General features: G+C 46.2%; 1 protein-coding gene across 1 annotated transcript; it reads right to left on the reverse strand.

Annotated features, from left to right (window-relative positions):
- Nucleotides 1-20,374: 20,374 nt before the first annotated feature.
- PDYN (prodynorphin) lies at nucleotides 20,375-34,332 on the reverse strand. The gene is made up of 4 exons (XM_004433840.3): nucleotides 34,249-34,332; nucleotides 32,961-33,019; nucleotides 23,057-23,204; nucleotides 20,375-21,661 (listed from the first exon to the last, which is right to left on the reverse strand). The coding sequence occupies exons 3-4, from the start codon at nucleotides 23,183-23,185 to the stop codon at nucleotides 21,026-21,028; spliced, it is 765 nt and encodes a 254-aa protein (XP_004433897.1). The 5' UTR covers nucleotides 23,186-23,204; nucleotides 32,961-33,019; nucleotides 34,249-34,332; the 3' UTR covers nucleotides 20,375-21,025.
- Between the last annotated feature and the right edge of the window lie 37,757 nt (nucleotides 34,333-72,089).

Raw genomic sequence — 72,089 nt, forward strand, 5'->3', positions numbered from 1 at the left:
TGATCCTCCTCTTTTTGCTGAGGAAGACCGGCTCTGAGCTAACATCTATTGCCAATCCTCCTCCTTTTTTTTCCCCCAAAGCCCCAGTAGATAGTTGTATGTCATAGCTGCACATCCTTCTAGTTGCTGTATGTGGGACGCCGCATCAGCACGGCCGGAGAAGCGATGCGTCAGTGTGCGCCGGGGATCCGAACCCGGGCCGCCAGTAGCGGAGCGCGCACTTAACCGCTAAGCCACAGGGCCGGCCCAATCCTCCTCTTTTTTTGCTGAGGAAGACTGGCCCTGGGCTAACATCCGTGCCCATCTTCCTCCACTTTACATGGGACACCGCCACAGCACGGCTTGCCAAGATCCGAACTGGCAAACCCAGGGCCACCGCAGCAGAACGGGCACACTTAACCGCTTGCGCCACCAGGCTGGCCCCTCCATTTCTGGCTTTACAATTTCCAGTTTACCTCGGCTCACGCTTCCCACGTTCCACGTTCCAATTGTGTGTGCGGTGCAGCGTCGGACATTCCTTTCACCTTAGGGCACTTCAGCCTCCAGACGTCTTCCGGCTTCAGTCTAGTCACATCGTTAGCAACAGTGCTACTCGTACTTGTTCTTTGCTCCTCCCGCACTATCTCATATTTCATTTTGGACTGTCTCATCACAGGGTTTTCAAGGTAAAAAAGATTTTTTTTTAAAAAAGGAAGCTACAGCAGTGGTTTACCCTTGCCTTCTGCTGCATGGTGCTTAGGTCCAAACTATATGTGCTCGGGTCCGTGGTGTCACAATCACCAAATGCCTACGAGATGTAGGCACCCCTGTGATACTATGCCTCAGTAACGGGACAAAATTAGCTCTAAACTAAACATTGCTCGTGTCCCATCTTTAAAAGCGTAAAAGCAAAGATTAAACTGATTGCAAATAACTTAAATGCATCTCACCAGGCATGCAAAGAAGCAGGGAAATTCAGCCTATTAATGAGGAGGGAATTCAATCATTTTGAAATTGACCCAGAAAAGACATAGGTGATGGAATTGATGGATGAAGATATTAAAACTGTGATTATAGCTGCATTTCATATGTTCAAGAAGTTAGAGGAAGTATTGAACATGTTAAATTGTGACATGGAAGTTATTAAATGGACCCACATCAAAAATATTAGTGAACTTAAAGATACAGAAACTATCCAAAATGAAACACAGAAGTAAAAAAATACTGAAAAAAGAAACGAACGGAGTATAAGTGAGCTGTGGGATGACTCCAAGCTGATATAGATAGATAGATAGATGATAGATAGATAGATATCTAGAGAGAGAGACAGAGAGAGAGATAGATGATAGATAGATAGATGATTGATAGATAGATGATAGAGAGAGATGATAGATAGATAGATAGATAGCTGATAGATAGATAGATAGATAGATAGACAGACAGATAGATAGATAATTTGGAGTCCCTGAAAGGGAAATAATGGTTGAAAATTTTCCAAATTTGATAAAAACTATAAACCCACAGACCCAAGAAGCTCGATGAACCCGAGCAACATTAACTTATCACATTCTGCCTCTTACCTCCAAATGATGTCACACTACTTCACATACAATATGAGAACTTCACAACATTATCCTCAAGAATCTTATAACATTATGCTCCCATTTTTCCCCTCCTAACCTTAAAGAAACATTAAGCAAACACCACCAAGGCCCATTATAATCAAATTGCTCAAAACTAGATATAAAGAAAACTTTTAAAAGCAGCCAAAAGAGGGGGAACATATTACATACAGAGGAACAAATGTAAGGATGGCATCAGATTTCTGAAAAGAAACAAGACCAATGAGAAGAAGTGGAGTACCATCTTTAAAGTGCTGAAGGAAGAAAAAGTGAATTTGGAGTTCTACGTCCAGCAAAAGTGTCTTTTTAAAATAAAAGCAAAATAAAGATGTTTTCAGATGTACAAAAGCTGAAAGAAGTCATGACCAGCACACCTGTACTACCTGAGAGGAGTCCTTCATCAGGGAGAAAGAAAACAACACCAGAGTGGAGTCTGGATCCACACAAAGGAATGAGAGCACTGAAAATGGTAATTATTTGGGTAAATAAAAATCTTCTATTTCCCTTTATTTAAAAAAATCTCTTTAAAATGAATTGACTGTTTAAGCAAAAATAATAACAATATACATGTAATATATGTAGCAATACTATATATAACAACAAAAGAAGGGGAGGAAGGGGAGCATAGTGTTGTAGGGTTCTCATATGTGGGGTGATATAATGCCACTTGAAGGTAGACTGTGATAAGTTAAAGACGTGTACTATGAACTCCAAAACAAACACTAAAATAACTCAACAAAGAGTTATAGCAACAACTCGATTGAAAAATGGGCCAAGGACCTTAACAGACACCTCACCAAAGAAGATATACAGATGGCAAATGAGCACATGAAAAGATGCTCCACATCATACAACGTCAGGGAAAAGCAAGCTAAAACAACAATGAGATACCACTGCACTCCTATTAGAATGGCCAAAATCCAGAACACTGACAACACCAAATGCTGGTGAGGATGTGGAGAAACAGGAACTCATCCACCACTGGTGGGAATGCAAAATGGTGCAGCCACTTTGGAAGAGAGTTTGGTAGTTTCCTATAAAACTAAACATACTCTTCTCATATGACCCAGCAATCACACTCCCTGGTACTTACCCAAAGGAGCTGAAAACTTAAAAGTTCACACAAAAACCTGCACATGGATGTTTATAGCAGCTTTACTCATAATTGCCAAAACTTGGAAGCAACCAAGGTGCCCTTCAGTAAGTGAATTGACAAGTAAACTGGTATATCCTAACAATGGAATATTATTTAGCACTAAAAAGAAATGAGCTAACGAGCCATAAAAAGACTTGGAAGACTTAAATTGGTAAGTGAAAGAAGCCAGTCTGGAAAAACTATATACATAGTATGATTCCAACTATGTGACGTATTGGAAAAGGCGAAACTATGGAGACTCTAAAAAGATCCATGAGTGCCAGGGGTTAAGGAAGGGTAGGATGAATACACAGAGAACAGAGGATTTTTAGGTCGGCGAAATACTCCATATAATACTATAATGATGGATTTATGTCATTATACATTTGTCCAAATGCATAGAATGTACAACACCAAGAGTGAACCCTAATGTAAACTATGGACTTTGGGTAATTATGATGCGTCAATGCAGATTCATCAGTTGTAACAAATGTACACTCTATGGGGGATATTGATAATGAGGGGCAGAGGGTAATCTCTGTACCTTCCTCTCAATTTTGTTGTGAACCTAAAACTGCTCTAAAAAAATAAAGACTTTAAGTATGAAATAAAAAATTTTAGCTAATAAACCAACAAAGGAGATAAAATGGAATCATAAGAAATATTCAATCCAAAAGAAAGCAGAAGAAAAGGAAAAAGGAAACACAAAACAAATGGGACAAATAGAAAACAAACAGCCAAATTATGAATTTAAACTCAGCCATATCAATTATCACATTAAATGTAAATGGCCTAAACACTCCAATTAAAGGGGCAGAAATTGTCAGATTGGATTAAAAATCAAGGCCCCAAAATACATCTTACCCCTCTAGGCTCTTGAGTTTGCTGCTCTTGTAGTAAAGACTCAGGAAATTATAACAGCTAAGTCTTATTGAACATTTCTAGTGTTTCAAGGGCTTGCGATGTATTACCTCGTCTAATCCTCTCAACAACCCCATGAGGTAGGTACTAATGTCACCCCCATGTTAAGGCCCCAAGAAGTGAAGGACTGTGTCAAGTTCTCTTCCTAGACAGAGGTGGAGCCAGAAGCCCCAGCATGCGCTCTCATATCCTGCTCTGCTGCCTCTTGGATGTGTGGCTCCTTCCCTGTGAGGCCAGAGTGGAAGGCAGGACCATCTGTGCCTGGGACTGAGAATAGGCAGGACTCCCCAGCTGGTGCTACAGGAATGTCGGCACAGCAGTGAGTGAGCCTCGGGGAGCAGCTGCTAGCACCTCTGAATGAATCTTCATCTGCCACCACCTTCTCCCCCAGGGCCTTGCCTCTGGTTCCAGAGTTCAGCTGACTGACAGCCCAGCAGCTGGATAATCTCTGGGTGCCCCATCTCACCCTCAAGATGTTGTTTTGCCAGTCTGCACAGGATCTTTCTGGGAAGACAAGTCCTTGGAAACCAGTCCAACTGCCAATCAATAAGATTGTCCTAACATCCTCAGGTGATGAGATGTGGGCCTTTGTCAAAGGTCTCCTGCCTCCCAGGGACTCACAGTCTAGTGGAGGGAGACAGATAGATGGAAAATAAGTCCTTGCAATGAAGCACGATGACTGGTGAAATAGCAGTCATGACAAGGTGTAATGGATGCACCCAGCCGTGTTTTGGAGGATGAGCAGGAGTCTTTTGGGGAGACAGGGCAGGGAAGGCCATTGTAGGCAGAGAGCCAGCAGTTGCAGAGGCAGAGGTGAGTAGGAGTGGGATGTGTTGGGGAGCTTCTGGGGCTTTGGTGGGCATAGGGCACATGTGAGGCGGGGAAGCCTGGCAAGCCTGGAGAAACAGAATGAGCCAGATGGGAAAGGACTTTGAACAGCTGGCCAATGAGTTTGGACTAGACCCCCTAGCCTTGAAAAATGTGCCTTTCAGGGTTTTACACAAGCAGATTACATGAGAATATTGGAGTTTCAGAAAGGCCACTCCAGAGGCAGAAGAATGGCCATGTAGGGGCTGAAGGAAGCCACTGAGGCAGAGAGACGAGAGAGGGGGCTGGTAGAGAGATGCTGGCAGGGATCATGGGGCTCTGAATTAGGTAAATGTCGGTCTGGCTAACCAGGAGGAGGTGGAGGGAGTGAGGAGGCGGAATGCTCAGGGCCTGGAGACCTATCACACGTGGGAGAGGAAGCAGAAGCTGGGGAGGGCTGTGCTGGAGCAGATCTAGAGGATATTTCTGTGGAGGCGCCGTAGCCCAGGGTATGACCACAGACAGAGGAGGGGGCTGAGGGTGACTTCGCACCACTGGCTCTAACAGTGATCAGGAGAGGTGGGCTCTGTCACCAAGGACACTGTGGGGAGACTGGACTTCTTACAGTTCTGCAGGACTGTTCTCTCAGAGCTGATGGAGGTCAGAAGGTAATTCAGGCAGACAGAGTGCCAAACACGGCCATCTTCACAACGCACAAAGCTAAAAATCTTAAAAGTCAATACCTGTGAGAGAAATGAGTGTGATCCCAGGTGGTCAGACCCACCCCTCACTGCCTCCCTACCCATCCCTGTTTGTTTCTAAGTCCCAGCCACACTTGTAGGTCCCCAATCACTCTGTGTCTGCTCTACCTCCAAGCCTATTTACGTGTTATTCTCTCTGCCTGAAATTCCTACTGCCTCTATCCTGCTCCATTTGGCTAATTCTTCATTTAGGATTTGACCTTGATCTCCTCCAGGATTTCCCACCCCCAGATGACAAAGGACCCCTCTGTGCTCTGCCAGCCCTTTGTCACAGTTCTAATCACAGTGAAGCAATGACCTTTCTTCCTACTCACCATCATTTGATGATGAGTGCCTTGGAGGTTGGAACTAGGTTTTATCCATAAATTTATCCATAAATTTATCCTTAATTTTCAAGGTCAACATGAGGCCTGAAAAGATGGATAGGCAGATGGAGGCATAGATGAATGGAGGAAGGGATTGATGGAGGAATGGATGGAGGAATCAATGAATGAAAGGATGGGTGGATGGGTGGATGGGTGGACGGAGATATGGATGGATAGAGGGATAGACAGATATGTGAGGGACAGGTGGAGCAATGGGTGGATAGATGGATGGAGAGATGTACAGATAAGTGAGTGTATGGATTAGTGAAAAGATGAGTAAATGATCAATGGAGTAAGAGAAAGAGTAAATAATGAACAGGAAAAGAAATGAACAAATGAATAAGTGAATGATCATAAGAATGAATAAGCAAGTGAATTGATGAATGCGTGGGTGAGTGAATAAGTAAATGAAGAAATAAATGACTGAGAGAACAAATGAATTAATAAATAATTATACTTTTTGCATGGCAATCACAGGTTGGAACTGTGTCTGGTGCATAGTAGGTACTCAATAAACGTCTGTTGAATAAATGAATGACTGAATGAACGTTGGTAGACCAGTTGACCCAGTGCTGTGGCAAACACTGGGGTTGATATTAAGAGACTTGGATTCTAATCCTGGTCCTTTGTTTTTCAATTTTGTCACTTTGAGTTCGTCCTTTTCCTTCTCTGAGCCTCGTCTGTAAAATGGGATGATTGTTTTCATTTGTCAAGACTATTGAAAGATGCGATAATAAGAGCCACGAGGCAATAACAGGGGCTCAACAAAGGTGGTTCCTTCTAGTCCCCCACTCTTTCTGTACTGCTTGAAATACCTTCTGGATACAATTTTTTAATATTACAAAGCCCCTCTATGTCTCCCCTCTCACAGAAGCCCACTTTGATCTTTATACATCTAAGCAGCTGTATATAACCCATGGCACCTCCGGGATTCTGGTCGGTACTCAGGAGTACTCAGGAAACGCTCTTCCACTGAGGTGTTTCCATCTTAGCTGAGAGCCCTCAGCCCTTATAGTTTTTTATTGTCGCTTTTATCAACATTATTCTTATTTAAAATGTCCCCCGGAGCTTCAGGTAGGGCCAGGTGACAAAATAAGTTGGACCTGTTTTTATCTTCATTTTACATTTTTGAGTGGAGAAAAGATGGAATGGGTGGAAATAGAAAAGTGCTTTGTTCTCGAGTGAGGCTCAAATTTCTTAAAGTCCATTGCCCAAGCTCGCTCTCCACTGGTGCAGGTGAGACCCACGGCAGGCCTTGTTTCCTTGTCTTTGCGTTGAGGAAATGTTTTAATCATTTGCAGCCAAATAGAAAAGACAGCACTGAAGAACAGCCTATTTTAATAGTAAGTAGAGAAAAGACTATTGCTAACGACCACCCGCTTATATTATTTACAGGCCCCCGAGCTCCGGCGTTCAAGTCTCGTTTTCTGTCTCCTGAAGTTTGAACCGCGAGACCACCAGGATGGTGGGAAATCTTCCCTCGGCATGTATTGCTCTGTCTCACCACGAGGGGGCGCTCCCAGATCAGACACGGGTAGCTGCCGGCCACCTGTCTACTGCTGCCACCTCCTGTGGATGCGGCATCTTTGCAGACCTACCCAGAAGAGCGGGACCAGGGGGCTCCCATCCTCCTAAGGTCTCCATGAAGACCAGATGCGAGCCTGAAGGCTGGAGCAAGGTCACTCTAGAGGAACAGGGCATTTCTTGAGACTTCCCTGGGTCACTACAAAAGAGACTGGGCCTCTGGGGAGGCAATGGGAACTAAACTGAGGCCCTGCTATGTGCCGGGGTTTTACATAACTCAAGTCATTCCCTCCATAAGCACTGAGGACCTTTGGTGGTGGCTACCAGTATGGGAGGAAACTTGACCCTCAGATGGATTTCGTTGGCGGCCAGCGCTGCTTTGCACAACATGTCGCTAAGCAAGAAAGTGGTCTCGGCTGTGGACTAGCTTCAGCCCCATCCCAGCTGAGCTCTGGAGTGTGAACTGCACCGACATGAGGTAAGAGACTGGTCTTTTGTCCCCAGGTCTGGGACAGGGAAGGGTAGACTTCCTGGGCAGAGGGCAGTTTTCTGGAGAAGAGGGCAGCGGTGGTGAGTGCCTAGATTCAAAGCACGGGGGAGGGGTGCACGGGCCAGAGATGGGGACCTGGGTGTGTGTCCCACAGTATTGACTACGAAAGGCAGCAATGGATGTTTTCAGATTATTATTACATCCAGGATGGTCTCTTCCAGGCAGAGTGCAGAGTTGGTTCTCAGACATGCCCTTTTTTCCAGGGTTCCTCTGTCCTATTCTCCTGAGTGTCTCCAGGTACCTCCTTCCTCTCTCCAAAGGAAAGTCTCCATTGATTATCAATGTGTAACCTTGGGAGGTTGAGATGAGTGGGATGGGGCGGTGGAGACACTCCTAGGGGCTCCTGCAGCCTGCGTGGGCTCTCCAAGCACACACACCGTGCCCGACCTGCAGACTGTTCGTGCTCGGCATCCTTTCCTTGCTGTCTCTCCATCCATCAGGTGCCATGTCCTGCCAATTCCATCCCCTCACCATTCCCCACCCAGGCTGGCAGTCACTGTGTGACCAGGGGACAAGCAGGGACTTTGGAGTCACCCAAAACCCCAACTTAGCTCCTGAGTGAGCTTGGGAATGTCAGTGTCGGGGAGATTTTTTGTATACAGAAAAAGTTCCTTGCAAGTACTTGTTATTTAATTAATATTCAATGTATTACAGTAGCTTTAAAAATCCCCTATTCATTCTTAAGCTTTTAAGTTTAATTTACAAACCATTATTCTATTTCTATGCAGGCACTTTTAAGGGGCTTTTGATTAATGGTCAATCCACTCATCCTTAGTTCAATGATCCATCCCATTTGCAAACTTGGTTAATTAAATTATCTTCAACATTTTACACAGGACTTACCAATTTAACATACTCAATTTCCTTTTTTAAACACTTCGATTGCCTGACCTGACAAGCAAAACTTTCCAAAGTACTTAAACTACTCTGGAAAATCTAATTTAAAAACTTGTACATACAGTGAATCTCAAGATCTCTTCTACATTCTGGTATTGTTTATAAATTTAGTTTAAGAAGATTCACGGGCTTCTTGACGGCAGAATCACAAGTCTAAAATCAATTACACATTTTAAATTGGAGTCACAAGGCTAATTTGTTCATACTCTAATATGCCAAAAAAAGTCCCTTCAATGTTATGAATACTTTAAATACCAAATACACGATGACATGAGTTTGACTTCTAAACCTTTGCAGGTTCACAGGCATTTGCCTACTAAGGGGACAGTTCCCCATCCTAAGGGAATTGGAGTGACTTCCTTGACTACATCATGCAATCTCAGGGGCAAAAGTTTCATACCGTGGCAGAAACTGCTGGGTCCCAATATCCATGCTCCGCTTCCTCCTTAGAACTAGAACCGAAGGTTCTGAATGGGCATTTAGCCACCTGGAATAAAGACAGTATTTCCCAGCCTCCGTTGCAGCTAAGTGTGGCCATGTGACTAAGATCTGCCAGTGAGATACAAACAGAAATATTTTGTGGCAAATTCCAGAAACCTTTCTGAAAAGACAGACGGTGTGTGTGTCCTTTCCCCTTCTTTTTTGTCTGTTCCTCCATCTGGCCACCAGGACCATTGGCGCGATAGTTGGTATCTTTTAGTTCTTGGACTGGAGGATCAGGGCCCCACTCTAGGGGTGGAGTGGGTGAGATGGAAGGATCCTGGGATGACTGGGAAGGATTCAGATGACTTCATGAAGCAGAACATCCATTTCAGCCTGTGATAGATGGTTTGGAAAGATCCCTCACATCCCAGTGCCTCTTGGCAATGCAACTTTGCCCTCTTTCCACCAAGAAATGAAGTCAGTTTCTGCCCCCCGAATCTGGACTGGTCTTCTGACTTGCTTTGATCAGTAATACACAGCAGAATACATTTTGGGTGACTTCCGATGCAAGGCCATCAGCAGTGATGCAGCTTCCACATTTGCTGTCCTGGAGTGCTGACCGGGGCCCCATGTGAGGAAGCCAGACTAGTCGACCACAGGATGAGGGTCCCAGTCAGGAGCACCAGCTGCCAGGCACAAGAGTGAGGCCGTGTGGGACCCCATAGCCCAGGCAACCCTCCAGCTGACTGCAGCTGCATGAGGGAGCCCGCGGGGGAGGCTCCACCATCGCACAGAATAGGAGAAATAAATTGTCATTCTTTTCAGCCACTAAGTTTTAGGGCAGTTCGTTAATGCAGCCAAAGCTAAATAAAACAGCCCTAGGCTGCCCACCTCTGACATTTACACGAGAAGGAAACTTTGATCTTGTTTCAGCCGTCATTGTTGTGGGTCTTGGGTGAACTGAATCCTGATGCACCTGTGGACCAGAGATTCTTGCTGGGACATGATACCTCAGTGTCCAGGGTGATTCTCTCTTGCTGCTGGTGAATGTACTGAGCCCTTTTATAATCGGTTGCCATGACAACAAGAGACTCCATTTCCTCTAAAGAGATTGGTCTCATGTGCAATTAGATTCCGGCCATACCCATTACCTAATTCTTCTGTCTGATTTGAAACTGCAATCCCCCCACACTCCCGCCTTGCCTGCTCCTGCCCGGGAGGTCAACGCCGACTTCCTTTGCTAATCTCCTTATAGCCTAATTGAATTCTTACCCTACTGTCTGCCTAGGCTGTAACTCAGATAGATATTCAGAGGTTTCCTTTTGGATTCGGCATCTCTCTTTCCATGCTCTGTGCTACATCCCTGAAGCTGAGTTAGATCTGGACTGTGAGCATTCTCCCGCTCTGAGCCTCAGTTTTCTGATCTGCAGATAGAGACTGTGTTCCAGCCTCATGGGGTTCCTGGGAGATCCCTGAGATAATGTCTGCAAGTACCTTGTGGTTCTCAGCCCCTTTACTCCATGCTTTAAGGCCCCAAATGACTTCCCAGAGGCGTGGCGGTAAAATCTCAGATGCTCACTGTGGCCTGGAGGCCTGCCTCGCTCTCCAGCTCCTCCACTCCACACCAGCCACACTGGCCTCAGGCTGTTCCCCCAGCCCCTGTGTGTCCCCACCCCAGGGCTTTTGCCCTTGTGTTCCCTCTGCCAGGGATGCTCCTCCCTCAGCTTTTCCATGGCTGGCTCCTTCCCCACTTTTCAGGTCTTAATTTAAAAGCCATCTTTCCTGTAAACAAACACATGGGCTAAGAGAACAGATTAGTGGTTACCAGAGGGGAAGGGGATTGGTGGGTGGGCATAAGGGGTAAAGGGGCACATATATATGGTGACTGACAAACAATAATGTACAACTGAAATTTCACAATGTTATCAACTATTATGACAGCAATAAAAAAAGAAAGTCATCTTCCCTGACCCTATTGTCAAAAGAGCCAGCCCATCCCATCTTACCCTACCCATCAAAGGTAATAAAAATAACTTTAACTAACAATGAAATTATAACTTTAATAAAAAGTAATGCTCTTAGTTGAAAACTTATGGCCAAACAAAAACCTGCACATGGATGTTTATAGCAGCTTTCTTCATAATTGCCAAAGTTTGAGAGCAACCAAGATGTCCTTCAGTAGGTGAAGGGATAAATAAACTGTGGTACATCCAGACAAGGGAATATTATTCAGCACTAAAAAGCAATGAGTTATCAAGCTGTGAAAAGACATGAAGGAAACTTAAATGCATATTGCTAAGTGAAAGAAGCCAGTCTGAAAAGACTACACACTGTACGATTCCAACTGCAAAACATTCTGGAAAAGGCAAAACTATGGAGACGGTAAAAGATCAGTGAATGCCAAGGGGTGGGAGAGAGAGGGATAGAGAGGTGAACGGGGGATTTTTAGGGCAGTGAAACTATTATTCTATAGTCATGTGCCAGATAACATTTTGGTTAACGACAGATGGTGTATATGACGGTGGTCCCATGAGATTAGTACCATAGAGCCTAGGTGTGTAGTAGGCTATACCATCTAGGTTTGTGTAAGTACACTCTGTGATGTTTGCACAACAATGAAATTGCCTAATGACGCATTTCTCAGAACATATCCCTGTCGTTAAGCAACACGTGACTGTATATGATACTGTAATGGTAGATACACGTCATTATACATTTGTAAAGAACCGTAGAATATAAGGCACAAAGAGTGAACCCAAATAACAGTGTATTGATGTTGGCTCATCAGCTGTAACAAATGTATCATGCTAATACAATTGTTCATAATAAGGGAGGTGAAGGGGTATATGGGAACTCTCTGTACTTGCGCTCAATTTTTCTGTAAACCTAAAACTAAAAGAGATAGTCTGTTAATTTTTTAAAATTTAAAGCTCTTATGGCACTTAAAGTATATAAAGTGAAAAGGGTTTTATTTGTTTATCGCTGTTCATCCTCTGGAGCGTGAACTACAGGAGAACAGGAAGCTGGCCCGCGAGTCCACGTGATGAATGACTGAGTGACTAGCGAGTTGTTTGACAGCTCAGGGCTTGGCACAGAGCAGCATTCGTTCTGTGGAAACAGAGGGCAGGAGTACTTTGTTTTATTGCGTTTCACTTTACTGCACTTCTCAGGTAAATTGCGTTTTTCACAAGACCCTCCACTAGCAAAAAGATTATGACTTGCTAAAGGCTCAGATGATGGTTAGCATTTTTTAACAATAAAGTGTTTTTTAATTAAGGTATGTACACTGTTTTTCTTAGACATAATGCTGTTGCACACTTAATAGACTACAGTATAGTGTAAACATAACTTTTACGTGCCCTGGAAACCAAAAAATTCGTGTGACTCGCTTTATTGTGATACTCGCTTTTTTGCAGTGGTCTGGAACCAAACCACAATATCCCCCGAGGTATGCCAATATAACCACGCCTCTCTCATGCTTAAAACCCTTGGAGTAAATTCCAAAGTCATTACCAGGGTGCACAACGCCAGGGCCTTAGGCTGCCTCAGCCCTCAATGAACACAACTCCCTCAGGTGATGCAGGGCCCAGCTTTGCCGGCTGGGACCCCAGAGGGAGAAAATTTATAATGTTCTTTGAAACCCTCTCATCGTATTGAAGAAAAAAAGCCCCCTCTGTTGCTTTACCATCCCTCTGATGCTTGTAAAACTTCCTTTTCTTCTGTCTCTAGCAGGCTCCAGCCTAGAGCTGGTCCCTCATAATATAGTTCCTGGAATTCATTGTTATGTCACTTCTATTAATAGAATATAATACTGGCTTTCCACTCGTGGTAGTAAGGTAAATTTTCCTTCCTTAATCAACTCACTCACGGAAGTTTTTAAAAAGTAAGTGGAATTAAAGAAAAATGTTAAGGACAGGATAGTGTTGGTAGGGGGTGGCTGGGGCAGATTGCACGTGGATGTCTGAGGTTTGAGAAACACACAAGGTGAACTCTGAGGGTCCTTTCAGCAAGGGCTGGTTGTGATTATGTGGTTTGTTTAAGCTGATTGGCTGAAATATATGCATCACAGGGTTATTTACAACAGCAATAACAATAATATTAATAATAACATAAGCAACTCAAATGTTTATCCCATAGGAAGGATGACCATATAAATCTGCATCCGGGACTCCTAAAAGCGGAAGAGGTGGGGCCGGCCTGGTGGCATAGCAGTTAGGTTCGTGCACTCTGCTTCAGCGGCCAGGGGTTCGCAGGTTCTGATCCCGGGCGTGGACAGACACACTGCTTGTCAGGCCATGCTGTGGCAGCGTCCCATATAAAGTACAGGAAGATGGACATGGAAGTTAGCCCAGGGCCAATCTTCCTCAGCAAAAAACAGAGGAGGATTGGCAGCGGATGTTAGCTCAGGGCTAAACTTCCTCAAAAAAATAAAGGTGGACATCAGAGCAAATAATGACATCAGAGCAAAGACAATCTCAGGAATGTTCCAGGCAAACGAGGATGTTCAGTCCCTCTACCAATTTGGAGATGCTTGAGTAAATTATGTTATATCCAATTTGTGAACTATTAGGATTGTGTAGATTTATAATGACACTTAGGAAGAATGTATACAAAATGCTTAAGATATATAATGTTAAATGAGAAAAGTATATCATCCAGTGTTCAGAGACAAGCAGAGAAACCACCCTGGGAGGAGCTATGCTAAAACGTTAATTGAAGCCATCTCTAAGAGATGGGATCAAAGGTGGTATTTTTGTTGTTGTTGTAGGTTTATTTATAAATATTTATGCCTCACCTTGTTCCAGAAAACTCAGATTCAGCACATCTGACCATGTCACTTCTTTGCTTGAAATCTCCACTTGCTTCTCTTGCTCTTCAAATAAAGCCCACTCATCACAACATGGCATTCAGGTCTTGTGTGATCAAGCTCCCTCTCCATGTCCTTGCATAGCCACCCTGGCTTTTCTCCAGACTCTTATGCACACAGTGCTCCTTCCACCTCAGGACCATTGCCCATGCTGGTCCTTCTACTGAAAACCCTCCCAGCACTCACCTGCACTCAAACCAGGCTAACTCCTGCTTCTCCTTCAGATCTCAGCTACAAAGTCATATCTTCCGAAGACTTCTCAGCACCCCCACGGCCAGGCCCCTGTTCTCCACACCTGCAGCTCCTTTTATTACACACTCCTCCCCGGAATAACTCTTCATTTATTTTCCACAGTTACTTGCTCTATGAGGTCTTCTCTACAGGACTGTAAACTCCTTGAGGGCAAAGGCTGTGCACGTTTTGGTCCCCACTGTGCCTTGGCCCAGGGTAGGGGCCCAGGAAACATTTGATACCTGAACCCTGGTGATTCATTTCACATGAGCCTTTTTGACACTTTTCTGAGTTTTTCCAACTGTTCTTCAATGGGCGAGAGACACTGTTGTAATCTGAAAATCAATGAGGAAATTGAACAGCAATATTCCCTAGTGCATTAAAATACAATTCAATTTGCAAAAATTGGATTTATACGCTTTCCAATGGTGCATCTTTTATGCAAAGAAAATCCCAATTCAGGGACTTTCCTCCCCAAAAGCTCGAAGTTCAAACCATTGAGGCTACATTTTTCAAGGCTGAGATGGGGTAGGGGTTGGAGTGGGGGGATAGTGAGCTCGTCTCTGCCTGACTGTGATCCTGATGCCCATCGCTGCCTCTTGAAGGGAGAACATTGTGACTTGGCCTTGATCCCAAGAACGAAAAGCCCCCGTGGCATTCCTGCTACCCTGAATCTCTCACGTTCACTTTGGAGGGTGCAGTTTGCTGACAGGACCACAGAATGTCCCTCCACGCTCCCTGCAGCCTGCTCTCCACAAGGCAGCCAGCGCGATCCCTCTAAATCTGTCAGATGGTGTCCCTCCTATGCTTAAAACCCTCCAGTGCTCCCATCTCATCCAGGGCAAAGATCAAGGTCCTTTCCATAGCCCATAGGTTGGGCACCAATAGGATATATTGTCCAAACCAGGGCACTCTGGGGGTAAAAGGGGGCTCTGGTAATTCCAGGGGGTACCAGCATGAACCGGGACGGTGCTGAGTCCTGGAGGCCCTGCGTCATCTGGTCCCTGTCTGCTGCTGTGGCCTGTTCCCTGCCCTCTGCCCTCACTGGTCCCTCAGCTTCCTTACTCTTCTTTACACAACCACGAGCCCTCCTCTGGGCCTTTGCACGTGCTGTTCCCTCTGCCTGGAATGCTGCCCCTCACCTCTACTCAGACACCCACAGGCTCCCCTCCCACTTCCTACACATCTCTGGTCGAATGTCCCCCCTCAGGGAGGCCTTTGTGACCCTCTGGGAACCACCCCCCACCCGCCATCACTTGCATCCCCCTGCCCTTTTCTTTCCCTACAAGGCACTCATGCCCACCTGAAACACTGACCATTCGTTCATTCAGAGGGGATTGGTCTCCCCCCACTAGAAAGTGAGCCCCGAGAGGTGGGGCTTAATCACCACTGAATCCCCTGCCCCCACCCGGTGCAGGGTACACAACAGGTGCTCAATAAATATTCATCAAGTGAGGGGCTGAATTCTGGTGGGAGGGTATTAGCACTGATTACGCAACAACCCTGGCCCAGGACTGTCCCCATGTCTCCTGTGACCTCCCGCCACCCACAGGGGTAGAAACCATCACCCTCATTTTCAGACAAAGAAACCAGGGGTCAGTTACTCTGTTCATCATTTGTTGACTCTGCCTGATACAGGGCGGGTACAACCTGTCAGCTCTTGAAAGGACAAAGCCCTTACGATATTATCCACATCATTTTACAAGAAACATCTGTGTCCTAAAGAATTCGAAGCCCACCTTTCACGGGCAGTTAGAAGAGCCAGGACCACACTCAGGTTTCCAGGTCCCTGGACTCTCAGTCCAGTGCTCCTTATCCAAGTCCAAACCCCGCATGGATCTTACCCATGATGAGAAAGCACTCCCGAATCACACCCAACACCCAACACCACGCAGGTCCTTCTGGAGCTAGTCGGGTGTAGTGGGGGTTTGAGAGTGAGGCAGGCGGGCGTTTTCAGACCACAAACTTCATGTCAAAGGCGATCAAGGATGAGAGGAGCCCTGGGGACAAAGAATAATGGGGCTTGGCTCAAGTTAGGCAGAGACAAGATAAATAGTGTGGGAGCGCAACTTACGTGCAAATTTACATATGAGAAGAGTAATTATAAATCTCTGTTGTAAATCTCCACCGCTATAACGGGGGCGACACAGACCCAGCACATGAATCGAGAATGCCAGAATGACAGCTATTAGGGGACCATTGTTCCTGACACAGTCCTGGGGATTTTTGTGTTCGCCTTGGGGCCTTTAATTAATAGACCAGCCCCATAACTGGGCTCAACTGTGTGAAGGGCTTGGAGTTGGGGTGGGGGAGGGGCGATCCAAGGCCGAGGGATCATTATGATTGTCATGATCATTATAACAAGACTTTCCTCGCCAGCCATGGTGTACGGCGTTGTCGTGGAAACCGCGTGCTTATTAGTAATGCGCTCTTTTGAGGTTACCAGGATGTTGGCATCCCTTAACTGACGCCCGCTCTCGGATTGCTGCACAATGGCCTTGGTGACATGGACAAAGGATCAGGACTCCGCAAGGCCTGTGATGTTTTTATTCCAATTATTCCTCTGGCTCACTCTCCATCCCCACAAATAGCTCATAAAAAAAGATCACCCCTCTGGGGTGCTGGAAACGTTTACATTGTGATCTGAGTGGTGGTCGCATGGGCATACACGCCGGTAAGAATCCACCGAGCTGCACACTGAAGATTAAGAACACTTTACAGCACGTATGTTATAGCTGGATACAAAAAATTTTTTTTTTAATTTCATCCTTTTCTTACCACCAGGAGAATTTTGTCCTTCAATAGGCATGCGCCTGCCTCACTCAGGTGACACTTGGAATATAACGAGAGGCACCACCCTTTAAGAAGGGAGAGCAACTTGCGTCATCCACTCTTGTGTGTCAGGTGCATCATAGACTTTATGTCACTGAATTCTCGCCTCCGTCCAATGAAGTCAGTATTTTTCTCCCCATTTGACAGATCAGAAACTGAGGCTCAGTGAAGTGCAGTGACTTGCCCTGAGCCACCCAGGGGAGTAGGGTCTGGGCCCAGGTCTCTGTGACCCCTAGCCACGCTCTTTCCCCAGCATGTGGGCGTGTCTCCTCTACCAGTGAAATGTGTCCAGAAAAGAGAATCCAGAGAAACGGCATTCTGGAATCCACAGAATATGGGGAAAAATTTAAAAACAACAACAAAAAAGTAGTTCTCATTAAAAAAAAAAGAGGTCACAAAATCGTGGTGAGAAAGTGAAGTCTCATCCAAAACATATTATTGTTTGTCCTGCTGAGCACTTTTGAAAAAAATTACTTGCCTACCTTGAAAAAAAATGCAAATCCAGATTTCTGCAGTCTCCTAAAAATCAAATCTGGCTACTCTGGGCCCACAGTCCCCATGGCATCATGCTCCAGTTTGCCCCAGTCTCCACTCTGCCACATTCACTCACTGGAGGGGTGACCATCTACTGTTTGGTGGGCTGGCATTTATTCGCTCTCCTGCTGGGAACCATGCTCCAATTTCCCTCTCAAGAGCCACCCCCTTTCCCACTCCTAGTCCAGCTCCTTGGAGTTGGATTGAATCCATCCCTGGCTCCAGTGGTGTCCATGGGGTTCAGGCGTGACTAATCAGAGCACCACATTAATCTGTCCAAAATGATTGGATATATGACCCAATCAGAGCCAATGAGGTACAATGAAACTGACTGGGATTGACTGTGGAACTAGCATGCTAGACTTGAACCTGCATGGTATAGCCTGGAGCTGCTGTCAGCCATCTTAAAAGCATGTGGAGTCTTAGAATAGATCCAACACAGAGGAGAAAAGAGTATAGTAATGGAGAGGTCCTGGCGTCCTCATTGAGCCCCTTGATCAAGCTCTACCTGAAGCTAAATATCCTGTATTCTTCATTTATGCAAGCCAATAAATTACCTGGGTTTTTTTGTTTGTTTCTTCAACTTATTTGAGACAGTTAGGAGCCATTTGTTTGCAAGTAACAGAAAATTCTTCCCTAGAGAAGCTCCTGGGCTAGCAGACAGCAGGCTAAGGATTCAATGGGTAAAAGTGACAGAAACCTAAATTTCAACCCAACATAAAGATAGAACTTTCCAAAACTGAATCATTAAGGAATAGCAATATGTTGTGGAATCCAAGTCAATGAAAGTGTTAAAGCCAATTAACATTTGTTATCAATGTGTCAAATTGGCACAGGGTAGGTAGTCAGAGGAGATAATCCCAACCTTACATTCCTTCCAACTTGATGATCCTATGGATATCAAGACTAGAATATTCCTCCAGAAGCATTTCCTGAATATCCTAGGGAGATTCCTCCCCTGCCCCTATTATCTGTTTTTACTAAATCCTAGTGGTTTTCTTCACAACAATTACTAACATTTTAAATTTTATTTAAATTTAATTTATGAAATTTTATTTTTAATTTTAGATTTATGTATTATTTTACTTGTTTATTTCTGTCTCCTCCACTAGACTGTAAGTTCCATAAGAGCTGAGACCTTGTCTGTTTTATTTTCCTGTGCCTCCAGCACCTGGTACAAGGCATACACACAGTAGGCCTTCAATTGGTACTTTGTTGAATGAATGAAAGAAGGAGCGAGGCTTCCCTGACCCTGTGTTTTCTGTGGAGTCACTCAGAAAGCCAGTGTCCACATGGAACCCAGGAGGTCCGGAGCCACCAGGTGTCTTTCACACTAGCCCAATGTGAAGACATCTCATCTATGCCATTTAATGAAGGATGTCATTTTAGCAAAGGACACGATGCCACCCATCGTCTAGAGTGTTCTCCATCCCTGGCACACTCCCCCTCGTCTAGAACATTTCTCCCTCCCGCCCTGTCATCCAGCAGAGAAGACAGCCTCTGGGTGTTCCGTGGGACTCAGACTCCCTCTGCATCACCTCCCCCTGCTCTCCCCACTGGGTTGCTGGATGCTTGAACTTTGCCACTGTCCCTTAAGACAATGTGGGAAGAACTTACTGAGTGCCTGCTATGTACTAGGAGCTTTGCATCTATGATCGCATCTAATCCACACAGCCACCTTACAAAGATGGCACCATTAGTCTTTATTTTATAGAGGAGGGAGCTAAAGCTTAGAGAGGTCAAATGACTTATTCAAGATCTCAAACTTACACAGATTTCAAACTTAGGGCTACGGCACTCTAAATTTCTGTTATCCTATATTTACTTTTCTAACTTGAATGCGTGTGTGTGTGCGTGCGCGCGCATGTGTATGTGTATACATTTTTTCATTCCCCAGCACTCTTTTCTGCAAATGGTCTTCTCACTCTCTGGGGACTGAGGCATGCACACACATGCTCCCCCAAGTCATCAGCATCTTTCTTTTATTTATAGTACTGGAGGAGTAGGAAATAACACAGGCCTATTAAGGACTAAGCAAATTCCAAGTTAATTGCATAAGTGGAATTTTTCAGAAGCACACAAAATAACCCTAAAACAACGTATACATTTCAGAACATCATGAGAGACCTGGGGGTTGCGCATGAAGAGGTGTGCTCAGTAGCATCTTATACAAATTAACCAAACCCAAGTCTATTTCTCTCCTCTCTAGCCCGGCCTTCTGGATCCACAAAACCATAGTGTCTAGGGACGAATTAGCAAGAGAGACAGAGAGAGAGAGAGACAGAGACATAGAGAGAGGGGACTTTGAAACCAAGGCATGGGGAGTCTCTGCCTCTGATTCTGGGTTATTTGAATCAAGGGAATTCATTTGGCCTCAAGCACTTAATCATTTCATTCCTCTTTCAGTTTTATTTTGAGACATTAAGAGGAAAGAATCATCGGGGGGTTGAAGAGTGTCTTTTTTCTCTTTCTAGCTGTTGCTTCTGGATTCCCTTACTCAATGCCCATTGCATATGGTTGACCAGATGGCTTGGACTCTTGGCAGCTGATTCAGCTGCTCAAGAACATGGTTGTGCTTAACCTCATCAACTCGACTCAGCTTCAGTTCATCCTGGGGTAGGAAAGTGATACTGATCAGTTTAATTAGTTTAATGAGGGCTGAGGGAACTGGTTCACATTTTAAGTTTGTTGCACAGAACAAATTGGTTTGCCTCGCTCCCGCCTTGATCATTTCAGCATTGGGAGGGAGAACTGTTCTCATTAACTAGTAGGAAAGGCACGTTCATTCCCTTCCTCTCCTGTGAGGAGTTGGGCACTGTCCAGGGTACCAACATGGAGTCCAGGAACTTGGTTCTTCAAGACGTGTGTTTCTACACTATGAGAACTCAGACCAAAAAAAAAAAAAAAAAAAAAAAAAAAAGAACTCAGACCACATCGACTGACGGTCTAACCCACTAGAAGACTAGTAGGAATTCCTGCTCCAATAAAAGGCACTGTATGAGCTTTTTACCTAAAGCATGGTCTCCAAAGTGGGGTGCACAGGGAGATCATTTAAGGTTTAGGAATAAAATGTTAGGATTTGTATTTGTTTATCCATCTTGTTTTAAATTTCTACCTTTTGTATGCTTTATGTTACATATATACTATCTAAGTGACTATACCTGCATGGCAGGGGATATGCTCATTTTTCTTCTGAGAGGGGCATATGATCGGTAAAGTTTGGAGATCATAGATCTAGAGGGATGAAGAACAGGTCAGTCTGGATTTCTGGAATTGGGGAGTCACATGAATGGGGTGGAGGGACTGATATCAAAGGCTGCTGCTGGTCATAGGTCTAGAGGTCTGGGGTCTGAGTGAGCACGAAGTCTATTGGAGAGGGGAATCTCCACCCTTCCGCCTCACTGACCCCAGACAAACACTGCACTCCAGGCAGAAGAGAGGCAGGCTGGGTTTGGATTTTGTAGACAATGCTGAGCTGAGCACGGGGCGGGGGACACAGGGGAAGATGAATGAGTGCATTCCAATCTGGAAGGGTGTAAGGGGAAGTTCCTGACTCAACTCCACGATGGGGAGGTGTTTATGCATCAAAAAGCTCTCCAGAGTAGGCACTGGGGTCTTCCTGAGCCCGGGTGACCACCTTGAACTGGCGCCGGAGAAAACCCCCATAGCGCTTCTGGTTGTCCCACTTGAGCTTGGGACGGATGCGCCGCAAGAAGCCCCCGTAGCGTTTGTACAGGTCCTCACGGCCCACCCTATCCCCGTCCCCCTCCCCAGCCACCTCTGAGCTCCTCTTGGGGTATTTGCGCAAAAAGCCCCCGTAGCGTTTGACCTGCTCCTTGGGGTCCTCCTCATCAGAAGCCAGTGCTCCAGCCTCCACGGAGCCATCATTTGGCGGGGCGTCCCCCATCAGCTCAGACTCCACTCCCTCCCCCAACTTGCCAGAGAGACCCCTGAGCTTCTCTGCCAAGCTCCTGCTCAGAGCATTCTCCTCTGCTGGGGCGCTGAGGAGGAATCTGTTTTTCTCCAGCTCCTTCAGGAAGGGCCCCACCCGCTTGGCCAGCTCACTATAGGGCTCTTCTAAAGCTGCCATGCTCTCCAGGTCTTCCTTGTCATTGAGCCCGAGGGTGAAAGGGCTGAAAAAAGACAGAAGCTCCTGGCATCGTTCCCATTCCTCAGCTGGCAGCAGGCTGGCCTGGCATTCCAGGGAGCAAATCTGCAAGAGATCCAAAAAGACCACAGTGGTAATGTCACCCCACCAAACTGTCAAAGCACATGCACTTCCTGCCCCAGCGCCCCCTGTCCAATATCTGAGAAAATCGGGAATAGCTGCCATTACTAAGCCCTGAGCTGCCCACTTTAATCCTCCCAACGGTGCATAAAGGTAGGTGACTTTGTGCCCGAGTGGAAAATGAGGAAACAGACATGGAGAGGTAAAACAGCTTTCCCGTGGGCACATGGCTGCAGGGGGCAAGGCCAAAACTGGAAGTAAGATCTTCCCATAGTGCTCTGCTCTGCTCAGCCATCCTCTTCCACTTCTGACTCCAGAGGGAGTACTTGGTTCTCCCCATCTTTCCTAAGTGTGAAGGATGCTGCAGACACTTTGCAGAGAGGGATGGAAGCAATGCAGAATGGTGGAAAGGACTCATGTGAGGGGATGTTTGAGGATTCATCAAAACTGAGGGGACAATAGTATCTACTTCATAAGAGTACTGGGAGAATTCAAACATGATGATGATGATGATGATGATGACCATGACGACAATACTGGACAATACTGGACTTGGACCCAGGCAGTCTTGATGCCACGAGTCCTCATGCTGAACCACTGTGCTCTGGGAGATCGTATGTGGGCAGCACCTGGCACTCTGTGTGCATCTCTATAAAGAGAGGCTAAAATCATATATTTAATACTTTGCGTTGTCACCTCATAGAATCACCCTCATTTTGCAGATGAAGACACTGAGAAACGGTCCCAGGGTCATGGAACTGGAAAGTGGCAGAACCACAGCCTATATTCTGTCCACCACACCCTTGGTGCCTCTACTCCAGCCTGTCTGCTGTCCTGGGAGAGGCACGTGGGGGAGCGCGACACAAAGCAAAGCCAACAAGGCTGGACCAAGAGATGCTAGGACCCAGGAGAGGGTCAAAGCTTAGATCCTGCCAACCAGATCCTGGCATTCAGGGGTGGTGGAAAGAGCTCCCTCTATGGGAGTGACTAGATTTGGAGGTGCCCATCAGCCTGGTGGTAAGATGCCCTGAAAAGTTACTCCAGGGCTGCCGACTCCCCAAGTCAGCACCACTTGTGAACCACACTCCTTGTTGCCAGGCATCAGGCTCCCTGGAAACAGGGAATGTGTGGCCCAGACTGCAGTGAGCCCATGGTGGTGAGGTCTGGGGCGGCGGGGGATGGGAGTTGGAAAACAGCAGCCCCTGGCGCCCAGGCTGACCACAGGGCAGGACATGCCCTGCACAGGTGGGACGAGTCTACAGGACAGGCACACAGCTGCCCAGGCCTGCTTCTTTCCCTCTCTGGGATCCCCACACAGAAGGTCCCGTCCACACACAGGCTCTAGGACCTGGGCATCCAGAAGCCGTGCCTGAAACCTACCAGAGGGTTGACGGGTTTGGGCCCACGCTGGGTCTTCACAGCACACGAGGAGCAGCCAGACAGGCAGTCCGCTGTGGCAGAGGGCAGCGCGAGGAGGCAAGCAGCCAGCAGCAGCCCCTGCCAGGCCATGCTGTCTCAGCTCCTCCCGCTGGGGAGGGAGAAAGAGAAGACAATGAAACCTGTGAGCACCGACTCTGTGGGGGGCGTCCTGAGCCTGCGAAGTCACCCGCCAGCTCCTGCCAGCAGCACCACAAGCAAACATTCTCGTTCCCATTCTACAGTGGAGAAAACAGAGGCCCCGAGAGGCACAGTGGGTGCCCCAAGGCCAGGGGTCAAGGAAGGGAATTAAGACCTGCTGAGTGCCTGCCGTGTGCCAGGAGCGCTCCTACACATTCACATTCAGTCTGCACAGCAGCTCTCAAGGCGGGTTGTGCTACTGCATTGGACAGATGGGGAAGTTGAGGCACAGAGAGGGGAAGAGACTGCCCACACAGCAAGGCAGTGGACAAGCCAGGACTTGACTAGGGTCTGTCGGGCTTCAAACCCACCTTGACCACCCACCAAGCCAGAAGACACTTGGCTATCTGCTTTTCTGAGTGCTCTGAGGCTTCCGTCACCTGCCTTCGTCCCCTTCTCCCCACACTGTCCCCAAGCCAGCCCTTTCTGCTGTGTAAGGTCTCTGGAAGTTGCCTTTTCCACCCAAGCACCTTCACCCGTCTCCATGCGGGCCTTCCTACCTCCCGTTCCTTCTCTGACCCCTCCTGCCCTCCCTGAAATACCTTTCTCAGCTTATCAATGCTGTGATCAGATCCCCTGGACTGGGGCAGGCCTGGCCCTTCTCCTACATGACCGGGACACCCTCAATCCCATCTCTACAACCTAATATTTCAGCTCTGGGTTCCAACCACATCCAGCTACTTGCAATTCCCCTAGGGAATGCATCAGGCCCTGTCCCACCTCTGGGCCTTTAAGTACATGCTGTTCCCTCTGCTTGGAAAACCCTCCCTCTCTTCTCCTGTTACCTGTCATTTAGGTCTTAGATTAGACATCACCTCCTCCAGGCAGCTTTCCCTGATCTCCTAGGCTGGATGGGATGATCCTCCTTTCTACTTTCCCAGAAACTTGTGCTTCCTCCATCAAAATATTCCACTATTTGGTAATCATCTATGTGAGGCTTCAGACTCGGGTTCCACGAAGGCAGGAGCTGTGTCTTGTTTTCGTCTCTGAAATACTGTCTGTTCCTCAAACACGCCAAGCTTGCTCCTGCCTCAGAGCCTTTGCACTTTCTATGCCTCCAACCACAGTACTCTGACCACAGATTTTCACATGGTTCCCTCCTTGTAATCAAATGAATTAAACGTCACATCCTCAGGGCGGCATCTGCTGAGCCCTGTGCTCACCTGGAGAGCTTCCTGGCTCTCTCTCACTTCGCCCTGCTGTGTTGGCAGGGACCACTCTCCGCCTCGTGCTGTCCTGTTTACCTGATGGTTGCTTGTGCTGTTTGTCATTGTCTCCCCCACTAGAATGCTGGCTCTTAAGGGTATAGACCCTAACTGTGTGTCCTGCTGGGTCCTCGTCCCCACAACCCTCACCAGCATGCAGCAGGCACCCAGTAAACACGAGGCTTCACCAACAGTCCGCTAAAAGCTGTCCCTTTCACAGTCAACTCTTTATAAACCAATTATCAACCTCAAAGCTGTTCAAATGGAGGGCTGGAGATGGGGAGTCCCCTGAGATACCCCGCCCCGGGCAGGGGCTCCATGCTCTTCCCAGCCTGGGCCTCCTAGCCTGACGCCCTGCTGCGGCGCTCAGGGATGCCTGACCTCCTTCCCTCCCCCAGCGCCCGTGCCTGCACACTGCCCTGTTTGCTCAGGTGTTCAGGGGTTAGAAGATTCCACTCCAGGGCCCCAGAGCCCCACGCTGTAGCGCAGGGCCTCTCCCTCCTCAGAGCACACAGTAGGTTCCCCCACCAAAGCACGCCTGATAATGACCCCAGCCAGCGTTTATGGAGCCCCTGCTGAGCTTCCGGCCTTGAGCTAAGCCCCTAAGTCCATCATGCCATTTATTCCTCCCCAGCGAGGGGGCACTTCCGGTTCAGTGAATTGCCCATGCCCTCCAGCGAGCGGGGAAGCGGGGCTGCAAGGCCATTCTGTTTGACTCCCCACACATGTGGGAAGTGCGTGTGCTGTGACAGTTTGATGGGGTGCCCTTAATGACTACAATTTCTAGAACAACTTTGATTGCCTAACAGCTGAACCCTCTGTGAAGCCCAGAGAGCCATATGCATAGGGCCTTTGCCTTCTATATTGTTCTCAATCCACCACCAACTCTAAGAGGTAGGCTTCATTACCCTCACTTTAAGACAAGAAAACATGTGCTCAGAGAGGCTTGGCAAATCTCCTGAGGTCACACAGCGATTAAATGAGAACTCAGGCCCGTCTGCCTCTCTTGAGGCTGGGCAAGATCTGCCCCCTGAGCAGGGAGGCTCAGAGAAGAAAATTCAGGGAAGTGGACCTGTGTCCATCCCACATTTCTCCCTCCCTCTGGCTTCTCTCACGCTCTATCAGCTGCTGAGCGGATTTGGGTTCCAGGCGAGTGAGCTGTGCCATTTATGTGCAGATAAAAAGCAGGCAGTCCGTGTTTTCTCTGATATCAGCAATGGCTGGGCTGGCCTGTTACAAGATTAGCAGTGAATTAACCCGCTGGGGCAGGGGAGCCTACACCACCCTCTAATTCCTGGCCGGAGGCTTCCTGCACAGCTTGGCTGCTAAGGCATGAACCCCGATTTGAGATCTTCGTCCCAGGCAAAAATAGTGTCAGCATCCTTTCCTTTCATGCATTAACTTGATATTTAATAATAGTTCTAGCTGATCTGATGGTTGTTAAGTACTCCAGATGTTCTGAGCAATTCTCGTGGATGAACTCATTTATAGTCGCAGCAACTCTGTGGGGGGGGGGGTACTGTTGTCACGCCCACTTTACAGATGAGGAAACTGAGTGAGGACACCCGCCAGGACTCCAGAGCTGGTAAGTGGCAAAGTTGGGATTCGTACCCAGGCAGTCCGGCTCCGGAGCCCTCCTCTTAACCACTGTGTACCGCCCCGGCCCCTTCAGTCCACCCCTCCCAGCCTCCAGCTCCACCCTCCAGGGCCCTCCAGGGTCCATATCCTCCCTGCTCCTGGCTCCAGAGCAGCCTCCAACCTTGCCTCTGAGAGGCCTTCCACACAGCAGCCAGAGGACTCGTCTGAAATGCCCATCTGACTGCACCTCTGCCCTCACCCAGGCTCTCCACGGCCTTTGAGCAGAAGCCCCCCCTTAGCCAGGTGCTCACGGGCTTCCCTACTGGGGAGAGCTGACACTTACTAGGCGTCACCCTGTGCTGAGTGTCTAATGTGAGGGGTCCTCATAACAACCCTGGACGGCCGGGGCTAACAGTCTCCTCATTCTACAGATGAGAAAACGGAGGCAGAGAGCGATTACGTCACCTCTTCAAGGTGTCCCTGCACGTGGGCAGCACGTGAGCATGAGCTCCGTCTGACCTGGGCCTGACCAAAGCACTTGCAATTTCAAAATGAAGCCCCATGCGCCCCATCTTCCAAGCTTTTGCACAAGGGGTTCCCTCTGCCTGGAACACCTTTCTCCCCACCCATCCACTCCCATCTCCCTCTGACCTGGCTAACTCTTATTTGTTCTTCAAAACTCAGCCTCAGTTACCTCCTCCAGGAAGTCTGTCTGGATTAGGCCCCTCCGCTGAGCTCTCAGAGTCACTTGTGCTGGCTCTGTCACATAATTGCCTCTTACTTTCTGAGTTTCCTGCCAGGGGGTAGTTTGTAAGTGCAAAGTCCTTGAGGTGAGAGTGTTGGTGTGTTAGAGGATGACAGGGAGGCCAGGGTGGATGAGGGTGCATGAGGGAGGAGACTGGGGTAGAAAAAGCAGAGAGGTGGGTGGTGGCCAGATAGCGTCGGCCTCACAGGCTAGGGTAGGGAGTTTGCATGTCGTTCTAATGTGATGGGAAGACTGAGGAAGTTTGAGTGATGGATGAATGAATGAATGAAAGAACAGTGTCCCAGCACCGAATACAGGGCTAGAATGAGAGCAGGAGCTCCACACATGTTTGTTGAGTGAATCATCAGGCAACACTGGACCTCTTGGAAGCCCAGCTTCAGTTTTTCCGGATCCCACCTTTATGCCCCAGAGGAACCTCAGGGTCTGCGGTTGTCTGAAACCAACACCTGCTGAAGGAAATTCAGCAAATGTTAATGAAATCAGGAGAGGGGCAAGGGGAGGAAAGAGGAAGGAAGAGAAGAAGGGAGGCGGCAGGACTGGGGGGATGTGAGGGACGGGGAAACTGAGGCAGAGAAAGAGAGCAGAGTAACAGGGGAGGGGGAAAGAGGAAGGAGAGGAAGTGAGAAACAGTCCAAAGGGAGAAGGAGGGAGGAAGAAAGACTAAAATGGAGGGACAGGGAGGAGAGAGGGAGAGAGACGAAGAGGGGGAGACAGAAGGAGGAAGGCCTGGTAGCAGAGGGAGAGGCAGAAGGAAGAAATGGCCGGTCACTTGCCAAATATTAGGGACTTCATTCTGAGGCTTGAATCTTTTTTCTGGCTAGCTAACGGCTGTGCTCACTAGCTGCGGTTCCTTGACATGGGAAGGGTTCAGCCCCTGAATCACCGTCTTCAGGCAAAGCCTCTCTCTCCCCCACTCCACCCCTCCCCGGCTCCACAGCCCTGGCCTCAGGAGGTCTCCGAGGAAGGAGGGCTGGGAGGAGGGAATTTGATGGGGTGGGGACAGAGCAGAGGGCTGCCCAGGGAGGCTCTTCTGAAGGACAGGGATGAAGCGATGGGGGTCGAGCAAGGCTGAGGCCTCTGGCTCCCTCCTCCCCAGCCCTGCACATGGCGAACATCCGAACATCCGGAGGTTGCAAACTGGCTGCCCGCAGGACAAACCCAGCAAGTGGGCACAGGGTGTTTTGACCTGCACAAGGATTTTTTAAAAATTTTGTTGCCAACATTTCAAAATTGGGAGATTCTTACATTTAAAAAATCTCTATTTCTAACTTGTCTTTAAAAGATTGAAAGCCCTGGAAACATCAGGCCTTCGTTCAAATACAATAGTCATGGAGGGGGTGCATGTGGCCTGGTCACCACTGTCCCCACCAGTGGCTTCCCTCATGTCCATCCCTGCCGATCACCCGACAGACGTTTGAGTTTGCAACCCCTGAATTGCCTACTCCATCAACGGGGAGAGCAGCATGGGGTGGGAGGGGTACACTTAGTGAGAGAGGAGAGGTGAGACCTCCAATTTCCTCCTGACCCAGAGGCAGGATCACCAGGGTCACTGACCGAGGTTAGTGATGTGGGTTCAAATCCCAGCCCACCACTTATCAGCAGTTTGGGAAAATTACTAAATTTGCTGTGTCTCAGTTTTCTCAGTTATCAAATGGGGCTGATAATAATGCTTCAGAGGGTTAGTGTAGGAATTAAATAAGAGACCATGTGTAAAGCACATGGCATGGTGCCTGGCACACAGTAGGTGCTTTAACTAGTAGAGTATGAAGGCTCCATTCCAATCTTACATGGGCTCCAGGCGATGAGAAAAGAAAAGGGCAAAAAGGAGTGATAATATAGGGCCTGGAACACAGAGGGATCTCAAAAAAAGATTGTTGAATAAATTAACTGCCAGATGTGGTGGGCCTACTGTGTGCCGGGTGGGGCTGAGTGCTCCTAATTCATGGTGTCGCCCATCCAATGAGAGCCATCACTGGTCAAGAGCCCACTAGATGCCAGGCTGTGCGTTTTGACTTTACACATATTATTCTAATCCTCACAACAACCCAGAGGTGAGCACTTTATACCCATTGTACAGAGGAAAAGCTGAGGCTAGGAGAGGAGAGGCTGCTTACCCAAGCTCACTTGGCTTGTAAGTGGGAGAGTCAGCCTTCTGACTAGATCTCTCTGGCTTAAAAGATGACTCTGATAGAGACACATCACATCAGCCCTGAGACTTTCCTAAGCAATCCTATTTCCTTCCTTTTGTACGATAAATAAATTATTGAGCAACGTCAGATGGGTCCCCAGGGGATCGTCTTCGCCTTTGCTATGGGGATTTGCTTGGAAGTCCTACATCAGAGGTAGCCCTGCCTGCTTGTCATCTCTGATTTGGGATGAGCTGAGGAGAAAAGGAACGTGGCCGATCATGGGGGTGAGAAGTGGGAACAGAGCCCACTTGGCGAGCTCGAGGGGCAGCATCAGCACACCGACCCCAGTGGGGGGCTCCCATGGTGAGGAGGGGCCCCTTTCACCAACCGGGTGGGCCAGGGGGCGTCCTCCCGGTCCTCCCAAAGAAAACCTCTCTGCATTTGCAAGTCCATGAAGCATTTCCTCGGCCACCGCCTCGCGGGGCTTTGTGACAGCCCAGTGAGGCAAGCTCGGGCTGGTGGGGGACGAGGGGTGACTCCCCCAGCCTCCGTAATCACGGGATCCAGTTCCTTATAATAAATGAGGCTCTTCCTCTATATGCACACGTCCTGTTGTTGCTGTTTCTCTGGAGAAGCCTGACCAACAGACACCCATCCCATTTGTTTACGTAAGTCTATGGCTGCTTTCAGGCCACAGAAACACGGGGAGTGTGAAACAGGGACTGTGTGGCCCAGAATGCCAAAGATATTTACTATCTGGTCTTTTACAGAAAAAGTTAGCTGACCCCTGCCTTCATTATTTTTATAACCATTTTCTAATTCTAATTATTCTAATTGTTTTGAAGCTGATTTTCTTGGGACAATCAGAGTCTCCAAACCTCTGTCTTCTCATCTGTAAATGGGCTCGCATCCCCTCCCTGCCGTGTTGCCATAAGGACGGCCTGAGACAGCATTGTTTAAAGGGCCAGCACACAGTGGACCTGTTTCTACCCAGGGCCCAGAGTTCCTTGAAGGGGAAGGGACTGCTTGCCCTCTTATCTCCTCTTGATGATATTTCTGTACTGTAGTCAGAGGGCTCGAAGGAGCAGCAGGCACTTTTATTTAAAAAGCCAGCATGGAATAATAATGGCTTGATTTAACATCGCAATTATCTCTCAGAGCATTTTATCACATGTGATTATTCCTATTTGATAGAAGAGGAAATGGGAAAAGGTAGAAATGAAGTCACTTGTTTAAGGTCACATCATGAGTCAGGAGGGAAATGGAGACAGAGCTGGGGCCTCCTACACCAGGCGGTGACGGTGACTCGCACTGGGGAGGTGGCATTGTTTCAATGATCCCCAGCAACAGGCATCACGTGGCCAACAAGGACTGCGCCCCTGCTCTGTGCCAGGCCTGGCCCCTCACGGACCCTGCCGGGCGGTGCTATTATTACAGGCTCAGGTTCCAGGTCAGAAGAGCGGGGACCGAGTGACAAAGCATTCCCCTGGTCCCCGACGTGCGTGGCAGAGTTGGGATTCTCTGAGTCCACAGCAACCCCCATGTAAGGCACAGCTACAGGGCCAAGCTCACTGCTATGCATTTTATCTCAATTACTGCAGCTTCACCCTCTGGAGAACCCAGTAGCCTGGGCACTATTAGCCCCATTTTCTAGATGGGGAAACAGAGACTCAGAGAAGCAAAATGACTGGGTCAAGGCCAAGAGGCAAAGACACCACAGAAGCAGGCTTAAAAGTCAGAGACTCCACTCCACAAACCATCCCTGGGGTGCAGGTAAACATTAAACGCCCATTGGATACCCCCTGCCCCAACTCGCACATTCATGAAGATGAGACTATTCCAGGAGTTTTGCCCCACTCGAAAAATACATCAAGTCCAGCCCTCCAGTGGGCTGGCAAAGGGAGACTTGGAAAACTGGAGAAACAGTGTTCTTATTAGGCCTTTAGCATCATTAACATAGAATGGATTATCAATATGGGGGCATGCAGGGCTCGGGTTCTGAATGGAAAGTGAATCCACCATTTAGTCCAGCAAGAATCAAAACACAGAACATAGGATGAAGGCCCACGGGGAGGGTTGGCCACCTCTCTCGGGCCATTCGTTGTGTGGAGACCAGAGTGAAAGACGGCCCTGCCGTTGGCAGTTGCAATGGCATCACTAAGTGCGTTTTCAAAAGAATGTTTTTGAAGAGCAGGATTCACATGGAACTCCATCCTTTGTTTTTTGGTGCAATTAAGGGATGAGGAGAAAGGCAGAGGAGGGTGGACCAGAGAGAGATGGAAATGAAGAGACACAGAAAGAGACAGATAGACAGACAGACAGACATGCGACTTGCATACACAGAGAAAGAGATCAAGACACTTAGAAGAGCACAGAGCGATGATGGCCCTTGTGGGAAAAGAAAATAAAGATGAGAAATAGAGATGGGGAGATGGCAAACGGGAATGAGAGGGAGAGGGTATAAGAGAAAGGAAGAGGATAGGGAGGAGAGGGATAAAGAAGAGGGAAGGGAACAAAACGAGAGAGAGAAGGCAGGAGGGGAATGGACTTGGATTCTGGAGGTTGACCTACCAAGTGAGTCACAAATACCAATTCTCTCCCCCTGCCAGGGGCCCAGGGACCCTACCACATAATAACTGCTCAGTAAACCTTGTCAGGTTAAATTGAACGGTCCAGTAATAGGTTAAGGAGCCAAATGACCTTGGAAAATTACACCCTGGTGAATATGCCTGCGGCCCGGAGCGACCATTCTGGCCAGTGGGACAGCTGGATGGCCTCAGGGAGAAGCCTCCTGAGCCAGGGGACGTGCCTCACGGATCTGGGCCATTTACTGTCCCACCAAGAGCATCAATCTGGACCCAGGCTGGAAGGGATTAATGAGGTCCAACTTCAGAGGACCCAGAGCCACCGCTTCATCTCCAGGGACTGATCCGGGGCTTGCCTGGGTGTCTCCAGCAATGTTTATTGCCCGCCACAATGGCCAGCTCTGTCCCAGTGAAATCGTTTTAGCCCTTTGTCAGACCCAGTGAGATTAACCAACATTTATTGGCTGAGATGAGCGAAAACGGGGAGAGAAATCAGCTAGCTGACCGCACTTTCACATACACACGTTGAAATCAAACCACCCACTATCGATCCTGCTTAGAATGATGGAAGACATCTAATAAATACAACAATTGTGCAGGAATGACCCAAGGAGGGTGAGTTAGGGAGGATCGATCAAGAACAGACTTCATGATCCCAAGGCGGCAGATGAAGAAATGAAGTCTTCTGTTGGTGTGGAGAGAATGGGATGGGGAGGGGAGAGGAGGGTCAGCCCCACAAACAGAAATAGTAGATGTTCAATCATATTTCCTGGACATTGCACACAGCATGATGGAGTGGGACGATCAAGGATTTTATCATAGAATGGGGGAGAGGGGTCCAACTCGGCCACCTTGAACTTGAGCAGTCATACTAGCATTTCTTGAGTACCTACTAAAAGCCAAGCATCTTACAGTATCCCATAGGGGCCTCACAATAACCTCAGGAGGAGAATATTATTATTATCCTTATTGTGCGGGTAAGGAAATTAATGCTCAGAGAGGTACAGCTGTTGTCTCAAAATCACACAGCAAATGAGTGGTGGGATCTGTGATCTGAACCCAGCACTGTTTCGGGTGTTGCAAGACACACGTTTAGATGATATATAGAAAATTCCTGGCTCCCAGGAGTTACCTCAAGACCCTAATCCCTTTCCATGTGCTTTAACGGGATTGCAAATTTTTCAAACAGCCCCAGAGCCAGTCCCTTTGCCTGTTCTGCTACAACGTGCTGGATTCTGCATGCTGGGTTCATCAGGAGCCGCTGCTGCAACATCCCACTCCCAGCTGCCAGCGGAGACACAGGATTCGCCTGCCACCCATCACACCTCTAGCTCATCTGGGGCAAAGCAGTGGGCATGAGAGCCCGTCAGCAAACGCAAACCTCCCCCAGGCAGCATAACTCACCGGCTTGCGCTGCTGCAACTGCTCCCCCACACAGATCTCAAAGGCTGGAGATAAATGACCTGCAAAAATAGAACAAAAGGCTAGGTGGGGTGGGTTGGGGGAGAAGGTGAGGGGACAAGAGAAGGAAGATACAGCGGCGGGAGGGGACCGTGGGGGGAGAAAATGAAGAGAAGAGGATTGACATTCTGAAACGGGTTGCAATGGATCCTGACGGGAATGCCTGTCAAATTAGAAAAGCGTTGTATATTTCCCCAGTCCTTGGAAGAATGATGGTAGTGAAGACTTTCGGTCTGTGGGAGGGGAATTGAAATCAGATCCAATAACCTGAAGAGCTTGTTTCCCCTGGGAAGCTTGGAGGCTTAATTAAGGGATGTTTATAAAGCTTGGAGAGATTCTAGATAAAAGAGACCCAGGAAAAAGTACAAGGTCACAGAATTTACTATTCAACCTTGGAGTTATCGACAGGCTTTTTTCTCTGAAGCTCACCAGCTTTTTTGCTAGAGTCAAACTTTGGGATTCTAGAATACTTTCTTTGAATGTGTTTATCCTTACCAGTGAGCAAATGGCTTTCCCCTTTGAGCTGCTTCCCTGCCTGACTTAGACTCCGCTGGCTGTAATTTACATGAAAGCAACAAGTCCTTTCAAAGTAAAATGGACAAGAAAAATCCTGCTTCCCTGGGTCTCCTGGCATGTTGTCACTTTCTTCCCCTATTCTTTCCCAACAACACCACCCCAAACTTCATTTCTGTGTAAACTTACGTCAAAGGAAGCCACTCAAACTAGCACCCTGTCAGCAATTAAACACGATCCAAAAAGAATGAAAAGGCTGAACTTGATTGTACATTGATGTACATGATACGTGGTAAATGCCAGAGCCCTGAATCTCATTAATTTCCCCAAGCCCTTGTTCTCTAAGTCCAGTGAGAATCACTGACCTTTTAAATCACCCTGATTAGCTAAACCTCTTGCTTTTTCCACCCAGGCGTCCTATTCTTACACGCATGGAGAAGACGACCCTGGAGCTGATACCAAGGGGTGGTCCTTTGGGGAGACAGCCACCACCTGTTTAAGCCAGGGCCTGAGGGAGAAAGAGAAATTCCAAAGAGCAGTCTGTCTTGCACTGACCTGGCTTTTGTAAACTAGACTCCTAACTGTAACTACCTCTGCCAGATAATAAGACCCAAACCTCAAATCCCCCAGCCCGAGCTCCCACCACCTCCAGGTCCAGAGGACCAGGAAGAACGAACAAAACCAAGAGAGAGGATTCCAGTGCCCCTCTGGGTATTACCTGTGCTCTTCTTTGTCCCTGGGCAGCTTCTGGCGGGTCGGAGGGTGGTGGCAGGTGGCTGGTCCAAGACTCAGGGGCCTCTCTGACTCCGGCTCGGAAGGAGGTGCCAAAGAGGCGGCTGTGAGCGCCACCAAAGCCCCTTAGAATGGCAGTTCTGGTGCCTCGCCCCCCTTTTATGGACTAGAGCCTCCTCCTGTCGCTCAGCCCTTGCCGAGCACAGGCTGCTCAGAGCCAATGGGGAAGTAGCTCAGAGCAGTCAGAGGCACAGACCCCCGGGCCCTTCAACTTGAACTCCCTGGGCCCGACACAATAGGCTTCGTGACAGGGGATGTGGAGGAGGAAGGCAGCCGAGCTGGGAGGGGGGTGGATTCCGGGTGTAGTGCTGTTTGTCACTTGAAATCTGGCCACTTCAGTCTTTGATGCGTTTCCAGGAGAGTGTCACAGAAAAAAAGAGAGAGAGGTAGGGAAGGACAGAGACAGAAAGAGTTGGAGAGACACAGAAAGAGAGTCAGAAAGAGAGAGACAGACAGATATAGAGACAGATGGAGACGGAGAGAGAGACAGAGACAGCAAGAATGCGTCAGACAGATATAGAGACAGATGGAGATAGGCAGAGAGATACAGTCAGACAGACAGGGAGACAGAGAGACAAACAGATATAGAGACAGATGGAGATAGGCAGAGAGATACAGTCAGACAGACAGGGAGACAGAGAGACAAACAGATATAGAGACAGATGGAAACAGAGAGAGAGAGAGAGACAGAGAGACAGCAAAACAGAAAGATTCAGAGAGAATCAGACCAAAGAGACAATGTCAGAGAGATGGGGGGGATACAGACAAAGCAGGGGAGAAGGAGTTAGAACAACAGAGAGTCACAAAGAGAGCGTCAAGAGTGTCAGAGATGAGGAGACCCAAAGAGACACGTAGAAACAGAGAGAGTCAGAGGAAGAGAGATAAGGAAGCCAAGAAAGAAGACAGCCAGACTGAAACCCACACAGATAGAGACAAACAGACGCTGAGAGAGTCCCGAGACGAGGGAAGAGAAGCGAAGGGGAGCGGCAGAAGAGCCAGCAGGGGCGTGCGTGGCCCTGGGTCCTGCACCGTGGCAGCTCCGTGTGTGGCTGCGGCATGCGTGTGCTGGAATGTTTTTGTGCGTACCTTTGCCTACAACCAACAGTCGACTCTGGTACATGCCTGAGCCGGTGCCAGGCACAACCAGTCCTGGCAGAAGCACAGCCTTCCCCGGCAGCCAGGAGCTGCAGTTTACTTTTCTCTGGTGGCAACACAAAATGAATATCATGAAATCCCCCTCAAAATATGGGCTGCGATGTGCCTTTGCACGCACTCCGGGTGGGGGGCACACCCGCCTCATGTGTCCCTCAGGCCGTGCCAGCAGTGGTTTGAAGGCTGCATTGTTCATGGCTACAAATACCTTCCAGAACGTAGGGGTCTCTGAGTTTGGAAGAGAACATGCTTCTCTCCTCAGTCACCAGCAGGCAAGCAGTGCAGGGCAGGAGGCACGGCTGGTTCAGAAGTCGGGCAGGGGCCGCCCACACCGTGGGCACCTAGGCTGCACCAGGCCGTCAGCCAAAGGCGTTCAGTTTAGTCCTCATGACCTGGCCAGGTAGTGAGCATTATCCCCGTCTGGCAGATGAGGAAAAAGAGGCTCGAGAGCTGAGAAACTTGCCCAAAGACGCGCAGCATGTAAGTCATCAAGCTAGGGTCCAAACCCAGGTTTATCTGACTCGAAGTCCTGCTCCCCCCTTACCCTTCCTTGGGCATGAAGCCTTGAATCTGCCTACGCTGAGGATGGAGGCCAGGAGCTCCCTTCTCCGGGACTGTCTCTCCCCCTGTACAATGGAGGAGAGGGCTGCACCTAGTTACGTTTAAGATGTGGTTTGATTCCCAGCCCTGCCACTCTCCAGTGGAAAGACCTGAGACTTATTTCCAACTTCAGCCTCAGTTTGCTCATCTGTAAAATGGGGATAACAGCGTCCAGCTCATGGGGCTCTTGTGAGGGTGAAACAAGAGGACGTGGGCAACAGCACTTCGTGCAGCCGGCACTTAGTAAGTGCTTCACCACCATCTGTCTTTGTGATTAATAGCGTCATTCCCACTCGGACACACCAGAGTTCTCTGGTGCATCGTCCCCTCCTGCACCTGGTTCATTACAAGGAGGGGATGGAAGGGGCTGTTTGCTGAGCACCTACTCTTTCAGACACTTGCACCTGTTTCACTGTATTCTCCCAACAAGCTAATGGGTGGCGTGGATATCACAATGCATCCTCAAACCATAAGGCAGCTGAAGTTCAGGGGGACCCTAACCTCACCGTGAGGGAGGAGGAGCTGAACCCAGTTCCTCGGGCCCCCAATCTCAGCTCCCACACACTCCCCTCCAGGCTGGAGATGAGGTCTCCCTTCTCCCTTCTGGAGAGGACGCTTTGGGATCCGAGTCTTGCTTTCTTCCTCCTCTTTGTCCCTTTTCCCAGGCAGCACGCTGGGTCTGACAGGCAGATGCAAACGACTTTGGGTGCCTGGGTGGGAGCCCCCGGCCCCAGTGTCTGATGGCCATGGCCCAGGTTCACACCTCAGGCTGGCGTCCCGCCTGGCCACCCAGAGGACTTGGATGGAGTCTGTCCATTGCCACCCTGGGCATCTGGGAGCCTGAGGTGAGCTTCTTCTCCATCTCCAAGGCCCAATCCTCACCCCAGTTACTCTCTATCCTCCTTATTTTTCACTCCCTCCTCCTCCGCCTCCTCCTCCTCACCTCTACCTCTATAAGCTCTTGGTAATAGCCTTGGAATAGACAAAGGCTCTAGGAGATGGGGTACCCATTTCTGGAAGTCAGCAGGCACTAGAACAAGAGAGGAATTGGAGCCTCGCTTGGCTATTGTTCATCACAGAAAGAAGTAAGGATGGCGAGGGTGGGGATGCTGCGGAGAATCCTGCTTTAAGCCATTACTGATTAACATCCTTCACCCCCAGTCTATTGTCAGCCTCAAGAGCAAACGGTTCATTCATTTGTTTTCCCTTTTCTTTGGCAACATCTTTTCACACACAGGCAGGATAAGGCCAGGAATAGCTTTCTCCCTTAGTGCTGGCGAAGCCCGTCATGAAGCTCATCCCTCTCCTGCACTCGGTGATGCTCGGGGTCACGTTGCAGGCACCAGGGGCAGCAGCACCCAGGGGCGTAGGAAGCCATGAGATCGGTGCAGGCTCACTTGGGCTCGAATCCCAATGCTCCAACTTACTCACTGTGTGGCGAATGGTGGACGCTCGTCTCCCTGAGCTCCTGAGTTGTCTGAAGACAGGAGGACAACACTAGCTCCATGCAGGTGTCAGGGCTAATCCCAGAGCTCTCTCCTGCTCCCTTCCCTGCACATGCTCAGTGCACGACGAGTCTCTAATTCAGAGCTTGGAGGGGGCAAAAAGCAAAGACTACAGAGAAGGCAATATTGAGAACAAACAGCCCTCCCAATCATTCTGTGAGGTCGGAATAAGGAAGAACTTGGCAGAAGACAGAAAAGTAAAAAACTAAAACCAGTAGTTCTTAAGGCAGGCCCTGTGTAAACTGTTTATTACAGTTATTAACACACTTGATTTTCCCAACAACCCCACAGTTAGATACGATTCCTACCCCACTTTACAAATAAGGAACAGAGGCTGGGAGAATGTAAACCACTTGCACGAAGTCAGGCAGCTGGAAAATGGCAGAGCACAGCCTGAAACCAGGCCGCTGGACTCCGGGCTTGTGCCCCAACCACGAGTTGTGTTGCTTCCCAGCTTCTCTCTGCCCTGGGTCTCTCATTCACAGAGCTCTGTGTATTCTCTCTTCGCCTGCTGCACTGGGAAGGTAGGAGCAGGTGACATGGATCACTTGGGAGGATGTCAGTGGAATTTAGTCCCCACTCTCCGGGTCAGCTTCCAGTCTCCTGGGTCACTTGTCAAGCTGCAGGTTGCCTGGCGTGAATCTTGGAGGACCCACACCAGCTGCTGGCTGCCGGGGCCATGTCTGTGTGTGGCTGTCACGGGACCAGAGACAAGGAAGTCAGAAGCTCTGCATAAGGTGTAGCAATGCTCAATCTCTCTCTCTCTTTCATACTTTCATACTGAAATGTCACAATGTGCCATTCTGTGCTTGGCCCTGGCAGTGAAACGTGCGACACACAATTTTGCCTCTGTGTGCTCATGGTCCAGGTTGGGAGGCAGATGAAGGAACGGGCAAGCCCAGCGGATGACGAGTCCTGGGTTAGGAGGAGACCTAGAACACTGTGGGAACACAGAAGAGAGGCTCCCTACCCAGCCTGGCATGGGGTGGGGGGAGGAGCAGAGTCAGGGAAGGTTTCCTAGAGAAAGTGAGAGCCAAGTGAGAACTGATGCCCAAGTAGAGGTCGTCCAGGCAAAGGGAAGGAAAGGGCCTTCCTGGCAGAGGGAACAGCTTAGGCAAAGGCCTAGAGGCAAGGAGAGTTGAGAAGGATGTCATCCTTGAGAGAGGGCATCCTTGACTCCCCTCTTTCTCTCGCCCCACATCCAATTCATCACTTCTTCACCGTGCATGGCTCCATCGCCCTGGGCCAGCCCCCCCACCACTTCCCTCCTAGATGACTGCACCAGCACCTCTGGCTCCCACTTCCACACTTACCCCTGACCTATTGTTGGTCCCTCAGCAGCCAGAGAGAGTCTTTTAAAAATGTAACTCAGATTGTACAATCCCCCCCGCTTAAGACACTCCAGAGGTTTCCATCCCACTTGGAATAAGATCCACACTCCTTGCCCACAGGACCTGCTCTCTGCTGACATCCTGCTTCCTGCCTCTGCTTGCTCACTGCTCTGCAGCCTCCCTGGCTCCCTGCAACTCCTCGAACACACCAAACATGTTCCCGCTTCAGAGACTTCGCATATGCTGTGCCTTCTATCTGGAACACGCTTTTCCCTCATGTTCACTCCATCACTTTTTCTAGGTTTTGGCTTAAATGTCACTTCCTCAGGCAGGTGTCTGCTGCCCACCCTGTGACCCCTCACTCCTGATCCCTCCCCCAACTCTGTTTATCTCCACAGCATTGTCTGATTGTTGCCTGTTTCCCCTGGTGGAGTTTAGGCTACGAAGGCAAATACGTTGTCTTACTCACTGCTGCATTCCTGGCACCTGAAACAGTGCCTGGTACATAGCAGGTGCCCAGTAAACAGTTGAGTTAGTGACTAAAAGAACTACGAGCAGCTCAGAGTGGCTGGAGCCTAGAGTGAAAAGCAGGAGTGGCGAGAGCAGAGGCCGGAGACCATGCAGGACCCCAACGCCGGGCTAGGGTACAGCACTTTGTTTAAGGAGCATCTGGAGGCTGGGAAGGGTTAAAATGGCTCTCCGTGTGGATGAAGAGCCCAGAGATCTGAAGAAGCAAGTTATTCAATCATTTCCACTCAGTCCATGAGCATTTTCTGATGCTCTGGAGCTGGTGATTCAGATTCAAATCCAGCATGATTCTGGCCCTCAACAAGTTCACAGGCCAGCGGGGTCCAGTGGGGGGCACAAAAAATTATGGAGTAGGTGCAAATGCAAAGCAATGCAAGATCTGCAAGATACAGATTTGGCAATGATGAGCTTCGTCTGGGAATGTAAGGAATGTTCAGGAAACGCTCTCTGAATAAGTAACATCTGAGGTGTGTTTTAAAGGATGAATAGGAGTTTGCCAAGCAAACAAAGGATCTCCTAATGCACCTCGAAGAGCCAATGTCAAGGACATGGAGAAATAGTACCCCCATGCATTGTGGTAGGAATGTAAAATGGTGCAACCACTGTGGAAAAAATTTTGGTGGTTCCTCAAAATCTTAAACACAGAATTACCATATGATCCAGCAATTCCTTTCCTGGATATATAACCAAAGGAATTGAAAATAGGGACTCAAACAGATCCTTGTACACCAATGATCACAGCACCATTATTCACAATAGCCAAAAGGTAAAAACAAACCAGTGTCTGTCAAAAGATGAATAGATAAACAAAATGTGGGATGTACATACAATGAAATATTATTCAGCCATAAAAAGGAATGAAGTTCTGATACACACAACATGGGCACACCTTGAAACATTATGCTAAGTGAAATAAGCCAGACATAAAAGGAGAAATATTGTATGATTCCACTTCTATGAGGTTCTAGAATAGGCAAATTCATAGAGACAGAAAGTAGAATAGAGGTTACTAGGGCCGGGAGGAGGGGGAAATGGAGAGTTATTGCTAAAACAGTAGAGTTTTTGTTGGGAATGATGAAAAAGCTCTGGAAGTAGATGGCAGTGATGGTTGCACAACATTCTGAATGTACTTAATGCCCCTGAATTATACACCTAAAAATGGTTACAATGAAGAGGGCAGGGAAGATCAGAAAGGAGGCGTCTGTTTTCCTAGCTGGGGAGAGCTCTCCAGCAGCAGTGAAAATGCAGGGGGAAACAGTTGTGTTCCTCTCCTGGCCAAGAGGCAGACAGATGCCAACAGCCGAGCTGATAAACTGGAATTGGAGAGCACTGCCCATTCCCAGGGGGCAAAACCTCCCCTCTCTCCCGTTTCGCCTCAGCTGGCAGCAGCAGCACTTTACTGCTCCAGCTCATAGTCATTGTACATCTTTCTGACGCCCATCACTGCTGAGTCCTCTCCACGTATTACCTCATTTAATCCTCAGAGCAAACCCCCAAGGTAGGCGCTGTTGTTTGCCTTCCTCTGTCGGAGGAAGAAACTGAACTCAGAGAGGCAGTGACTTGGCTGAGGTCACACAGCTCGTAGGTGGAATAGAGCCCAAGTTGATCTGACTCCAAAGCCCACGCTGTGAACTGCTCCCTCACAGAGGCAAGCTGACACCCAAGAGCCGCAAATGCATAAATGCTGTTATTCACTGAGAGTTACCCTGCTCTGGGGACAATGCTGAGAACGGATATACATGATCTTTAGTCATGTAACCCTGTGAGTTAAACGTTGTAAGTTCCACTTTGCAGATGAAGAAACTAAGGCCCAGGGAGGGGAAATGACTTCCCAGGGAGCAGAGCAGGTAAGTGGTCGAGCCAGGACATGCATCAGGTCTGTCTGCTGCAAAGTGCAAGCCCCTTTCTGCTATGTCACCTCTGCCCGTGACACTCATCTATCTTTCCCAGCCAGCTGGGAACAGGTCCTGAACAAGAATCTGACCAGCACGTGGCAAGAAGGGACACCTGTTCGTTGAGCACGTACTGTGCTTTGGGTCCTGAACTACAGACCTCACAGTCACGACCACACATCGGAGCCCACTCTTGTCCTCTGCCACCAGCCGAACAAGAGGTCAGTGGCGGGAAATGTTTTTGCCCAAATGAAAAAAGGAAATTCCTTAAATCTCAAATGGCTGAAATCTTATCACAGCCAGCATGGATCAAGTCCCTGCTAGGTGATAGGTACTTCTCCTTACCCTCCTCATTTACCCCTCGCAACAATCTTATGATGTAAATATCGTTAACTCGACTTTGCAGATGAGGAAACTGAGCTCAGAGCAGTGCAAGTCACTGACCTGAGGTCACACAGCCAGTAAGTGGTAGAGCCGAGATATAAACCCCAGTCTCTCTGCCTGGAAAGCCAGGGCTCTTTTTAGTCATCACACTGTCTCTCAAAAGCTACCAGTCCTTAAATTCCTCAGGAGCAGCCTGGGCCACAGATGCATTGAGGGATCTTGGATATTTGATCTGAAATGAGACCCTTGATCTGAGAACTGCTCCTCATCCCATGAGCTCCATGAGGTACATCGCTCCTAATAATAGCTCTTAATAAGAAGTGAGTTTCTTTTTGCCAAAGGGGGAGATTAAATTGCTTTTTTCTCCATCTGTGCATCTTACAGTTTTTCCTAAATCCTATTGAACTGACAAGTTGCTACCTTTTCTGCATTCATTCCACAAAATGCTCCCAGAGTACCTGCCAGAGGCCAGGTTCTCTGCTAACACTTAGATGCACGGCTGAGAAGACCCCGTCCCCACCCTCTGGGAATCGCAGTCTGGTGGGGGTGATAGAAAGCAAAGAGTTAAAAATTTCAGTACCATGTGGAAAAGTGTGAGATATGGGCAACTGTGGAATCACAAAGGAGAGGTACCCAAGTCAACCTGGCTGATGAAGGAAGTCATCCTTGGAGGCTGTCTTGGTTTTGAAGGCTGAGTAGGAGTGCACCATGGTGATCAGTCAAGGTTCAGTGCAACGGAAAGAAACCATCCCAGACTTTTATTAGCAAAAAGAGATTTAATGTAGGAAATTAGGAAATTTAAAAAGGTGTTGTGGGAAGGTCTACTGGAGGAGTAGACTGGGCCTCTGGGAATGACTCCCAGAACACTGCATGACCACCAGCCACACAGTCAGAAAGCAGGCAAACAGGAGGCCATCCCTACAAGTAGTGACCTCAAGAACTTACCGTGACATTTTGATCCAGGAATCTGGTAGCTGGGACCAGGGAACCTCCACACTGCCCTCACAACAGCCTCCCAGCACCCATGGGGGTCACTGGTCTCTGAAATGCTGCTGCAGAAACCCCACACTGCCATGACTGCTCTTGCTAGAGGAAACAGCCAAAGCAGCAGGAGGATGGCCTCCATCTCATTTCCATCATCTGAACCTCACACGAGTCCAGCTAATCTGCATAACTTAATTTGCATCCAGAACCCTAGCTGCAAGGGAGTCGGGGAAAAATAGTTTTCATCTCTGCAGTCCAGGAAGGCATGCAAAGGAGAAGTGGGGGCAAGAGGTGGGAATGGGTGCTGAGGGCCAAGCAGGCATATCCACTGTATATGGGCAGAGAAGAAAAGAGTGTCCTAGGCCAGTGGACACATACCTTGTGTTTCCTATTCTGCCCCTGCACTGAGTCCTTTTTTCAGGTCAACTCTCTGCAGTGGTCAGGGGGCCACCCACAAAGCCCCTGACCTGTGGCCCACACAGTCAGAGTGGGAGGAACCTGCCAGACCAGTGAATGCAATTGTCATTTTAATGATGAGGAAACTGAGATCCAGAGAGGAGGCATTTCTGACCTCAGGCCACACAACCACTGCATGACCAGCTGGGCCTAGAACTTAGTTGTTCTGCTTGGATCACTCTGTTCTGCTTGCCACCCGGAGCCTGCCCTCTTCTTCACATTCTGGGGCTCACCTTGCCAGGGCTGGGGCTTGGCTGGAGCTGGGGGTGGTGGCTGGTGCAGGGGAAGGACAGCAGTCTGGAGTGGTGGGAAAAGTTCATCCTCTGGAGTCAGATAGACCTGAGTTCTCTTCCTGGCTCCTCTCCTCTTAGCTGTGTGACCTTTTGCAAGTTACTTTGCCTCTCTGAGCCCCAGGTGCCTCCTCTGTGAAATGGACATAACTGTAGCACAGAGTTGTGATGAGAATGCAGCCAATGTATATAAAAGGGCATACAGTAGTACTCTCTAAATGGGAATAAGTATGACTAGTTCTACAATATTATTGTTAATTTATAAACTGCTATTATTATTAAGAGTACCTAATCTCCCCCAGTTCAAGATAAAAAATTTTTAAAGGTTTTATAGCAGTTTAACCTGCATTTCTTTTTCTTCTCCTACATCCCAGCAGCATCAAAAGACCTGCCCTGTAACTGCTTCCATCACCCTAGCCTGCCCACACTTGTTGATTTCTAACTAAACGTCTTAGAAGTCCTTGGAAATATACACCCAGAGACCCAACCCACAAGCACCCTCAGGCCCACACACACAGAGTCAAATCAAACACACACTGATACACACACACGGATATGAACAAACACACACGCATACTCAAGTATACAGACCCTCAGCAGCATTTCCAGACTCACACACAAACTCACAGAAACACAACCACACCCAGACACACACACACACACACACACATACAGCAGAAGCACACATGCAAACACACCTTCCAACATGCACATCTCACCCTCTCCCAGTTCTGTGACACATTCAGAAGATTAAAAGTTGCAGGAATAGAAGCTGGGGAGCCCTGTTCCTGACTTCCCTTTGGATAACCGGTCAGTGACAACTCAGGACTCCTTGTAGCCCTCATGGAAGGGCTAATTCTGAGTCATCAGCCTCAGTCCCATCTCTGATAAAATAATTAATTTTCTGTTATAGCTTCCTTCTCTCTGAGTCATCCTTACAAGCTCCTGGAATAATGGCACTTAAGGAGGGAGCTTTCTCAATACCCCAAATCCTACAGAAAGGTTCAGCTTCCTTGGTGAAGCATTTACGTGCTGGGGAGGGTGCACGGAGCGACATGGTTTCCACATTTGAGAAAAGTAAGTGGGAGGGAATATTAGACAACTGCACAGTGCAGAGCATCATTTAAATGAAATCCCCACGGGGCTCCGTGGCAGCGTTAAATCACTCTGTGCCTGTATGGAGGTGTCACAGAACAGGTTCTCGCCTTCTGCTGTTGCACCGAGAAAGGCAGTGTAGGGCAGAGGAAATATCCTGGGGTTCGATCCCCGGTTTGAGTCTAAGCCATCATTTCTGGACTACGTATAACTACACAAGTTGCTTACCTCTCTGAGTAACAGCTGCTTTATCAACATGGTACAGTGATGAAGAGCAATGGCTCTGGAGCCAGACTGCCTGGCTCTGCCCCTGACTAGCTGTGTGATCTTTGGCAAGTTACTTAATCTCTCTGGGCTTCAATTTTCTTATCTTTGAAATGGGAATAATAATGGCACTGACTTCATAGGATTGTTACAAGTATGAAATTAATATATGTAAAATGCTGAGGACAGTGTCTACTATATACTCAGTGCTCGATGAATACTAGCTATTATTATTCTCGTCACCATTACCTGCCAACATTGTTGGGAAGCTTAAGAGAGATTAAGAATGAGACTGTGCCATGGAAGGAGCAGAGATGTCAGGTGCTACCATTATCAAAGTTGGCTCTGCATATCCAGGAGATTGGTCATTTTTTTTTAAAAGCCAATCACAAACTCCATGCTTGAGATCTAAGAAAAAATTAGGACTGCAAATGATTTTGGGATCAGACAGATTTGGGACTGAGTTCTATTTCATCTCTTAAGCACTCTGTGACCCTGGGCAAGTCGCTTAAACTTTCCAAGCTTCAGTTTCTCAACTGTAAAATGAATAAACATTACTCTGCCAACATCTCAAAGATGCTGAGGATCCTGTAGCAAGAAGGCAGGATGTATCAAATTCCTTTACAACCTAGGACCAGTGAGGGAGAGAAGGACTCTTCTCCTTGTTTGGCAAGATTTTGTTCAGGGACTTGGGAGTCTCTTTACAGGGATGATAAGGAAACTGTAACCACCTCATGGAGCTGGTGTGAAAGCTAAATGACATTCTTAGCAAAGATGCCTAGAATGTGAGTTCCTTTTCCTCTGCCGTCTCACAGGAAGTAGCCCACACTGCTTTACTCCGGGACTGAGCTTCATTGGCAAGGGCTTCTAAAGCACCTGCTTCTAAAGCATAGCCCACTCTGGACCACTGTTGTTCCTATCTCTCAAGAGGCCCTATTGGAGAGCAGATAAGGATCAAGGGGAAGTGGCTTTGCCTCAGTTTCTGCTGTCTGGAGCGTCTTACATGCCTTTAGACATTCTGGTTCTATCCAGTGACTCATTCTCTCTTTTCCTCAGCTCCTAGACCTGAGACTTGCGTTAGACAATGGTCTTTGGATACAGGCTAGGTACTCAAAAAATGTTGCTGGATAAATAGTACATTGCTAATCCCCACTGGCTTCCATTTATCAGATCTTTAGATATGGTGAGATCTACAGATACAGGAGCTCTAATTGTCCTTGTGTCTCTGATGGCATCCAATGTTGTGGTTTATCCATGGCAGGTGCAGCAGTAACTGTCATTTTGTGTTTCTTCTATTCTGAGCATCTTGCTTTGTCCTCCTCAAGACACAGGGTCTGGTTTCCGTGTATTTATCCAACACTTTCTAATGTCCTCTTTGACAAGTCTGCTCCACTCACACTCCACTCATGCCTCTTTGCTCTTCCTTGGCCATGCAACCTTGTTCCCACATCAGAACTTTTGCTCTTATTCTCTCTGCCTGGAACACTGCCCTTCTTCAATATTCACATGTATTATTCTTTCAATTAATTTACATCTATGCTCAAATGTGACCTCCTCAAAGAGGCCTCCTGTGATCATCTTACCTAAAAGAGCATTCCCTATCATTGTCGATCCTCTTACCTGGAATTATACTACACATTCACTTGTATATTCGTTTATTGCTTGTCTGCCCCACTGGAATATAAATTCCAGGAAGCCAGAGACCTTGCTTTTCTTATACTTGACTGTATCTGGAGCTCCTATAACAGTGCTGAGTCACGGTAGGTACTCAATAAATATTTACAGAGTGAATGAATGAACAAACATATTATCACATGAAATACAGGTCAAAATGAATCCATAGCCAGTTAGAACACTCACCCAGCCTGTTAATCTCAAGGCCTACCTCTCTATGGTTTCCCTGTAGCCAGTTCTGACTCAGCACTGTGCACATTCTTGGGTGACAGACATGGATGAAATCAGCTGAAGGAGGCATCTCTGACTGCTGCCTTTTCCTTGCCCAGGAAGAGGCTGAGAAAAGCGTCCATAAATTTTGAAGAACAATGTCAAATAGGGCCTTATAGGGCTATGGGCTCCCGGTACCTCCCCCATTGTAGAGATTACCACCCTGTGTGGTTATTAAGAAGAACACCTATCTGCCCAGTGTTTCAGCTAGCAAGAAATGCCAAGTGGGGACTGCTGGAAAAAAGAAATATCAGTTTTGGATTCCAAGATAGGCAAAATGAAGATGTCACTAATAGCAGTGAAAAGTCGGCTCATTTTCTCCCTGCTCACTTCCCCTGGGCTCCATTTTCTGCCTCAGCACCTGCGCTGCCTCATGCCGAGTAGCAGAAATGTGCTTTTCAGCACCACGGACAGCAGTCGGCTGGCAGCTGGGAAGGCAGAAGGAGCCAGAACTTGTGGCATCCATGCAGCCAAATAAATATTTACTGAGCACATCCTGGGGCCTGGCACACTGGAAAATACAAAGATTTATATGTCCTGACCTTCAAATAACTTAATCTCTTCAAATCATCAACATTCCTAAACCGATACAGCCTGAACAAGACCCCATGCCTCCTGATACTTGAAAAGTGGGGAGAATCAAAGGAAAATGTTTTCCTTTCCGACAATTGTTGAATTTCTGCTATGTGTTCACATATGTCACCTACTTTTCTCACTAGACTGCCACCTCTAAGGAGAACAGGTTCTGCGATATCTTATGCATTGGTATATTCCAAGTACCCAGCGCACTGCCTGGCACATAGTAGATACTCAGTAGCTTTTGAATGGATGTATGGATGAAGGAATTCTTACAAAACCCTATTTTAGTCCTTTCTTTTTACCCTGATTTTACAGATGTGAAATCTGAGGCTCAGAGAACTGCCTTCTCATGACAGCTATTAAATGGCAGAGCTTGGATTTGAATCCAGGATCCCCTGATTTCATGCCATTCTGCCAATCAGAGCCACTTACTATGTGTTGGGCACTCTTGGGATCTAGAAAAGTGCTAGCCATAGAGAGACTTGTTTTAACCTTAACATAGACTTAGTAAATTATTACCTTGAGTAAATCATGTTTTTCTTTCTGGCCTCACTTTCCCTATACGTAAAATGAGGAAAGGAGGTTTGTATGGCTAAGGGCTGCCCTCCCCTTGGACCTTGCTTGTAAGGCACCCCCTCTCCAAGCTGGATCATGCATCTGTTGCGGTTGGGCAAGGGGACAAGCAGGGACTGATATGAAATGAATTTAAAAAGTCTTCCCCCTGCCTCTGCAGGGTGTCAAATGAGAAGTATATTGATATCCCAACAGACCTCGGGCTCCTTTTTCATCTTCCTGCTATTGCCAGAACTGTGCGCAAGCAGTGCTGGCTCTCTTCTTTTTACAGTGCAACAAATGAACTTCAATCCCTCTCGAGAAGTGAGTAAAGAGGCAGCCCCAGGACACAGAGGCAGTGGAGTGAGGCTGCGGTGACTTATCGCCCAGGAACCCACTGGTTGAGTAACTTTGGACAAAGCCCTGAGCAAAGATAACTGTTTAAATGGCTGCAGCAGTGGAAAAATCAGTTTGGTTGATTGATGTCTTGGGTTTCTAGTTAGTGGGTGGCTTCCAGCCATGGCTCTGCCTCAGCTCTCAGAATTACTCCAATAAGTGATTTGCTCATCCTTAACTCTTCCCAGGAGGCAGGGGAGCGGGGCTGAATCAGCTCTCTCCAAGCCCGATTGGGATTTAATGGAGGCCTGTGGGTATTTGTGCACTGGGGTCAGTGTGGGGAGAGGAGGAACAGATCTGTCAGGCTTGGTAGAAGTGTCTGGCTCCTGCCTGGGGGTGTGGAGGGCAAAATAAAATCAGGAAAGAACTGATTGCAGAGTGAATGTCTTTCAAATATTTGAACAGAATGTGAATCAAATGTTTCATAAACGCTGTTTCTCTAACCACATCTTTGTCATTGAAATCTAGATTGGCCAAGGAGGGTCTCCAGATTGAAGAACAGTGTGGGGGACTTGGGAGATTTTGTCAAGGAGCCTGACTCGGTAGGAGGCATCTAGGGTAATTGCAAGAGAGTGAGCTCAGCAATCAGCCGGACCTGGGTTCAGCTCTTGTCTCTGCCATTGACTACCTGTGGGACATGGATCAAGTTCCTTAACCTTTCTGAAACCTGATTTCCTCATCTTTAAAAAAATAACAACAATACTTACTCCTCCAAATATCTATTCCTGCATAAGAAACCACCTTAACACTTTGTGGCATAACAAAACAACCATTTTATTATGCTCACAGATTCTTAGGTCTGGAATTCAGACAGGACATAGCAGGTATGGCTTGTCTCTGCTACATGAAGTCTGGAGCCTCAAATGGGAAAACCCAAATAGCAGGAGGTTGAAATAACCTGAAGGTTCCTTCACTCACATAATCCTGGGCTGGAGTGACTCACAAGCTGGGTTCGTCTGGAACAATGACTGGAGCACTGACCTGTGGCCTGTCCAACGTGGTAGCCTCAGGGTGGTAGCTCAGGACTCCAGGAGTTAGAGTTCCAGTGAACAGGCTGAAGTTGCATGACCTTTTATGCCCTAGTAATTTCTTGGAAATCACACAGTGTCACTTCCTTTGTACTCTATTGGTCAAAGCCATCACAAACCCACCCAGATTAAGGAGAGGGGACATAGATCCTACCTCTAAATGAGAGGAGTGTCAATTTGCAACCAATTTTTAGAACCACTACACCTACCATGCATGGATGTTATAACAATTAAATGCCTGCCGAGTACTTGACACAAGCTACTCCTGTTTCCTCAGAAGATTGAACAGTCCAGTGTCAGAGCTTTTCATTATTCTTAGACAAAAATCTGTAAATCCTTACCATGGTCTACAAGGACCTGCATGGTCTGGACCTGATTTCTTCTCCAGCCCCATTTTGCCCATCTCTCTTCTCAAAAGTGCCTTGCCAGTTGCCTTCTTTAAGCAACTAAAAGGCATCATTGTTCTTCCCATCTTCTAAGCCCCTTTGCTCTGCTGTTTCCTCTGCCTGGAACACTCTTTGCTCACTTCATTGCATGACAAAAACACATGTATACCTTAGGTCACTGCTTCAGGGAAACCCTCCCTGATTCTTGGGACCTACATCGGTTCCCCTCTTTATATGCTGTCAGAGCACCCAATACTTTCCTTCAAGCACTAATCACAATCACCAGGTAATTATTTAATTAATAGCCATCCATTTCCCATGCTCAACCTGACCACCATCATGTTAACTGATGGACAGGGACACTGTCTGTCTTGTGCCCTCACATCTGGCATAGGAACCAGCATAGAGTAGGGGCTCAATAAATATTTGCTGAATAGGGGCTGGCCCCATGGCATAGCGGTTAAGTGCGTGTGCTCCGCTGCTGGGGGCCCAGGTTCGGATCCCGGGCACACACCGACGCACCACTTGTCAGGCCATGCTGTGGCGGTGTCCCCTATAAAGTGGAGGAAGATAGGCACAGATGTTAGCCCAGGGCCAGTCTTCCTCAGCAAAAAGAGGAGGATTGGCATGGATGTTAGCTCAGGGCTGATCTTCCTCATAAAAAATAAATAAATAAAATAAAATAAATAAATATTTGTTGAATAAATGAGTGAATGGGTGATTGGATCTTCAAGGCTCTAGATTTGGGCTCAAATCACATTTACTAATAGTAATTAGCTCATTCTAATCAGAAGCTCTGATTGGCTTTGATGTCATCATGAGGCTTACTAGTGTTCAGGGGAGAAGTTTCCAATGTTGAAAATAATCATTCCTGGGTAGACATTTGAGGGTTGGTGTCTTGAAGAGGCCTTAATGGTCTCCATCTCAGGTGTCATATCTAGCCAGGAGAGGAGACAGGAGACAGGAGAGGAGACTGTAGGGGACATCCAGCTGGATTCTGTAAGGTGCAGTAAGAATGTTCAACATTAACTCATCTGAGCTCAGCTTCTTTCCAACCAAGTGGTGTCAACAACACCATAAGCATTAAACAAATAATTAGACCATAGAATTGTATACACTTAACACACACTGTGTGCTAAGCACTGGGCCAGGCAATAAGAATACAGTGATAAAGAGGTCAGATATGTTCCCTGTTCTCATGGACCATAGAGTCAACAAGAGGAGAAATATTCTAAATCAGATAACAAGAGAATAATAAAAGTTCTGTAATAGAGGAGTCCCCAGGGCTGGTGAGAGAACAGGGACTGTGCCAATCCTGCCTGTGGTGGGAGCAGTTATGGAAGGCTTTCTTGATGAGATGATATCCAAAGAAAGAACTCATAGGTATTATTGAAGAGAAGAAGGAAGTGATGCAAAATATTTCCAAGAATGGGAATGGCGTGTAGTGAAAAGGACTAAAAGAGAAAAATCGAATGGCTTCTTCAAGGAGGTGTAAGACATGAGCGTGAGAAAGGGAGGCACAAGATGAGGCTAACAAGCATGCAGAAGCCCCAGGATTAAGGACAAATTCTAAGTCATGTTAGGGAATCCTGTACTTTTCCTGAGGGCAATGGAAAGTCAACTGAAGGGTGTTGAGCATAGCCTGATAAGGCTCCAGTTTGGAGAGCAGACTATATGGAAAGACTCTAGAAGTAGAAAACCAGTTGGGAGACCGATCATTGTCCAGGTAGCGGTTAATGGTGGCCTCTACTTGGATGTGATGGTGGAACAAGGAGAAGTTGACAAGTCCCAGAGATACCTGGGAGGAATAATGGTGATTCATGAGAATGGGGAGTGGAGGAGAGAGAAGAGTCAAGGAGACCTCAGGGTTCTGTCCTGAGCACCTGGATGTAAGGTGAGTCAGAATCTCGAGTATAAGCAGGTTTTAGTAGAAGAAGGTGATGAGTTCAACTTTTGGTATATTGAGTTTGCGGTGCCTATGAACAGGCACATGGAAATGTTATGCTGCTCCCAGAATATCCTGGGCCTGGAATTCCCTAAGGATTTGGCTTTACTTAGGGAGTGGATGGAGTCATGAGGACAGGGTTCCATTTCAGCCAAAAGTCTCCTTAAAACTCAACATCTGACTTAATCTTCTGAGTTCCGCAAATCCAACCAGCTTTCCCAGGGATCAACTCAGGATGCATACAATCTCCTGGCATGTGCCTACTCTGTGGTGTAAACAGGAAGTCAGAACCAGGGGTTCTCATCAGACCTTGGAAGTACATCATTATTTCTTTCTCAGTAGTTGCATTTCAGCACAGGCTTCAGAGAGACGTTCTATAAGAGACTCAAGTATTGGATAAGTAATTGGATCAGGTGACCTTAAAGGACCTTTAGAGTCTCAGTCTTTGTTTATTGTAATCTCGTATGTACTAAAAAAAAAAAAAATCTAAGTATCTCTTTGTCTCAATTTCCTCATCTGCAGAAGAGGTAGAGTAATGACTTCAGAGGATCCTTCTAGCTTGGTAACCACAACTGTTTTGTCAACAGCATCCTTGTTGACAGATCCAAAGGACGCTTCTCAGTCCTTATCTTGACTGATCCCCCAAAAGTATTTTACACTGATAATTACTCTCTATTTCTTGACTCGTTCCCTTTCTAGGGCTTCCAAGTCAAAGAACTCTCCTTCTGTCTCTCTGAGCACTCCTCTCCTGCTCCTTCATGGGCTCCTTTTCCTTTACCTACCCCTTAAAAGGGGCTCCCTCTTTTCTTCTCTCTCTCGACACACTCTTATTCCACACTCTCATTCACCACCATGGCTTCCATACCCACTAGGTGCTTATGTATCAGTCAGAACTCTTTCAGTCAAAAAGCATAGAAAGCCTGATAAAATATAATTTAGGAAATATGTAAAGTATTAGCTCACATGATTGAAAAGTCCAGAAACTGAGTACAGATTGACCAGGGGCTCAAACAATATCCCCTGCACCTACTCATTCCCAGCATCCCTCAGCTCTGCTTTATTTTTTGCTGATCTGTTTTCAGATGGCTCTTCCTTCAGGGAAGCAAGATGGCAGCAGCATCTTCAGATCTTACTTTCTATCAGATTAACTCCAATTAGAAACAAAGTGTGTCTCCCCAAGATAATGCGATGGAAGTATTGGACCTCATTTTCATTGGTCAAAGTCATTTACAAGCCTAACGCTGAACCAATCCTTCTGGCCAGGAGGAATGGGATATGATAATTAGTTGAGTCCACTCAAGGCACACTTCTAGAGTTGACAGTGGGTTAGTCCCTCTCCTGTGGCCCAGAGTTGGGGATGGGTTGCCAGAGGCAAACAAATGTTGGGTGTCAAAAACAACAGATGCAAACTGCAACTGAAGACTTCAAATCTATCCTGAAGCCCAGGACTCTTCTCTCAACTTCAGACTCATGTGATAAGTTGCTTTCTGACATCTCCACTTGAATGTTCCACAAGAATCCCAAATTCTACATGTTCCAAACAAACCCATTTCCCCTAGATCTGCTCCTCCATTTAGATTCACCCTGGTAGTGAATGACATCACCTTATACCCAGTTACCTGATCTAGAAACTTCAGTGTCATACCTAACTCCTTCCTTTTTCCCACCCGCACATTGAATTAATCACCACATCCTCTTGATTCTAGTAAACCATTGAAAGTCAAGTGTGTATATTGTAATCCCTACAGCAACCACTAAAAACTTTATACAAAGAGATCTAGTAAAATAAAAATATTTAAATAGAATACTAAAAAATATTCAAAAAAATCCAAAAGAAGTCAGGAAAGGGAAAACAAAGCACAGAAAAACAGAAGTCAAAAATAAAATAGGAGACCTAAATTCAAACTTATCAATAATTACATTAAATGAAAATAGTCTAAACATACCAGTTAAAAGATAGAGATTGTCAGAATTGGGTTAAAAAACGATTCAGCTGGGGCCGGTCCGGTGGCACAGCGGTTAAGTCTGCGTGCCTCGCTTCGGCGGCCCGGGGTTCACAGGTTCGGATCCCGGGCATGCACCGACGCACCACTTGTCAAGCCATGCTGTGGCGGTGTCCCATATAAAGTAGAGGAAGATGGGCATGGATGTTAGCCCAGGGCCAGTCTTCTTCAGCAAAAAGAGGAAAATTGGCAACAGATGTTAGCTCAGGGCTGATTTTCCTCACACACAAAAAAAGACTCAACTATAAGCTGTCTACAAGAATCTCATTTTAAATTAATGACATAGGTGGGTTAAAAGTAAAAGGATGAAAAATAATATACCATGCAAATACTAATAAAAAGAAAACTGGAGTGGCTCTATTAATATCAGATACAGTACACCTCAGAAAAAAGAAAATTACCAGTGATAAAGAGGGCACTAAATAATGATAAAAGAGTCAAGTCACAAAAAAGACAACATTCTTAAATGTGTATGTATTTAAGTAACAAAATGTTATCTGAAAAATCCCCCAGATGCTTAAAAATATTTTTAAAAAAACTTAAATAATCCACAGGTTAAAGAGGAAGGCTAAAGAGAAATTACAAAATTTTGAACTGAAGGAAAATGAAAATATATTTCAAAATTAGTGGAATATAGCTAAAGCGGTATTTAGTGGGAAAATATATATCATTAAATGTGTGTATGTGAAAAGAAGAAAGGTTTCAAATCAATAATCTAAGATTCCACCTAAAGAAACTAGAAAAAAAAGGAGCAAAATAAACCCAAAATAATCAAAAGGAAATAAGAAAGATAGATATAAAAATAAAGACTAATAAAAATAATAAAGATAGATATAATAATAAAGGCCAGAAAGTAATGAAATTGAAAACAGAGGAATAATAGAAAAAAATCAGTCAAACCAAAAGCTGCTTATGTGAAAATATCAATAAAATTGATAAGCCTCTATCCAGACTAGCAAAGAAAAAAAGACAGAAGATATAAATTACCAATATCTAGAGTACAATAGAGAACATCATTACAGACCCCACAGACATAAGTGAATAATAAGAAAATACTATGAACAACTCTACGCACTTAAATTTGACAACTTAGTTGAAACGGACCAATTTCTTGAAAGCCACAAACGACCAAAACTCACTCAAGAAGAAAAAGATGACCTTAATATTCTTGTCCAAGAAATCAAATAAGTAGTTAAAAACATTCTGAACAATGTAACTCCAGGCCCATATGGTTTCAACAAAATATTAGCAAATCATATACATGTATGTATAAACATATAATATATATGTATACACACACACACACACGCACATACAATGTATCTTGACCGAGTGAGGTTTATCTTGGGATAAATGCTGGTTCAACACTTGGAAATCAACGTAATCCACCATATTAACGCAGTAAAGAAGAAAACCTCATGATCATATTAACTAATGCAGAAAAAGCACTTAAACCACACTCAATATCCACTCAAGATTTTTTTAAGGCTCTCAGCAAAGTAGGATTAGAAGGGAGCTTCCTTAACCTGATAAACGGCATCTACAAAAACCCTGCATCTAACGTCATACTTACAATGAAAGATTAAATGCTTTCCCTAAGACTGGGAACAAGGCAAGGCTATCCGCTCACTACTCCTATTCAGCATTGTACCTTAAGTCCTAGCCACCGCAAAAAGGCAAGTAAAAGTAATAAAAGGCATACAGATTGGAAAGGAATAAATAAAACTGTCCCTATTCACAGACAATATGATTGTCTATCTACAAAATTCCAAGGAACCCAAAAAAAGAAAAACCGTCTAGAACTAATATGTGAGTTTGGCAAGGTCACAAGATATAAGGTCAACATGTAAAAATTAAATATATTTCTATATACTATCAATGAACAATTAGAAACTGAAGTTTTAAAGACAGTACCACTTACAATAAGTCCTAAAAAAGTAAAATATTTAGATATAAACCTAACAAAACATGTATGGGATCTGTATGCTGAAAACTCCAAAACACTGATTAAAAAAGACCTAAATAAATGGAAAGACATAGCATGCTCACTGATTGAAAGATAACGTAGTTAAAATATCAATTATCCCCAAACTAATTCAGTTCTAATCAAAATTGCAGCAAGCATTTTTCTGTAGATGTAGATAAGGTGATTCTAAAATTTATATGGATAAACAAAGGAGCTAGAATAGCCAAAACAATTTTGATGAAGAAACAATGTCGGAGGACTCATACTATCAAGTTTAATATTTATTGTAAAGCTACAGTAATAAAGACAGTAAGGTATTAACAAAAGGACAGACACATAGATCAATGGAACAGAAAAGAGAGTAGAGAAATGGACCCACATAAATATGGTCAACTGCTTTTCAACAAAGTTGTGAAAGCAATTCAATGGAGAAAAGATAGTCTTTCCAACAAATGGTATTGGAACAATTGGGCATCCATATGCAAAAAAAAAAAAAATGAACCTCAACTTATACCTCACATGTTATACACAAATTAGCTCAAAATCATCACAGGTAGAATGTAAAACATAAAACTTTTAAAAGAAAACATAGAGAAATCTTCATGACCTTTAGTTAGGCAAAGAGTTCACCGATATGACACCAAAAGCAGGATCCATCAAAAATTATTGATAAATTGGACTTCATCAAAATTTAAAATGTTCGCTCTGCTAAGAATGAAAAAACAAGCTACACATGGGGAGAAAATATTTGCAAATCACATATTTTGCAAAGGACTTGTATTCAGAATACATAAAGACCTCTCAAAATTCAACAAGACGACAAAAAATAGGCCAAAAATTTGAACTGCCACTTTACCAAAGAAGATATATAGAAGATGTATAGATATATCTTATAGATATATCTATATAGATAGATATATAGATATATAGAAGAAGAGTAGCAAATAAGCGCATGAAAAGATGCTCGACATCATTAGCTCTTACAGAAATGCAAATTAAAACCATGTTGAGATACCATGATACACCTATTAGAATGGCTACAATTAAGAAAAAAAAAACCAGTAATACCAAATGCTAATAAGGATGCAGAGCAACTGGAACTCCCATACATTGCTGGTGGGAAGGGAAATGGTACAACCACTCTGTCCTTCAGTAAATGATAAGCAAATTGTGGATCATCAATATAATATAATACTACTAAGCAATAAAAAAGAATGAACTGCTGATACACATAAGAAAATGGATGTATTTCAGAGGCATTACGCTGAGTGGAAAAAGTCAGTATCAAAAGGTTACTCGGGGCTGGCCTTGTCACGTAGTGGTTAAGTTCACGTGCTCCACTTCAGTGGCCCAGGGTTCGCGGGATCGGATCCTGGGCACAGACCTATGCACTGCTTATCAAGCCATGCTGTGGTGGCGTCCTGCATATAAAGTAGAGGAAGATGGGCACGGATGTTAGCCCAGGGCCAGTCTTCCTCAGCAGAAAGAGGAGCATTAGCAACAGAAGTTAGCTCAGGGCTAAGCTTCCTCACCAAAAAAAAAAAAAAAAAAAAGTTACATACTGTATAATTCCATTTATATGACATGTATATGGCAAAATTATAGAGAAAAAGAATAGATCAGTGGTTGCGAGGGGTTAATGGTTGTGGGGAGGTTTGTCTATAAAAGAGCAGTATGAGGAAATTTGGGGGGATGATAAAACTGTTTTGTATTCTAATTCTGGTTGTTGTTATATGAAAAGCACATGTATTAAACTTCACAAAACAGTATATCAAAAAGTCAATGCCACTGTATGTACATTTGTTTTAAAAAACTGTCAATGACAGAAAATGGTAGAACAATTGTTCGCAAAGTTCTGAACCCAAACTCCAGAATTTTATAGCCAATCAAGTTTTCACTTGTATAAATGTAACGGCAACACACAGACATTTTCAAGTGTGCACAAGCCCAGGAAGCACAGGAACATGAAGCATTCTTGAAAAAAGTACATATTTATGAAATCCAGTCAATAAAGAGATAAATCAAAGTAAAGAATTCAGGAAACAAAACGACTAGCAGTGAGCACTGAATTATTTAAGTACGTAGTTAAGATTAAACAGCTCCAGTAAGCATTATGACTGCCAAAAAAGATGTCAGTGTTCTAAATGTTGACAATATCAAAATAATTAACAAAAATTGGCAAGTTGGAGAAGAGAAAATGACAAGAATTATAAGGGTGCTGATGCCATCAGGTTTCAAACGGAGTGATTCCATACTGTCTAGAATAAAAACATAATTTAAAACTACTCTAATCTCTTGTATTTCATAAAGTTTTTAACTTGAAAGTGGTTTTTAAAAACTTTTATTTTGAAATAATTTTAGAATTACAGAAAAGTAGAAAAAATAATACAGAGAATTTGATGTGTCCTTCATCAGTTTCCCCTAATGTTAACATTTTACATGCCGTAGTACAATTATCAAAACCAGGAAATCAACACTGGTATAATTAACACTATTAACAAAACTACAGACTTTATTAAAGTATTGCCAATTTTCCCACTGATGTCCGTTTTCCGGTTCAGAATCAAATCCAGGATCCCACATTGCATTTAGCTGTCATATCTCCTTAGTAATTCCCTTAGAGTGATGTGTGAAGAAATAATATCCCTTGGGTGAAGAAAAATTATTTGAAAATCGGCAATTACCTCACTTTCACTTCAGTTTCTTTTTTTTCTTTAAATTCAGGTAAAGTTAAATTTAATACTTTTATTTAAAATACGATTGCAATAACACCAGTATCACATGAGTTGAATGAGGGATTAATCTCTCAATAGTCATCAGGAAAAAAAAACTGATCAAGGTGCCGAAATGCTCTCTGAAAACCCTTGTTTAGTCAGAAAATAACATCGTGCCCAGGGACTACTGCAGGTGCTGGGAAACCTTTGAAAAGTTTTCAGCACAGGAGTGATCAGATTTGTATATTTCAAAACATACCTGTGGGGGCTAGCCTGGTGGCGTAGCGGTTAAGTTCGCCTGCTCCCCTTTTGAGGGCCGGGGTTGGCATCTTTGGATCCCAGGCGCGGACGGACGCATTGCTTGTCAAGCCATGCTGTGGCAGCGTCCCATATGATGTAGAGGAAGATGGGCACGGATGTTAGCCCAGGGCCAATCTTTCTCAGCAAAAAAAGTGGAGAATTGGCAACGGATGTTAGCTCAGGGCTAATCTTTCTCACACAAAAAAAAAAAAATACCTGTGGCTGCTCTGCAGAGGATGAATTAGAGGGCTAAACCTGGAGGAGGCAAGTTGGGAGGCTGTTATAATAAAACAGGTAGACCATTTTGAAATCCATTCAGCTGTAAATAACAGAAAACCCAAATAATAGTGGCTTACACAAAAGAGGGGTTTATTCTTCTTAAAAGAAATTCAGAGGTCAGCAGTTACTGGTGTTGACAGCTATTTCACCAAGGATCCAGACTTTATTTCCTGTCTTTCTGCTCCATCATATTCACTTTCATCCTCATGGTTGTCACTTCACAGTTCCAAGATGCTGCCACAGCGCCAGACATCATGTCCATGTTCAAAGAAGGAAAAATTCAGGACAGGTATAAGGCTCTATAGCTATCCCTTTTACTTCCAGGAGACTTTTGCTTCCATCTCCTTGGTCAGAACTGTCACTCCTAAGGGCAAAAGAGGCTGGAAAAGTGAGTATTGAGCCTAAGATTATGCACATTACAGGTGCAAACAAAACCATGATGCTTTTAGTGTGGAAGAAGGAGGGAATGTATATTTTGGGTAAACAATTAACAATGTCTGTCAGACAGGCATGAGATTAAGAGCCCCAAACTATGTCAGCAAATGGGGGCTGGAGCTGAGCAGATACATTTGAGATATTCACAAGACAGGAAGGGCAGACCTTGGTGACTGACCGGCCACCGCATGAGGAAGAGAGAGGAATGAAGAGGTCTCTCAGGTTTCTGAGTTGGTAGGATAGGCAAACGGGGATGCTGGGACAGAGGGAAACATGCTGCCTGCTGTTCCCTTGGAGCTCCCAGCATGCGGAGCAGCATTAGGAAAGTGTTCCTTGATTAATTTTTAAAATAATAATCAAAACATCGACCATCTGGGGCTGGCCCGGTGGTGCAAGCGGTTAAGTTCTTGCGCTCCGCTGCGGCGGCCCGGGGTTCGCCGGTTCGGATCCCTGGCGCGCACCAACTCACCGCTTGGCAAGCCATGCTGTGGCGGCATCCCATATAGAGTGGAGGAAGATGGGCACAGATGTTAGCTCAGGGCCAGTCTTCCTCAGCAAAAAGAGGAGGAGTGGCAGACGTTAGCTCAGGGCCGATCTTCCTCAAAAAAAAAAAAAAAACATCGACCATCTAATAAGCACAAACAATGGACCAGGCATGGTACCAAATGTTTTATATGCATTTTCTCATTTAATCTTTACAACAATTCAGAGTTTGGTCTGTTTTGGTCATTGGAATATCACCAGTGTCCAGGAAAACACCTGATACATAGTAGGTTCTCTGTAAATAGTAAACAAAGGAAGAAAGAAAAGCAGGATTATCATTATTTTACAGGTGAAAAATCCGAGGTTCAGAAGAGTTAAACGGCTTGCTTAACTAGGGTCTTACACCTGGAGAGTGGTAGAACCACGAGTTCAGGTTAGCTCCGTGCTTTTCCACCATGGTTACCATCTTCCTGTTAAACAAAGCTGTGAAACTCTCCCTCCTTCAGAGAAAACGGAACCACTGGGAAAATGGAACCTTTCCAGACACCAAATCCTTCCATAGCTTCCAAAGCTCTGGGTGATCTGGCTTCCCAGGGCCTCCCCAATCCTGTCTCCTGTCACTCTCCCCTCCTTGGTGTGCTCCTTGCCCACACAGAGGTCTTCCAACCTCAAAGCTGTCCTCAGGCTCTTCTCTCTGCCCTGAAAGCTCCACTCAGCTCCCAGACAAATGGATGGCTCTTTCTCATCCATCAACTCTCAGAAGCTTTCCCTCACTCCAAGACTAGGTCAAGTTCCCCAGGTACAGGATCTCTTAATACAACCCACCCCTTTTCTATAGCACTTCTTGGAGCCTGTAACTAAAAAGATATTGGCATAATTATCCGTTTATTGTCTGAACTGGTGCTAGAATGTAAGCTCTGTGAAGGCAAAATACCCGATTCATTCACTATATCCCCAGTGTCCAGCACAGGCTCTGGTACATAGCAGATTCTCAGTACATATTTTATGCCTGAAGGGATAGATAAATGAATGTGATGGATGGGTGGATACAATGGATGGATGGATGTAATGAATGGATGAATGGATAAATGGATGGATGGATGGGTGGATGGATGGATGAATACATGGATAGATGGATGTTGTAGATGGATAGACAGATGCTATGTACGGATAGATGGATGGATGGATGGATGGACAGATGGATGGAGGGATGGATGGGTGGATACAATGGATGGATGGATATAATGAATGGATGAATGAATAAATGGATGGATGGAGGGATGGATGGATGGATGAACGCATGAATAGATGGATGCTGTAGATGGATAGACAGATGCTATGTATGGATAGATGGATGGATGGATGGATGGATGGACGGATGGATGGAGGGATGGATACAATGGATGGATGGGTGGATACAATAGATGGATGGATGTAATGAATGGAAGAATGAATAAAGGATGGATGGAGGGACGGAGGGATGAATGGATGAACACATGGATAGATGGATGCTGTAGATGGATAGACAGATGCTATGTATGGATAGATGGATGGATGGATGGATGGATGGATGGATGGATGGATGGCTGGCTGGATGGATGGATGAAAGGCTTTCTCTAGACCACTTATCCCAGCGGGTTCTCCATCTCATGTTCCCAGGTTTCCTGGTATGCTGCCTCCTGCTGCAGCTTTTGATTATTCCTCCTTCCTTTGCTGACAAAGACCGCCTGGTTGGATCTTACCTGGGCCCACACTGCTGGGAAAGTAGCCAAGAGACTCCTATTGACTTGGGTGTGAAACAGCAAGAGATTGTGGGCTGATGTGGAAATGTCCTCTCCCTGGGGAGAAGGTGGGCCCATGGCAATTATACGGCAGAAAGGGCTCTGAAGTAAATCTGTCTTGCACAAACAAGTTAGAGTTAAATGTGACCTGAGCCATGAATCATGCTGCTGTCAGTCTCCCATTCAACCACATCACTGAGCCAGCAACCTTTGTGAGTGCTACTATTTATATAGATACAAATATATGCATTTATACAGACAGAGGTATGTGCGCAACTCTGATTAATTGTATCCTTGGGGAGAAAGGCTTTTTCATCACTCGTCCGTTTGTATTTAGCAAAAGCTGGTTCAAGGATGTAGAGATGGAGGCCCTTGAAGGACCAGGTGTGCCAGGAGTGGGAGGAGAGATCAACTATTCATTCAGCAAACACTTCCTGATGCCTACTCTGGGACTTGGGAGTGGGAGTGGGGTGGTGGAGGGTATGAAAATTAATAAGACACAGTTTTTGCCTCCATGTTATTCAAAGTCTGGTTAGGCTGCTGACTGACAGGAGGAGGGATAGTGGGAGGTTAAGGATTTAGACTCCAAAATCAAATAGATGGAGATTAAAATCCCAGCTTCGCTGTGTACTTGCTGCGTGACCTTGGCAAGTTATTTCAAGTCTCTGAGCCCAAGCTCTCACTTCACCTCTTTTAGTAAATATGTATATATGTATATATATTTTTTTCTGCCTTCTGGAGTTTGGGTGAATCTGGAATAAGACAATGAATGTAAAGCCTGGCACAGAGCAAACACTCAAGAATCGTCATCATCATCACCAGCATCGTCATCATCACAGCCAACACTTTTTCAGCCCTCAGTGTGTGCCAGACACTAAACGCACTTATGTGTATTAACTCACTAAATCCTCACAATGACCTAGGAGAGAGATACTGTTATCTTCCTCCCATTTTTCAGATGAAAAAAGTGTGACACAAAGAGGTTAAGTGACCTGCCCGAGGTCACACTTCTACTAACTGGTGGAGCCAGGCCTGGAACTCAGAACACAAACCGAGATCCAGAGGGTCACAGATCCACCCCGGGATTTCTTTAGCACCCTAGGGCACCCTTTCCTTAACCATGATGATCCTCCCGGCCTAGCCTGATGCAGCGGGGAAATTGCTTCTTTGATCATTAATTATCGTTAGATGCCAGGTAATTTATATATAGGAGAAGCAGTGTTGTGTAGTGTTTCTGGTTCGAATCCATGCTCTTCTCTCAAGTTAAAGAAAAGATTCATGACGATAGGAAGCAGATGAACAGTCTAACTTGAAAGGCACAGTACAGGGAGCAGCTTTAACTCAGACCAGGTTGTGACATCACTGACCTGCCGTAGGACTTTGAGCAAGTCTGTTTCCCCAGTGCCCTGTCAGCTACAGTCAGGTACTTTACTTATTCAACAAACACTTCTCTAGGCACTGTTCTAACATTTACTAATATTCATCTTCATAATAATCCTGTGAAGTAGGAATTATTTATCCCCATTCTATAGATGGGAAAACTGAGACAAAAGTCAGATAACTTGCCTAAGGTCAGAAAGCTGGTAAAGGACAGAGCCAGGATTCAAACCAGGCGATCGGGCGCCATGGTCAATCCTCCTAAGCATGACACCCTCCTTCTTCATTCGCCTTATCACACCATATCCTCCCAACAGCCCCGAGCGGGTAAATAGTATCATCTCCATTTTACAGATGAGGACACTGATGCTCAGAGCGGTAAAACTGCTTACCCGAGTCCTCCGGCTTGTAAGTGGGAGAGCCCCAAGACAGAGGCGATGTCTGCCATAGGTGAGTGTTCTCCACACGGCAGCACTGGGATCTTTCTGGGGTACAAATCTGGTCAGGCCACTTTCCCCATCACACACCCTCATTGGCTCCTCATATCCCTCAGGATAAAGTCCAGGCACTTTAACCTGGCTTATCTGATGATCTGACCAGTGCTCACTCTGCCCTGTCGTTCGCCCTCCCTCCCACACTGCTGAGTCAAATGAATAACACGCAGCTCCCAGATGTGCCAGACCCTCTATCCCCACTCAACCGGCATCCTGCCCTGATGCCCTCAAAGAGCCTGGAACCTCCCACTCCACAGCCTATGGAAAACAGAACTCCCCCCGCCCAAGTTCCTGTGGCCTCCATGGGGTTTTGCCTGGTCCCCTCTGTTGACTGTATCTGGGGCCACTGTCTCTGATATCTCTGCATCTTCCCAAACCCCATATGGAGCGCCATCCGTGGGCTCCACCGCAGTCCCATCACAGAAAGCTTTAAAAAATCCAGGGGTGAGTTCATGGGGAGGTGTCCTGAAGGGCCGGATGGTGGCTGGGAACAGCCTGACCCTGGTAGGCACTCCATATTGGAGGGAGCAAGAGACGGGGGGAGGGAGGGCTCACAAACACACTGGCAGCACCCCACCCCATCACCATTCCTAACTCATTTCAGAACCAGAATATACTCCTTTCCTTGTCTCAGTTTCCACATTATAGCAATCATCTGTTGACAGTTAAGCAATGATCTTGAAGGTCTCATATTCCGTCCACCCCAAGGAGCTTATCAACTTATTTCTTTTAAACAACAACAGGGCTCTCCTAAGACAACCCATGTCCAGCTCACACCCCAGTCCAAGAGAAACCAAATCTGTTGGAGTAGGACCCAGGTTTTGGTATTTATTTAATTCCCCCCTTCCCCCTCAACCCTACTACCCATAACTATTTCCACTCCCCTTGTGTGGTTAACTCTCACTGGCCGTTTCAGTGTCTCTTCCTCCAGGAAGCCTTCCTGCCATCATTCTCCAACCCACACTGGGTGCTCATCCTCAGCTCCCACAATGCACTGTATGTCTACTGTTTTCACACCTAATACCTTGGTGAAAGTGTGTATTTACTTTCTCTTCCCCTCTGAACCTTGTGTTACATCCAGACTGTGTCTTATGACTTACATGTCCCCAGAGTCTAGTATAAATGCCCACCCTGTTGTAAAAGAGCTAAATAACTGGAATAAATGGACAAATTAAACATTGAGGATGCTTCTAGATTTTTATTCTTGTAAATAACAGTGCACATCTTCATAAATAAGCCTTTTCTTGTTTTAGAATATTTTCCCCAGAAGTAGGGCTTCTGGGACAGGACATAAAGATTCATGTGTCTTTTGCTATAGTATATGTGTCTCACTCCATACTTTTCCCTTCCCTCTTCCTAATGTGAAAATTAATAAACAGAAACCTCATTTAAAACAGAGTTGGGGGCTGGCCCGGTGGCGCAAGTGGTCAAGTGCACACGCTCTGCTGCGGTGGCCCAGGGTTCGCCGGCTTGGATCCCGGGTGCACACCGACGCACCTTTTGTCGAGCCATGCTGTGGCGGCGTCCCATATAATGTAGAGGAAGATGGGCACGGATGTTAGCTCACAGCCAGTCTTTCTCAGAAAACAAGAGGAGGATTGGCATCAGATGTTATCTCAGGGCTGATCTTCCTCACAAAAAAAAAAAACAAAACACAGTTGGGAGGCCAGAAGTGGGAGCACTCATGCCCTACCATGATGGCAGAGCCCAACAGGAAGAAGACAGACTTCCTCTTCTTACAGTGCAAGAGCTCAGCCAATGAGAGACTGTCACAACTCAGCCAATGATAAGCCACTACACATAGAACTCTCAATTCCTCCAATGGACTCTTGGTTTACAATAGCCCTCCCAACTTCCTCTTGCCCTCTGTAAAAGAGTTTCTCCTCCTTTTGTTGCTCGGAACTTGCACATGGCTCTCTGTGTTTGCAGATCCCGAATTGCAATTCTATGTTGATCCCAAATAAACCCATTTTTGATGGAGAAATAACTGGTTGTCTATTTGTTTAAGGTCAATAAGACCTGGAATGGGTCACTCATGGAGTTTGGATAGGATTGACTCAACCCTCAATCCCTTGAGTAAATCTCTGGTTTAATTCAATCAGGCTATCCTATCACTCACCCTACCCACCCAACATATTGATGGATTTAGGGATGATCACATGACCAAAGCTAGGCCCATTAGGGCCAACCAGACTCAGATCCAATACTCCCTCCCCACCCCCCTCTCCCCCCCAACCCCTGACTATCAGGAAAATGTACTCTTCTGCCCAGAGCCAGAAAGCATGTAACCCTGGTGATGATGACATCAAGTTTGTGGCCATAAGGGGAACTCTCGGTTGTTTGCTGAGGATTAGAGCATGCACCCCTCCCTCCTGCAAGGAAGCAGAGGAGAGAAATTCAGAAAAAGACGTCAATTGTGGTCACATTGCTGCCAGATTAAGCCTCACCTGAAACTTACCTCTCAGCTTTTTACTTATGTGATTCAATAAATTCCCTTTCTTGTTTAAGGCACTTTAAGCTGCATTTTTGTTTTTACTTTCAAACATAAGCATCTTAACTCATGTACTACACGCTGCCAAATTGTTTTTCAAAGAATTGTCAACACTTGCAATTAGGCAGAAATTGTTTTTAACCTATTAGATAAGACAGCTGCTTCAGAGAATTCAATAATTCAGGATATCAGGGGTCACAAAGATGCTAGGATGTTGACTCGTTCATATTGCTCCCCCTCCCCTGTGAGCAGTAGAATACAAAGTCAAACCATATCTGTCACCCCTAACCTGGAGGAACAGGTAGATGGGAGACAAATTTCTGTTCCCAGATAGTGCTGTGAATTTTTGTGTGTGTCTGCTAATTTTAAGAGCAATTTTTTCCGTTTTTTTAAATATAAAACAACCTGTGTTCATTACAGAAAAATCAGAAAATATCTGTTTCAGCTCTCTATTGCTATGTAACAAACCACTCCAAAATTTAGCAGCTTAAAATAACAATTTTATTACGCTCCCACATCCCGTAAGTCAAGAATTTGGGAAGGGCACAGTGGGTATGGCATGTGTTTGTTCCACCGTGGAGCCCACCTGGGAAGACCCAAGGCTGGATTCACTTGATTGCTGGGGGCAGAATCATCTGGAGGTGTCTTCACTCACACATCTGGCCATCGATGCTGGCTGTCAGCTGGGACCTCAGCTGGGGCTGTTGGCTGCAACACCTACATATGACCTTCCCATGTGGCCTGGGCTCCCTCATAGCGTGGCTGCCTCAGACTTCTTACAAGGAAGCTCAAAGCTCTAAGGCTTGTGTCCCAAAAAACTAGACCCAAGCTTCATGGCCATCCATGACCTAGCATCGGAAGTCACTTTTTAGCATCACTCCCACCACATTCAGTCACTAAGGTCACTCCAGATTCAGTGGGAGAGGACACAGACCCCATCTTTTGCTGGCAGGGTTATCAAAGAATTTGTGGACATATTTTAAAACTACCACAATATTCATGCAAAAAGAAGACAGTAAACAGCAACACAACCCCGCCCACCCAGAGGAAATCACAATCAACATTTTGGTGTCTACCTTTATGGATACTGTTCTGCTATTAATTTTGATAAAACAGGGTTTATTTTAGTCAAGACTCTTTCACTTGAAAGTGAGAGAAATCCAATTTAAACTAGCATTAGCAGTAAAAGAAATGTATTGGCTCATAGGGTTGAAAATCCCAGGGATCTGACTGCAGGAGCAGGTGGATCCAGAGGCTTGGTGAATGTCATTAGGATCTGTCTTACTACACCTACTGGTTCTACTTTCCCTTGGTTGGTGTCATCTCAGGCAGGCTCTCTCACACGGCAAAAAGGGACACTACAGCTATTGGCCCTCAGCCCTTATGCCTGTAGAAAGAGAGGTTGCTTCTCTCCTGAGAGGTTTATCCTCATCCTGGAATGGCCTTCATTGGCTCAGCTTGAGTCATGAGCCCAGGGGTCCTCTGATGGTGTGGTCTGCCCAAGAATATCCTGGGATGATGAAAAGCTCATGTCCACTACAGGGATCATACCACACACCCAGTTTTGTTCCCTGCGTTTTTCTGGTTAACTTTATATCCATGCCAATGAATACGCTTACAACAACATCATTTAGAATGACTGCTTTGCAGCCCTATGAATGGATGCACCATTATTTATTTAAGTTCCCTGTTGTTGAACACTTAGATATTCCCAATTTTTCACTACAACCATCAGCACAGTATGCCTTTTAACTAAATCTTTGCAAACATCCACTAAACATTATTTCTAGATGTGGAATTGCTACGTCAAAGGACATGCATGCTTTTAATGCTCTTGATGCTTTTTTATCAAATTGTCTTCACGAAATGTTGTAACAACTTATCCTCCCACCTACATGGTTTAAGATTGCTGAATTCCCCCACCTATATGCATGCTGGATACTAACACTTTAAAAACAAAATCTTTGCCAAACAGACAAAATGATATTTCGTGGTTTCAATTTGCCTTTCTTTTACTGCTAGTGAGGCTCAATGAATTTCAACTCCTCCCGTACAAAGTGCATTTCCTGGTGGAGAAGTAAAATGTCCCTAAGAGTGAACCGGCTCGAGGCGCACAGCCCCCACTGCCTGAGAGGCACTGGCAAGTAACAAGAGCACTAATTGTAATAATAATTTAAATAATAGTAGCTACCATTGTAGAGCCTTTACTATGATCAAGCGTTGTGCCCAACACTCTCCATTCATCATCGTGTTTAACCTTCTCAGACATCATACGTAACCCCCGCCCCTTATGACCCCCTCTTGTAGACTGAGAGCTTTGCTCAGACCCCCACTTTCATGACTATAAAGTCTCCCTCAAAATTTCTGCAAAGGGGATTTCTTTACTGCGCCCCCTGCAGGAATGTCTCGGTTTCACGCCCTATCTGCTCAGCCTCTTCACTAACTCATCCAAGAGCTCAACTCACAGAGCATTTTGTAAGTTTTGTCAACTTGAATAAAGACTTGAGAGTCGCAGGAAGGAGGCAAGTGACTTACTGCGCACTGTCTGGCCAACTCTATCATTTGTTGTGTTCTCTTTCCCTCTCGGGAGCAAAATACATTCCTCTCCCTGTCTGTACAGCAGCATAGGGATCACCTTCAGTGGTTTAAACACGCCCTAGGAAGGGCGACTACGTGTCTCTCATCCTCCACAGGCTTATCAAAGTATTTATCTCCAAAGGAATAACAGGAAAAAAATGGAAAATGAAGTATTCTCAGGCTTTTAACATTTATAAGGTAGGGAGCTAATGCTGTCCCATTTTATAAATGAGAAAACTAAGGCTAAAAAAATAAAATAATTTGTCTGAGGTCCTGCATGAGTGCAGCCTAAGAAACTAAGGGATGCTGCCTTCGCAACAACGACCTACTTACCCTAAACTTGCAGCGCGTCTTCTTGCCTCCACGCCTTCCCTCCTGCTGTTTCCTGTGCTTCTCACTGACTGGACCACATTCTCCCATTATCTCAGTATCTGCTGTACAAACAGACCATCTCCCCATCCTTCAACCCGCAGAACAGGGCTCAGCCCCTAGATGCTGGAGAGCTCAGACCCAGACACACGCCCACGACAGTGTGGAAGGTAGTGACCTCGAGACCTCTCCCTCCAGCACCCTGGCACTCAGCCTTGAGAACGAGGAGACCTGGAGCAAGTCTTGAGCGGGGCACAGCTCCCCAGGACGCGGGGAGATCAGCCTGCACCAAGGCTGACGACTGACTCATTCACCAGACACCTTCCATTTTCTCAGCGATGGCAGTTCCTGAGGAGAAGCTGAAAATCCTCCTCTGCCTCATTGTGTGCCTGTTCTGGGGAGCGGGGGCTTCGGGTAGATTTCTGAAAAGCAATTATGCTTATTACTGGTTAGGATTTCAGACACCTTTTCTGTTTGCCGTGTGCGTTCAGTTTCAGCCCTCTCCATCACTCATCCTTCCTGACAGCCCCATTCTGCAGGTGGAAAAATGTGCAGATGGAGAGCAGAAAGGCTATCACAAAAAATGTAAGATAGAAAAGAGAGATTCAAAGATGGAAAGAGAGATTCCTGACGACATTATTGCTGTCCATGGAGTTCCCAAGCCTTGGTCCTGGATGTCTCAGTTATGTGAGCCAATAAATTCCCTCCTTTGCTTAAACCAGTATGAGGTGATTTTCTCTCACCTACAATCAGAAGGCTTCTGACTATTATGCCTCTTATATGTGGTGTCTTTTAAAAAAGTATATATATTATATATATTTAAACAAACTAAATGTTAGTATTATGTGCTGCTTAAGGATGGGGATATGTTCTGAGAAATGTATCATTAGGCAATCTCGTCATTGTGCGAACATGATAGTGTACTTACACAAACCTAGAGGGTACAGCCTACTATACACCTAGGCTCTATGGTACTAATCTTATGGGACCACCAACGTATATGCGGTCTGTCATTGTCGTTGACTGAAACATTGTCATGCAGCATGTGACTGAATAACATTTTAGATTGTTTTACAAAATAAGGGCTCATCTAAAAAAGTGAAACCGTACAAAACTCTATAAGGTATAAATTTGGAGTTAAACATAACCAAGGAAGCCTGTGGGCTTACCTCTGCACCCTTCCAAATTCCCACCACAATTAAAGTAAAAAGATCAAAGAGGTGACCCACGAGGGGGAAGAGAATGAGAGAGAAGACAACAGCAATAAAACACTGAAGCCATGTAGCAAATGGACAAATGGTACCTGACTTAGCAGATCTAAGAAATCTGAAACCTATGCAAGGCAGTGGAGAAGCAGAAAAGCCATCTGATTTACCTATGGATTCCCCACAAGGGTAAGGAATTGGAGGTGTCGTGTGCCTTTTAAAACAGGGTACAGAGAAGGCAGGAAATGGCATGTTTGCTAAAAGTCTGTAAAAGAGGAGGTTAGGCCCCTGGGTGAGAACCCCCTCACCTGGGCAGAAGAGTAAAGGATGTCTTTCTGGAGTGAAGCAAGAGACTCTGGACCTAGGGGCTCCCCTCTGGAAATGAGGAGGGGGCTAAGCTAAGTGAGAGGGATAATCTGAAGGCTGAGGTCTCATTCTCCTTTCTATTCTGAGGGTCAGGCTTTTACTCCACCAGGCAGGCAACTAGAGGATTCTGCTCTGCGAAAAATGAGCAGCCCAAGAGAAAAGGCCCACAGATACTCACAGCGGGGGCTACCCCCAAATAAACAGCCCAGCCAATCCATCCTTTCCCAATCAACACCTTTCCCCAATGCGTTTATTTACATGTATAATTGCTTACAAAGGAGGGAAGGTTGTAATTACCCACACTGTTCTGCCACTGCTTTTAAACTTAATATTGCACTGGGGACACATCCATGTCTGTACATATAAGTCTATATCATGCAGTAGACTGATACGTATGAAAAACAGGATATTCACACAGTCTGCAAGCATCACCCAACCGGTTTCTTACGTACAGAAGGAGGAGGGTCCTTTGCCGATGAGAAAGCTGATGAACACCGCTTTCACCAAAGGATCAAATTGGGCATCACCAACGAGGGACACGCTGATGCCACACGCCTTCTTATGTGATGCACTGACAAGGACACAACATTACTCCTGAGGCATCCCACTAAACATGAACATCCTGAATCTAACCAGGAGGAAACAGACAAATCCAGAATGTGAGATAGTGTCCTAGGCTCTTCAAAAATGTCAATGTTATGGGAGAGAAAAAAAAAAAACCTGGGAAATGTTCTACATTGAAGGCAACTAAAGAAATATGACAACTAAATGTAGTGGAATCGTAGATTGGAAAGAAACTAGCAAAAAGGACATTTTGGGGACGATTGGAGAAATTTGAATACAGAATGTAAATTTGAATGTATAATGTGTAGAATGTATTAATTAATGTATCAGTGTTGAATTTCCTGAGTGTGGCACAAACGTGGCAAAATATTAACGATTGGTAAAACTAGGTGAAGGATTTATGGTGTTCATTGTACTATTCTTGCAAGTTGTCTGTAGGCTTGAAATTTTTCAAAATAAAAAGGTGGAGATAAGGGAGTTGGCCTGTGGAGTCTGATCTACATGATCCATTTGGGAAGGTGACTCAACTTCTCCAAGTGCCATTTCCTCCTCTGTCAAGGGTGATAATAATAGAACCTACCTCCCTAGGCTGTAAAATTAAATGAGATAATGCCTGCAAAGTGCATATCATAGTTACTGACATGGTAAATGTTAACTGTCATGATCATCTGCCTCGTTCTCTTTAATGGATGCATAATTCCATTGTCTTGAGTTTCTCTTGATTTGGCAGGAAAGTCATCGCCCAGCTAATGAGCGCTGCTATTTTCTTGTCAGCGCAAGATAAGGTGGTCACAGTTTGTGATGGCTGCTATGGATTGGAGCAGAAAGAAGTCTTGCTCCGACTGCTGAATTTGGATGCCTGACCAGTGGACACCTGTCATTTAGAGCCCCTTTTCCTAACTCCTTTGGGTAAGAAGCCCCTTTACAGAGGGGAACCCGTTCAATGTGGTGTGAGCTGGGTTAACTCTGTCTCCTCGACTGCTGCCGGGTAGCCACCCACCCAGTCCTGGATAAAGCTCTTTCCTTCTGGCCACAGTGGTTACTTTCAGGAT

The sequence above is a fragment of the Ceratotherium simum genome, chromosome 21, assembly GCF_057802395.1.
Source record: "Ceratotherium simum simum isolate JZ-2026a chromosome 21, ASM5780239v1, whole genome shotgun sequence".
Lineage (NCBI taxonomy): Eukaryota > Metazoa > Chordata > Mammalia > Perissodactyla > Rhinocerotidae > Ceratotherium > Ceratotherium simum.

What these genes read in the sequence shown, in the direction of transcription:
- PDYN (XM_004433840.3), bottom strand. Translation starts at nt 23,185, where the DNA reads ATGGCCTGGCAGGGGCTGCTGCTGGCTGCTTGCCTCCTCGCGCTGCCC. An exon ending in CCAAACCCGTCAACCCTCTG is followed by an intron (nt 21,662 to 23,056) that starts GTAGGTTTCAGG and finishes GATCTCTTGCAG; the next exon opens with ATTTGCTCCCTGGAATGCCA.